This window comes from Barbus barbus (genome assembly GCF_936440315.1).
Source record: "Barbus barbus genome assembly, chromosome: 31".
Taxonomy (NCBI): Eukaryota; Metazoa; Chordata; class Actinopteri; order Cypriniformes; family Cyprinidae; genus Barbus; species Barbus barbus.
Window position 1 is genome coordinate 18,924,838 of NC_136759.1, and position 69,896 is coordinate 18,994,733.

The window sequence follows — 69,896 nt, forward strand, 5'->3', positions numbered from 1 at the left end:
TGTGGACTTTTGCTCCAACTTGCCTCAACACACCCGCATGGAAGCTTGTAGTAGCTTGTAGCAAAGGCAGCAGGCGATTCCGTTTCTGAACCGTCCCGACTGAATTGTTAGTGCACATTTTTAAACTATCCAGCCCCTGCACCGTGAACCAGCTGGCTGTTCTCTGGACGCTGTGATCCTCTGAGTCTCCACCCCAAAGGTCAAGCCTGCAGGCAGGTGCCGTGGCTTAGTTGGTTAAAGTGCCTGTCTAGTAAACAGGAGATCCTGGGTTCAAATCCCAGCGGTGCCTGTGGCAATCCTAGTGTCCCTCAAGCACAGGGCTGTCCGAAGTTGATCCTGGAGGGTTGGTGTCCTGTGGAGTTTTGCTCCAACTTGCCTCAACACACCCGCATGGAAGCTTGTTGTACACCTGGTAAAAGCTTGATTAGCTGCTTCGGGTGTGTTTAATTAGGGGTGGAGCTAAAGTCTGCAGGACACCTGCCCTCCAGGACCGACTTTGGACAGCCCTGCTCAAGCGTGTTCTTTTTCTGAGATCGGACCGCAAACAGGGATAGCGAGGAGTGCAAAGGCAGCAGGCGATTCCGTATCTAAAGTTCAAGCTTGCAGGTTGGCGCCGTGGCTTAGTTGGTTAAAGCGCCTGTCTAGTAAACAGGAGATCCTGGGCTTGAATCCCAGCGGTGCCTTTGGTTGTCTGCTCGTGTGTCTTGCTGCTCGCGGCACTTGAGCTTCTGAAAACCACCCCTCAGCTGCTTTTGAAGGATATCACACCATGCAAACGCGCCACAGCAGGGAGGCACCGTGGCTTAGCTGGTCAAAGAGTCTGCCTTGTAAACAGGAAATGCTGGGTTCGAATCCCAGCAGTGCCTCTCTCCTGGTGGTTGCGCTCTGGTAGCTCGTCGTTGGACAGGAGACCCTCACAGTGCTGTTGCTGTTTTGAACCGGGCGTCAATTTCACAGAGGAAAAACCTTTTCAAGTTTCACTGGTGGGCTCTGTGGCACAATGGATAGCGCATTGGACTTCTAGACAGCCAGTTGAGGCCATTCAAAGGTTGTGGGTTCGAGTCCCCCCAGAGTCGTGACTTTTGGCATTCTGCTAAGCCCGCTTGGCCAACAAACAAAGAGGCTAGCTGGCCACTCCGACTCAGTTGTCAAAACAACTCTTTTAGGCTAGGCTGTGCAGTGCCTGGCCTTTGGCCTCGTCTCTGGATGCTTTGGTCCTCTGAGTCGCCCTCCCGGAGGACAAGCGCCTCTACTCCTGAAAAACGTTTTAATTCTGCGTCGCTCCATCACACTCTCGCTGGATCCTCTCCTCGGCTATCAAAGAGAGGGACGTCTGTACTTCCTCAACAGACAAGAAACAGCCATTTTTGGTTGTTAAAAAAGGTGCGCCCATTCAAAACAGTTGCGGTCGATCCTTCGCTGGCTGTGCTGATTTAAATCTAGCGGGTCTGTTGTGTCTCGTGCCGGAAGTTCAATGACACAGGTAGAGACGATTCTCTCCGGCCAATCAGTAATCAGCACCATCACCGATTTTGGTAACGATCCGGCTCGCTTGGAACCTCGGCCGAGGTGGTACTAAAAAAAGTTCAATGACACAGGTACCCAGTGGAAAACCCCCCAAAAGTGTGCCGTGCTGAACTGTACCGTGCCGTACTATGCAGTGGATAAGCGCCAAAAGAATGCTGGCTTCTGCAGGGTGCTGTGGCTTAGCTGGTCAAAGCGCCTGTCTTGTAAACAGGAGATCCTGGGTTCGAGTCCCAGCAGTGCCTCTTAACCGGTGGCTTGGCTCTGTGGGTTCTTTCTTGGACAAGAGTTCCTGGCAGTGCCTCTGCTTTTCGAACCGCATTCCAATTACGCAGAGACCCAAGGACGTTGACCTTCCTACCCACCGAGCACGCGACCACACGGCGATGGACTGGCACAAGCCCGGAATAAGTTTTTCCGTGGGGCTCTGTGGCGCAATGGATAGCGCATTGGACTTCTAGACTGCTGGATGAGGCCATTCAAAGGTTGTGGGTTCGAGTCCCACCAGAGTCGTGGCTTTTGGCTTTTTGTTGAACCTTATATTGCACAGTGTTGCCCTCAGGCAACAGAAATTTGTAAACAATCTCTTAAGCGGTTCAGCCTGTGGACCGTTGGCATCACCGCTGGATGTTTTGATCCACTGAGTCGCCCTACCGGAGGTGTAGCGTGCTGGTTGGCGCCGTGGCTTAGTTGGTTAAAGCGCCTGTCTCGTAAACAGGAGATCCTGGGTTCAAATCCCAGCGGTGCCTTTGGCAATTCTAGTGTCCCTGTCCAAAGTCGGTCCTGGAGGGCCGGTGTCCTGTGGACTTCTGCTCCAACTTGCCTCAACACACCCGCATGGAAGCTTGTAGTAGCTTGTAGCAAAGGCAGCAGGCGATTCCGTTTCTGAACCGTCCCGACTGAATTGTTAGTGCACATTTTTAAACTATCCAGCCCCTGCACCGTGAACCAGCTGGCTGTTCTCTGGACGCTGTGATCCTCTGAGTCTCCACCCCAAAGGTCAAGCCTGCAGGCAGGTGCCGTGGCTTAGTTGGTTAAAGTGCCTGTCTAGTAAACAGGAGATCCTGGGTTCAAATCCCAGCGGTGCCTGTGGCAATCCTAGTGTCCCTCAAGCACAGGGCTGTCCGAAGTTGATCCTGGAGGGCTGGTGTCCTGTGGAGTTTTGCTCCAACTTGCCTCAACACACCCGCATGGAAGCTTGTTGTACACCTGGTAAAAGCTTGATTAGCTGCTTCGGGTGTGTTTAATTAGGGGTGGAGCTAAAGTCTGCAGGACACCTGCCCTCCAGGACCGACTTTGGACAGCCCTGCTCAAGCGTGTTCTTTTTCTGAGATCGGACCGCAAACAGGGATAGCGAGGAGTGCAAAGGCAGCAGGCGATTCCGTATCTAAAGTTCAAGCTTGCAGGTTGGCGCCGTGGCTTAGTTGGTTAAAGTGCCTGTCTAGTAAACAGGAGATCCTGGGCTCGAATCCCAGCGGTGCCTTTGGTTGTCTGCTCGTGTGTCTTGCTGCTCGCGGCACTTGAGCTTCTGAAAACCACCCCTCAGCTGCTTTTGAAGGATATCACACCATGCAAACGCGCCACAGCAGGGAGGCACCGTGGCTTAGCTGGTCAAAGAGTCTGCCTTGTAAACAGGAAATGCTGGGTTCGAATCCCAGCAGTGCCTCTCCCCTGGTGGTTGCGCTCTGGTTGCTCGTCGTTGGACAGCAGACCCTGACAGTGCTGTTGCTGTTTTGAACCGGGCGTCAATTTCACAGAGGAAAAACCTTTTCAAGTTTCACTGGTGGGCTCTGTGGCACAATGGATAGCGCATTGGACTTCTAGACAGCCAGTTGAGGCCATTCAAAGGTTGTGGGTTCAAGTCCCCCCAGAGTCGTGACTTTTGGCATTCTGCTAAGCCCGCTTGGCCAACAAACAAAGAGGCTAGCTGGCCACTCCGACTCAGTTGTCAAAACAACTCTTTTAGGCTAGGCTGTGCAGTGCCTGGCCTTTGGCCTCGTCTCTGGATGCTTTGGTCCTCTGAGTCGCCCTCCCGGAGGACAAGCGCCTGTACTCCTGAAAAACGTTTTAATTCTGCGTCGCTCCATCACACTCTCGCTGGATCCTCTCCTCGGCTATCAAAGAGAGGGACGTCTGTACTTCCTCAACAGACAAGAAACAGCCATTTTTGGTTGTTAAAAAAGGTGCGCCCATTCAAAACAGTTGCGGTCGATCCTTCGCTGGCTGTGCTGATTTAAATCTAGCGGGTCTGTTGTGTCTCGTGCCGGAAGTTCAATGACACAGGTAGAGACGATTCTCTCCGGCCAATCAGTAATCAGCACCATCACCGATTTTGGTAACGATCCGGCTCGCTTGGAACCTCGGCCGAGGTGGTACTAAAAAAAGTACCAGGTACCAGGTACCAGGTACTGTACCCAGTGGAAAACCCCCCAAAAGTGTGCCGTGCTGAACTGTACCGTGCCGTACTATGCAGTGGATAAGCGCCAAAAGAATGCTGGCTTCTGCAGGGTGCTGTGGCTTAGCTGGTCAAAGCGCCTGTCTTGTAAACAGGAGATCCTGGGTTCGAGTCCCAGCAGTAACTCTTAACCGGTGGCTTGGCTCTGTGGGTTCTTTCTTGGACAAGAGTTCCTGGCAGTGCCTCTGCTTTTCGAACCGCATTCCAATTACGCAGAGACCCAAGGACGTTGACCTTCCTACCCACGAGCACGCGACCACACGGCGATGGACTGGCACAAGCCCGGAATAAGTTTTTCCGTGGGGCTCTGTGGCGCAATGGATAGCGCATTGGACTTCTAGACTGCTGGGTGAGGCCATTCAAAGGTTGTGGGTTCGAGTCCCACCAGAGTCGTGGCTTTTGGCTTTTTGTTGAACCTTATATTGCACAGTGTTGCCCTCAGGCAACAGAAATTTGTAAACAATCTCTTAAGCGGTTCAGCCTGTGGACCGTTGGCATCACCGCTGGATGTTTTGATCCACTGAGTCGCCCTACCGGAGGTGTAGCGTGCTGGTTGGCGCCGTGGCTTAGTTGGTTAAAGCGCCTGTCTCGTAAACAGGCGATCCTGGGTTCAAATCCCAGCGGTGCCTTTGGCAATTCTAGTGTCCCTGTCCAAAGTCGGTCCTGGAGGGCCGGTGTCCTGTGGACTTTTGCTCCAACTTGCCTCAACACACCCGCATGGAAGCTTGTAGTAGCTTGTAGCAAAGGCAGCAGGCGATTCCGTTTCTGAACCGTCCCGACTGAATTGTTAGTGCACATTTTTAAACTATCCAGCCCCTGCACCGTGAACCAGCTGGCTGTTCTCTGGACGCTGTGATCCTCTGAGTCTCCACCCCAAAGGTCAAGCCTGCAGGCAGGTGCCGTGGCTTAGTTGGTTAAAGTGCCTGTCTAGTAAACAGGAGATCCTGCGTTCAAATCCCAGCGGTGCCTGTGGCAATCCTAGTGTCCCTCAAGCACAGGGCTGTCCGAAGTTGATCCTGGAGGGCTGGTGTCCTGTGGAGTTTTGCTCCAACTTGCCTCAACACACCCGCATGGAAGCTTGTTGTACACCTGGTAAAAGCTTGATTAGCTGCTTCGGGTGTGTTTAATTAGGGGTGGAGCTAAAGTCTGCAGTACACCTGCCCTCCAGGACCGACTTTGGACAGCCCTGCTCAAGCGTGTTCTTTTTCTGAGATCGGACCGCAAACAGGTATAGCGAGGAGTGCAAAGGCAGCAGGCGATTCCGTATCTAAAGTTCAAGCTTGCAGGTTGGCGCTGTGGCGTAGTTGGTTAAAGCGCCTGTCTAGTAAACAGGAGATCCTGGGCTCGAATCCCAGCGGTGCCTTTGGTTGTCTGCTCGCGGCACTTGAGCTTCTGAAAACCACCCCTCAGCTGCTTTTGAAGGATATCACACCATGCAAACGCGCCACAGCAGGGAGGCACCGTGGCTTAGCTGGTCAAAGAGTCTGCCTTGTAAACAGGAAATGCTGGGTTCGAATCCCAGCAGTGCCTCTCTCCTGGTGGTTGCGCTCTGGTAGCTCGTCGTTGGACAGGAGACCCTGACAGTGCTGTTGCTGTTTTGAACCGGGCGTCAATTTCACAGAGGAAAAACCTTTTAAAGTTTCACTGGTGGGCTCTGTGGCGCAATGGATAGCGCATTGGAGTTCTAGACAGCCAGTTGAGGCCATTCAAAGGTTGTGGGTTCGAGTCCCCCCAGAGTCGTAACTTTTGGCATTCTGCTAAGCCCGCTTGGCCAACAAACAAAGAGGCTAGCTGGCCACTCCGACTCAGTTGTCAAAACAACTCTTTTAGGCTAGGCTGTGCAGTGCCTGGCCTTTGGCCTCGTCTCTGGATGCTTTGGTCCTCTGAGTCGCCCTCCCGGAGGACAAGCGCCTGTACTCCTGAAAAACGTTTTAATTCTGCGTCGCTCCATCACACTCTCGCTGGATCCTCTCCTCGGCTATCAAAGAGAGGGACGTCTGTACTTCCTCAACAGACAAGAAACAGCCATTTTTGGTTGTTCAAAAAGGTGCGCCCATTCAAAACAGTTGCGGTCGATCCTTCGCTGGCTGTGCTGATTTAAATCTAGCGGGTCTGTTGTGTCTCGTGCCGGAAGTTCAATGACACTGGTAGAGACGATTCTCTCCGGCCAATCAGTAATCAGCACCATCACCGATTTTGGTAACGGTCCGGCTCGCTTGGAACCTCGGCCGAGGTGGTACTAAAAAAAGTACCAGGTACCAGGTACTGTACCCAGTGGAAAACCCCCCAAAAGTGTGCCGTGCTGAACTGTACCGTGCCGTACTATGCAGTGGATAAGCGCCAAAAGAATGCTGGCTTCTGCAGGGTGCTGTGGCTTAGCTGGTCAAAGCGCCTGTCTTGTAAACAGGAGATCCTGGGTTCGAGTCCCAGCAGTGCCTCTTAACCGGTGGCTTTGCTCTGTGGGTTCTTTCTTGGACAAGAGTTCCTGGCAGTGCCTCTGCTTTTCGAACCGCATTCCAATTACGCAGAGACCCAAGGACGTTGACCTTCCTACCCACCGAGCACGCGACCACACGGCGATGGACTGGCACAAGCCCGGAATTAGTTTTTCCTTGGGGCTCTGTGGCGCAATGGATAGCGCATTGGACTTCTAGACTGCTGGGTGAGGCCATTCAAAGGTTGTGGGTTCGAGTCCCACCAGAGTCGTGGCTTTTGGCTTTTTGTTGAACCTTATATTGCACAGTGTTGCCCTCAGGCAACAGAAATTTGTAAACAATCTCTTAAGCGGTTCAGCCTGTGGACCGTTGGCATCACCGCTGGATGTTTTGATCCACTGAATCGCGCTACCGGAGGTGTAGCGTGCTGGTTGGCGCCGTGGCTTAGTTGGTTAAAGCGCCTGTCTCGTAAACAGGAGATCCTGGGTTCAAATCCCAGCGGTGCCTTTGGCAATTCTAGTGTCCCTGTCCAAAGTCGGTCCTGGAGGGCCGGTGTCCTGTGGACTTTTGCTCCAACTTGCCTCAACACACCCGCATGGAAGCTTGTTGTACACCTGGTAAAAGCTTGATTAGCTGCTTCGGGTGTGTTTAATTAGGGGTGGAGCTAAAGTCTGCAGGACACCTGCCCTCCAGGACCGACTTTGGACAGCCCTGCAAAGGCAGCAGGCGATTCCGTTTCTGAACCGTCCCGACTGAATTGTTAGTGCACATTTTTAAACTATCCAGCCCCTGGACCGTGAACCAGCTGGCTGTTCTCTGGACGCTGTGATCCTCTGAGTCTCCACCCCAAAGGTCAAGCCTGCAGGCAGGTGCCGTGGCTTAGTTGGTTAAAGTGCCTGTCTAGTAAACAGGAGATCCTGGGTTCAAATCCCAGCGGTGCCTGTGGCAATCCTAGTGTCCCTCAAGCACAGGGCTGTCCGAAGTTGATCCTGGAGGGCTGGTGTCCTGTGGAGTTTTGCTCCAACTTGCCTCAACACACCCGCATGGAAGCTTGTTGTACACCTGGTAAAAGCTTGATTAGCTGCTTCGGGTGTGTTTAATTAGGGGTGGAGCTAAAGTCTGCAGGACACCTGCCCTCCAGGACCGACTATGGACAGCCCTGCTCAAGCGTGTTCTTTTTCTGAGATCGGACCGCAAACAGGGATAGCGAGGAGTGCAAAGGCAGCAGGCGATTCCGTATCTAAAGTTCAAGCTTGCAGGTTGGCGCCGTGGCTTAGTTGGTTAAAGCGCCTGTCTAGTAAACAGGAGATCCTGGGCTCGAATCCCAGCGGTGCCTTTGGTTGTCTGCTCGTGTGTCTTGCTGCTCGCGGCACTTGAGCTTCTGAAAACCACCCCTCAGCTGCTTTTGAAGGATATCACACCATGCAAACGCGCCACAGCAGGGAGGCACCGTGGCTTAGCTGGTCAAAGAGTCTGCCTTGTAAACAGGAAATGCTGGGTTCGAATCCCAGCAGTGCCTCTCTCCTGGTGGTTGCGCTCTGGTAGCTCATCGTTGGACAGGAGACCCTGACAGTGCTGTTGCTGTTTTGAACCGGGCGTCAATTGCACAGAGGAAAAACCTTTTAAAGTTTCACTGGTGGGCTCTGTGGCGCAATGGATAGCGCATTGGACTTCTAGACAGCCAGTTGAGGCCATTCAAAGGTTGTGGGTTCGAGTCCCCCCAGAGTCGTGACTTTTGGCATTCTGCTAAGCCCGCTTGGCCAACAAACAAAGAGGCTAGCTGGCCACTCCGACTCAGTTGTCAAAACAACTCTTTTAGGCTAGGCTGTGCAGTGCCTGGCCTTTGGCCTCGTCTCTGGATGCTTTGGTCCTCTGAGTCGCCCTCCCGGAGGACAAGCGCCTCTACTCCTGAAAAACGTTTTAATTCCGCGTCGCTCCATCACACTCTCGCTGGATCCTCTCCTCGGCTATCAAAGAGAGGGACGTCTGTACTTCCTCAACAGACAAGAAGCAGCCATTTTTGGTTGTTAAAAAAGGTGCGCCCATTCAAAACAGTTGCGGTCGATCCTTCGCTGGCTGTGCTGATTTAAATCTAGCGGGTCTGTTGTGTCTCGTGCCGGAAGTTCAATGACACAGGTAGAGACGATTCTCTCCGGCCAATCAGTGATCAGCAGAGTTTACACGTCACGTTTTGGTAACGGTCCGGCTCGCTTGGAACCTCGGCCGAGGTGGTACTAAAAAAAGTACCAGGTACCAGGTACTGTACCCAGTGGAAAACCCCCCAAAAGTGTGCCGTGCTGAACTATACCGTGCCGTACTATGCAGTGGATAAGCGCCAAAAGAATGCTGGCTTCTGCAGGGTGCTGTGGCTTAGCTGGTCAAAGCGCCTGTCTTGTAAACAGGAGATCCTGGGTTCGAGTCCCAGCAGTGCCTCTTAACCGGTGGCTTTGCTCTGTGGGTTCTTTCTTGGACAAGAGTTCCTGGCAGTGCCTCTGCTTTTCGAACCGCATTCCAATTACGCAGAGACCCAAGGACGTTGACCTTCCTACCCACCGAGCACGCGACCACACGGCGATGGACTGGCACAAGCCCGGAATTAGTTTTTCCTTGGGGCTCTGTGGCGCAATGGATAGCGCATTGGACTTCTAGACTGCTGGGTGAGGCCATTCAAAGGTTGTGGGTTCGAGTCCCACCAGAGTCGTGGCTTTTGGCTTTTTGTTGAACCTTATATTGCACAGTGTTGCCCTCAGGCAACAGAAATTTGTAAACAATCTCTTAAGCGGTTCAGCCTGTGGACCGTTGGCATCACCGCTGGATGTTTTGATCCACTGAATCGCCCTACCGGAGGTGTAGCGTGCTGGTTGGCGCCGTGGCTTAGTTGGTTAAAGCGCCTGTCTCGTAAACAGGAGATCCTGGGTTCAAATCCCAGCGGTGCCTTTGGCAATTCTAGTGTCCCTGTCCAAAGTCGGTCCTGGAGGGCCGGTGTCCTGTGGACTTTTGCTCCAACTTGCCTCAACACACCCGCATGGAAGCTTGTTGTACACCTGGTAAAAGCTTGATTAGCTGCTTCGGGTGTGTTTAATTAGGGGTGGAGCTAAAGTCTGCAGGACACCTGCCCTCCAGGACCGACTTTGGACAGCCCTGCAAAGGCAGCAGGCGATTCCGTTTCTGAACCGTCCCGACTGAATTGTTAGTGCACATTTTTAAACTATCCAGCCCCTGCACCGTGAACCAGCTGGCTGTTCTCTGGACGCTGTGATCCTCTGAGTCTCCACCCCAAAGGTCAAGCCTGCAGGCAGGTGCCGTGGCTTAGTTGGTTAAAGTGCCTGTCTAGTAAACAGGAGATCCTGCGTTCAAATCCCAGCGGTGCCTGTGGCAATCCTAGTGTCCCTCAAGCACAGGGCTGTCCGAAGTTGATCCTGGAGGGCTGGTGTCCTGTGGAGTTTTGCTCCAACTTGCCTCAACACACCCGCATGGAAGCTTGTTGTACACCTGGTAAAAGCTTGATTAGCTGCTTCGGGTGTGTTTAATTAGGGGTGGAGCTAAAGTCTGCAGTACACCTGCCCTCCAGGACCGACTTTGGACAGCCCTGCTCAAGCGTGTTCTTTTTCTGAGATCGGACCGCAAACAGGTATAGCGAGGAGTGCAAAGGCAGCAGGCGATTCCGTATCTAAAGTTCAAGCTTGCAGGTTGGCGCTGTGGCGTAGTTGGTTAAAGCGCCTGTCTAGTAAACAGGAGATCCTGGGCTCGAATCCCAGCGGTGCCTTTGGTTGTCTGCTCGCGGCACTTGAGCTTCTGAAAACCACCCCTCAGCTGCTTTTGAAGGATATCACACCATGCAAACGCGCCACAGCAGGGAGGCACCGTGGCTTAGCTGGTCAAAGAGTCTGCCTTGTAAACAGGAAATGCTGGGTTCGAATCCCAGCAGTGCCTCTCTCCTGGTGGTTGCGCTCTGGTAGCTCGTCGTTGGACAGGAGACCCTGACAGTGCTGTTGCTGTTTTGAACCGGGCGTCAATTGCACAGAGGAAAAACCTTTTAAAGTTTCACTGGTGGGCTCTGTGGCGCAATGGATAGCGCATTGGACTTCTAGACAGCCAGTTGAGGCCATTCAAAGGTTGTGGGTTCGAGTCCCCCCAGAGTCGTGACTTTTGGCATTCTGCTAAGCCCGCTTGGCCAACAAACAAAGAGGCTAGCTGGCCACTCCGACTCAGTTGTCAAAACAACTCTTTTAGGCTAGGCTGTGCAGTGCCTGGCCTTTGGCCTCGTCTCTGGATGCTTTGGTCCTCTGAGTCGCCCTCCCGGAGGACAAGCGCCTCTACTCCTGAAAAACGTTTTAATTCCGCGTCGCTCCATCACACTCTCGCTGGATCTTCTCCTCGGCTATCAAAGAGAGGGACGTCTGTACTTCCTCAACAGACAAGAAGCAGCCATTTTTGGTTGTTAAAAAAGGTGCGCCCATTCAAAACAGTTGCGGTCGATCCTTCGCTGGCTGTGCTGATTTAAATCTAGCGGGTCTGTTGTGTCTCGTGCCGGAAGTTCAATGACACAGGTAGAGACGATTCTCTCCGGCCAATCAGTGATCAGCAGAGTTTACACGTCACGTTTTGGTAACGGTCCGGCTCGCTTGGAACCTCGGCCGAGGTGGTACTAAAAAAAGTACCAGGTACCAGGTACTGTACCCAGTGGAAAACTCCCCAAAAGTGTGCCGTGCTGAACTGTACCGTGCCGTACTATGCAGTGGATAAGCGCCAAAAGAATGCTGGCTTCTGCAGGGTGCTGTGGCTTAGCTGGTCAAAGCGCCTGTCTTGTAAACAGGAGATCCTGGGTTCGAGTCCCAGCAGTGCCTCTTAACCGGTGGCTTTGCTCTGTGGGTTCTTTCTTGGACAAGAGTTCCTGGCAGTGCCTCTGCTTTTCGAACCGCATTCCAATTACGCAGAGACCCAAGGACGTTGACCTTCCTACCCACCGAGCACGCGACCACACGGCGATGGACTGGCACAAGCCCGGAATTAGTTTTTCCTTGGGGCTCTGTGGCGCAATGGATAGCGCATTGGACTTCTAGACTGCTGGGTGAGGCCATTCAAAGGTTGTGGGTTCGAGTCCCACCAGAGTCGTGGCTTTTGGCTTTTTGTTGAACCTTATATTGCACAGTGTTGCCCTCAGGCAACAGAAATTTGTAAACAATCTCTTAAGCGGTTCAGCCTGTGGACCGTTGGCATCACCGCTGGATGTTTTGATCCACTGAATCGCCCTACCGGAGGTGTAGCGTGCTGGTTGGCGCCGTGGCTTAGTTGGTTAAAGCGCCTGTCTCGTAAACAGGAGATCCTGGGTTCAAATCCCAGCGGTGCCTTTGGCAATTCTAGTGTCCCTGTCCAAAGTCGGTCCTGGAGGGCCGGTGTCCTGTGGACTTTTGCTCCAACTTGCCTCAACACACCCGCATGGAAGCTTGTTGTACACCTGGTAAAAGCTTGATTAGCTGCTTCGGGTGTGTTTAATTAGGGGTGGAGCTAAAGTCTGCAGGACACCTGCCCTCCAGGACCGACTTTGGACAGCCCTGCAAAGGCAGCAGGCGATTCCGTTTCTGAACCGTCCCGACTGAATTGTTAGTGCACATTTTTAAACTATCCAGCCCCTGGACCGTGAACCAGCTGGCTGTTCTCTGGACGCTGTGATCCTCTGAGTCTCCACCCCAAAGGTCAAGCCTGCAGGCAGGTGCCGTGGCTTAGTTGGTTAAAGTGCCTGTCTAGTAAACAGGAGATCCTGGGTTCAAATCCCAGCGGTGCCTGTGGCAATCCTAGTGTCCCCTCAAGCACAGGGCTGTCCGAAGTTGATCCTGGAGGGCTGGTGTCCTGTGGAGTTTTGCTCCAACTTGCCTCAACACACCCGCATGGAAGCTTGTTGTACACCTGGTAAAAGCTTGATTAGCTGCTTCGGGTGTGTTTAATTAGGGGTGGAGCTAAAGTCTGCAGGACACCTGCCCTCCAGGACCGACTATGGACAGCCCTGCTCAAGCGTGTTCTTTTTCTGAGATCGGACCGCAAACAGGGATAGCGAGGAGTGCAAAGGCAGCAGGCGATTCCGTATCTAAAGTTCAAGCTTGCAGGTTGGCGCCGTGGCTTAGTTGGTTAAAGCGCCTGTCTAGTAAACAGGAGATCCTGGGCTCGAATCCCAGCGGTGCCTTTGGTTGTCTGCTCGTGTGTCTTGCTGCTCGCGGCACTTGAGCTTCTGAAAACCAACCCTCAGCTGCTTTTGAAGGATATCACACCATGCAAACGCGCCACAGCAGGGAGGCACCGTGGCTTAGCTGCTCAAAGAGTCTGCCTCGTAAACAGGAAATGCTGGGTTCGAATCCCAGCAGTGCCTCTCTCCTGGTGGTTGCGCTCTGGTAGCTCGTCGTTGGACAGGAGACCCTGACAGTGCTGTTGCTGTTTTGAACCGGGCGTCAATTGCACAGAGGAAAAACCTTTTAAAGTTTCACTGGTGGGCTCTGTGGCGCAATGGATAGCGCATTGGACTTCTAGACAGCCAGTTGAGGCCATTCAAAGGTTGTGGGTTCGAGTCCCCCCAGAGTCGTGACTTTTGGCATTCTGCTAAGCCCGCTTGGCCAACAAACAAAGAGGCTAGCTGGCCACTCCGACTCAGTTGTCAAAACAACTCTTTTAGGCTAGGCTGTGCAGTGCCTGGCCTTTGGCCTCGTCTCTGGATGCTTTGGTCCTCTGAGTCGCCCTCCCGGAGGACAAGCGCCTCTACTCCTGAAAAACGTTTTAATTCCGCGTCGCTCCATCACACTCTCGCTGGATCCTCTCCTCGGCTATCAAAGAGAGGGACGTCTGTACTTCCTCAACAGACAAGAAGCAGCCATTTTTGGTTGTTAAAAAAGGTGCGCCCATTCAAAACAGTTGCGGTCGATCCTTCGCTGGCTGTGCTGATTTAAATCTAGCGGGTCTGTTGTGTCTCGTGCCGGAAGTTCAATGACACAGGTAGAGACGATTCTCTCCGGCCAATCAGTGATCAGCAGAGTTTACACGTCACGTTTTGGTAACGGTCCGGCTCGCTTGGAACCTCGGCCGAGGTGGTACTAAAAAAAGTACCAGGTACCAGGTACTGTACCCAGTGGAAAACTCCCCAAAAGTGTGCCGTGCTGAACTGTACCGTGCCGTACTATGCAGTGGATAAGCGCCAAAAGAATGCTGGCTTCTGCAGGGTGCTGTGGCTTAGCTGGTCAAAGCGCCTGCCTTGTAAACAGGAGATCCTGGGTTCGAGTCCCAGCAGTGCCTCTTAACCGGTGGCTTTGCTCTGTGGGTTCTTTCTTGGACAAGAGTTCCTGGCAGTGCCTCTGCTTTTCGAACCGCATTCCAATTACGCAGAGACCCAAGGACGTTGACCTTCCTACCCACCGAGCACGCGACCACACGGCGATGGACTGGCACAAGCCCGGAATTAGTTTTTCCTTGGGGCTCTGTGGCGCAATGGATAGCGCATTGGACTTCTAGACTGCTGGGTGAGGCCATTCAAAGGTTGTGGGTTCGAGTCCCACCAGAGTCGTGGCTTTTGGCTTTTTGTTGAACCTTATATTGCACAGTGTTGCCCTCAGGCAACAGAAATTTGTAAACAATCTCTTAAGCGGTTCAGCCTGTGGACCGTTGGCATCACCGCTGGATGTTTTGATCCACTGAATCGCCCTACCGGAGGTGTAGCGTGCTGGTTGGCGCCGTGGCTTAGTTGGTTAAAGCGCCTGTCTCGTAAACAGGAGATCCTGGGTTCAAATCCCAGCGGTGCCTTTGGCAATTCTAGTGTCCCTGTCCAAAGTCGGTCCTGGAGGGCCGGTGTCCTGTGGACTTTTGCTCCAACTTGCCTCAACACACCCGCATGGAAGCTTGTTGTACACCTGGTAAAAGCTTGATTAGCTGCTTCGGGTGTGTTTAATTAGGGGTGGAGCTAAAGTCTGCAGGACACCTGCCCTCCAGGACCGACTTTGGACAGCCCTGCAAAGGCAGCAGGCGATTCCGTTTCTGAACCGTCCCGACTGAATTGTTAGTGCACATTTTTAAACTATCCAGCCCCTGGACCGTGAACCAGCTGGCTGTTCTCTGGACGCTGTGATCCTCTGAGTCTCCACCCCAAAGGTCAAGCCTGCAGGCAGGTGCCGTGGCTTAGTTGGTTAAAGTGCCTGTCTAGTAAACAGGAGATCCTGGGTTCAAATCCCAGCGGTGCCTGTGGCAATCCTAGTGTCCCCTCAAGCACAGGGCTGTCCGAAGTTGATCCTGGAGGGCTGGTGTCCTGTGGAGTTTTGCTCCAACTTGCCTCAACACACCCGCATGGAAGCTTGTTGTACACCTGGTAAAAGCTTGATTAGCTGCTTCGGGTGTGTTTAATTAGGGGTGGAGCTAAAGTCTGCAGGACACCTGCCCTCCAGGACCGACTATGGACAGCCCTGCTCAAGCGTGTTCTTTTTCTGAGATCGGACCGCAAACAGGGATAGCGAGGAGTGCAAAGGCAGCAGGCGATTCCGTATCTAAAGTTCAAGCTTGCAGGTTGGCGCCGTGGCTTAGTTGGTTAAAGCGCCTGTCTAGTAAACAGGAGATCCTGGGCTCGAATCCCAGCGGTGCCTTTGGTTGTCTGCTCGTGTGTCTTGCTGCTCGCGGCACTTGAGCTTCTGAAAACCAACCCTCAGCTGCTTTTGAAGGATATCACACCATGCAAACGCGCCACAGCAGGGAGGCACCGTGGCTTAGCTGCTCAAAGAGTCTGCCTTGTAAACAGGAAATGCTGGGTTCGAATCCCAGCAGTGCCTCTCTCCTGGTGGTTGCGCTCTGGTAGCTCGTCGTTGGACAGGAGACCCTGACAGTGCTGTTGCTGTTTTGAACCGGGCGTCAATTGCACAGAGGAAAAACCTTTTAAAGTTTCACTGGTGGGCTCTGTGGCGCAATGGATAGCGCATTGGACTTCTAGACAGCCAGTTGAGGCCATTCAAAGGTTGTGGGTTCGAGTCCCCCCAGAGTCGTGACTTTTGGCATTCTGCTAAGCCCGCTTGGCCAACAAACAAAGAGGCTAGCTGGCCACTCCGACTCAGTTGTCAAAACAACTCTTTTAGGCTAGGCTGTGCAGTGCCTGGCCTTTGGCCTCGTCTCTGGATGCTTTGGTCCTCTGAGTCGCCCTCCCGGAGGACAAGCGCCTCTACTCCTGAAAAACGTTTTAATTCCGCGTCGCTCCATCACACTCTCGCTGGATCCTCTCCTCGGCTATCAAAGAGAGGGACGTCTGTACTTCCTCAACAGACAAGAAGCAGCCATTTTTGGTTGTTAAAAAAGGTGCGCCCATTCAAAACAGTTGCGGTCGATCCTTCGCTGGCTGTGCTGATTTAAATCTAGCGGGTCTGTTGTGTCTCGTGCCGGAAGTTCAATGACACAGGTAGAGACGATTCTCTCCGGCCAATCAGTGATCAGCAGAGTTTACACGTCACGTTTTGGTAACGGTCCGGCTCGCTTGGAACCTCGGCCGAGGTGGTACTAAAAAAAGTACCAGGTACCAGGTACTGTACCCAGTGGAAAACCCCCCAAAAGTGTGCCGTGCTGAACTGTACCGTGCCGTACTATGCAGTGGATAAGCGCCAAAAGAATGCTGGCTTCTGCAGGGTGCTGTGGCTTAGCTGGTCAAAGCGCCTGTCTTGTAAACAGGAGATCCTGGGTTCGAGTCCCAGCAGTGCCTCTTAACCGGTGGCTTTGCTCTGTGGGTTCTTTCTTGGACAAGAGTTCCTGGCAGTGCCTCTGCTTTTCGAACCGCATTCCAATTACGCAGAGACCCAAGGACGTTGACCTTCCTACCCACCGAGCACGCGACCACACGGCGATGGACTGGCACAAGCCCGGAATTAGTTTTTCCTTGGGGCTCTGTGGCGCAATGGATAGCGCATTGGACTTCTAGACTGCTGGGTGAGGCCATTCAAAGGTTGTGGGTTCGAGTCCCACCAGAGTCGTGGCTTTTGGCTTTTTGTTGAACCTTATATTGCACAGTGTTGCCCTCAGGCAACAGAAATTTGTAAACAATCTCTTAAGCGGTTCAGCCTGTGGACCGTTGGCATCACCGCTGGATGTTTTGATCCACTGAATCGCCCTACCGGAGGTGTAGCGTGCTGGTTGGCGCCGTGGCTTAGTTGGTTAAAGCGCCTGTCTCGTAAACAGGAGATCCTGGGTTCAAATCCCAGCGGTGCCTTTGGCAATTCTAGTGTCCCTGTCCAAAGTCGGTCCTGGAGGGCCGGTGTCCTGTGGACTTTTGCTCCAACTTGCCTCAACACACCCGCATGGAAGCTTGTTGTACACCTGGTAAAAGCTTGATTAGCTGCTTCGGGTGTGTTTAATTAGGGGTGGAGCTAAAGTCTGCAGGACACCTGCCCTCCAGGACCGACTTTGGACAGCCCTGCAAAGGCAGCAGGCGATTCCGTTTCTGAACCGTCCCGACTGAATTGTTAGTGCACATTTTTAAACTATCCAGCCCCTGGACCGTGAACCAGCTGGCTGTTCTCTGGACGCTGTGATCCTCTGAGTCTCCACCCCAAAGGTCAAGCCTGCAGGCAGGTGCCGTGGCTTAGTTGGTTAAAGTGCCTGTCTAGTAAACAGGAGATCCTGGGTTCAAATCCCAGCGGTGCCTGTGGCAATCCTAGTGTCCCCTCAAGCACAGGGCTGTCCGAAGTTGATCCTGGAGGGCTGGTTTCCTGTGGAGTTTTGCTCCAACTTGCCTCAACACACCCGCATGGAAGCTTGTTGTACACCTGGTAAAAGCTTGATTAGCTGCTTCGGGTGTGTTTAATTAGGGGTGGAGCTAAAGTCTGCAGGACACCTGCCCTCCAGGACCGACTATGGACAGCCCTGCTCAAGCGTGTTCTTTTTCTGAGATCGGACCGCAAACAGGGATAGCGAGGAGTGCAAAGGCAGCAGGCGATTCCGTATCTAAAGTTCAAGCTTGCAGGTTGGCGCCGTGGCTTAGTTGGTTAAAGCGCCTGTCTAGTAAACAGGAGATCCTGGGCTCGAATCCCAGCGGTGCCTTTGGTTGTCTGCTCGTGTGTCTTGCTGCTCGCGGCACTTGAGCTTCTGAAAACCAACCCTCAGCTGCTTTTGAAGGATATCACACCATGCAAACGCCCCACAGCAGGGAGGCACCGTGGCTTAGCTGGTCAAAGAGTCTGCCTTGTAAACAGGAAATGCTGGGTTCGAATCCCAGCAGTGCCTCTCTCCTGGTGGTTGCGCTCTGGTAGCTCGTCGTTGGACAGGAGACCCTGACAGTGCTGTTGCTGTTTTGAACCGGGCGTCAATTGCACAGAGGAAAAACCTTTTAAAGTTTCACTGGTGGGCTCTGTGGCGCAATGGATAGCGCATTGGACTTCTAGACAGCCAGTTGAGGCCATTCAAAGGTTGTGGGTTCGAGTCCCCCCAGAGTCGTGGCTTTTGGCATTCTGCTAAGCCCGCTTGGCCAACAAACAAAGAGGCTAGCTGGCCACTCCGACTCAGTTGTCAAAACAACTCTTTTAGGCTAGGCTGTGCAGTGCCTGGCCTTTGGCCTCGTCTCTGGATGCTTTGGTCCTCTGAGTCGCCCTCAGGACAAGCGCCTCTACTCCTGAAAAACGTTTTAATTCCGCGTCGCTCCATCACACTCTCGCTGGATCCTCTCCTCGGCTATCAAAGAGAGGGACGTCTGTACTTCCTCAACAGACAAGAAGCAGCCATTTTTGGTTGTTAAAAAAGGTGCGCCCATTCAAAACAGTTGCGGTCGATCCTTCGCTGGCTGTGCTGATTTAAATCTAGCGGGTCTGTTGTGTCTCGTGCCGGAAGTTCAATGACACAGGTAGAGACGATTCTCTCCGGCCAATCAGTGATCAGCAGAGTTTACACGTCACGTTTTGGTAACGGTCCGGCTCGCTTGGAACCTCGGCCGAGGTGGTACTAAAAAAAGTACCAGGTACCAGGTACTGTACCCAGTGGAAAACCCCCCAAAAGTGTGCCGTGCTGAACTGTACCGTGCCGTACTATGCAGTGGATAAGCGCCAAAAGAATGCTGGCTTCTGCAGGGTGCTGTGGCTTAGCTGGTCAAAGCGCCTGTCTTGTAAACAGGAGATCCTGGGTTCGAGTCCCAGCAGTGCCTCTTAACCGGTGGCTTTGCTCTGTGGGTTCTTTCTTGGACAAGAGTTCCTGGCAGTACCTCTGCTTTTCGAACCGCATTCCAATTACGCAGAGACCCAAGGACGTTGACCTTCCTACCCACCGAGCACGCGACCACACGGCGATGGACTGGCACAAGCCCGGAATAAGTTTTTCCTTGGGGCTCTGTGGCGCAATGGATAGCGCATTGGACTTCTAGACTGCTGGGTGAGGCCATTCAAAGGTTGTGGGTTCAAGTCCCACCAGAGTCGTGGCTTTTGGCTTTTTGTTGAACCTTATATTGCACAGTGTTGCCCTCAGGCAACAGAAATTTGTAAACAATCTCTTAAGCGGTTCAGCCTGTGGACCGTTGGCATCACCGCTGGATGTTTTGATCCACTGAATCGCCCTACCGGAGGTGTAGCGTGCTGGTTGGCGCCGTGGCTTAGTTGGTTAAAGCGCCTGTCTCGTAAACAGGAGATCCTGGGTTCAAATCCCAGCGGTGCCTTTGGCAATTCTAGTGTCCCTGTCCAAAGTCGGTCCTGGAGGGCCGGTGTCCTGTGGACTTTTGCTCCAACTTGCCTCAACACACCCGCATGGAAGCTTGTTGTACACCTGGTAAAAGCTTGATTAGCTGCTTCGGGTGTGTTTAATTAGGGGTGGAGCTAAAGTCTGCAGGACACCTGCCCTCCAGGACCGACTTTGGACAGCCCTGCAAAGGCAGCAGGCGATTCCGTTTCTGAACCGTCCCGACTGAATTGTTAGTGCACATTTTTAAACTATCCAGCCCCTGGACCGTGAACCAGCTGGCTGTTCTCTGGACGCTGTGATCCTCTGAGTCTCCACCCCAAAGGTCAAGCCTGCAGGCAGGTGCCGCGGCTTAGTTGGTTAAAGTGCCTGTCTAGTAAACAGGAGATCCTGGGTTCAAATCCCAGCGGTGCCTGTGGCAATCCTAGTGTCCCTCAAGCACAGGGCTGTCCGAAGTTGATCCTGGAGGGCTGGTGTCCTGTGGAGTTTTGCTCCAACTTGCCTCAACACACCCGCATGGAAGCTTGTTGTACACCTGGTAAAAGCTTGATTAGCTGCTTCGGGTGTGTTTAATTAGGGGTGGAGCTAAAGTCTGCAGGACACCTGCCCTCCAGGACCGACTATGGACAGCCCTGCTCAAGCGTGATCTTTTTCTGAGATCGGACCGCAAACAGGGATAGCGAGGAGTGCAAAGGCAGCAGGCGATTCCGTATCTAAAGTTCAAGCTTGCAGGTTGGCGCCGTGGCTTAGTTGGTTAAAGCGCCTGTCTAGTAAACAGGAGATCCTGGGCTCGAATCCCAGCGGTGCCTTTGGTTGTCTGCTCGTGTGTCTTGCTGCTCGCGGCACTTGAGCTTCTGAAAACCAACCCTCAGCTGCTTTTGAAGGATATCACACCATGCAAACGCGCCACAGCAGGGAGGCACCGTGGCTTAGCTGGTCAAAGAGTCTGCCTTGTAAACAGGAAATGCTGGGTTCGAATCCCAGCAGTGCCTCTCTCCTGGTGGTTGCGCTCTGGTAGCTCGTCGTTGGACAGGAGACCCTGACAGTGCTGTTGCTGTTTTGAACCGGGCGTCAATTGCACAGAGGAAAAACCTTTTAAAGTTTCACTGGTGGGCTCTGTGGCGCAATGGATAGCGCATTGGACTTCTAGACAGCCAGTTGAGGCCATTCAAAGGTTGTGGGTTCGAGTCCCCCCAGAGTCGTGACTTTTGGCATTCTGCTAAGCCCGCTTGGCCAACAAACAAAGAGGCTAGCTGGCCACTCCGACTCAGTTGTCAAAACAACTCTTTTAGGCTAGGCTGTGCAGTGCCTGGCCTTTGGCCTCGTCTCTGGATGCTTTGGTCCTCTGAGTCGCCCTCCCGGAGGACAAGCGCCTCTACTCCTGAAAAACGTTTTAATTCCGCGTCGCTCCATCACACTCTCGCTGGATCCTCTCCTCGGCTATCAAAGAGAGGGACGTCTGTACTTCCTCAACAGACAAGAAGCAGCCATTTTTGGTTGTTAAAAAAGGTGCGCCCATTCAAAACAGTTGCGGTCGATCCTTCGCTGGCTGTGCTGATTTAAATCTAGCGGGTCTGTTGTGTCTCGTGCCGGAAGTTCAATGACACAGGTAGAGACGATTCTCTCCGGCCAATCAGTGATCAGCAGAGTTTACACGTCACGTTTTGGTAACGGTCCGGCTCGCTTGGAACCTCGGCCGAGGTGGTACTAAAAAAAGTACCAGGTACCAGGTACTGTACCCAGTGGAAAACCCCCCAAAAGTGTGCCGTGCTGAACTGTACCGTGCCGTACTATGCAGTGGATAAGCGCCAAAAGAATGCTGGCTTCTGCAGGGTGCTGTGGCTTAGCTGGTCAAAGCGCCTGTCTTGTAAACAGGAGATCCTGGGTTCGAGTCCCAGCAGTGCCTCTTAACCGGTGGCTTTGCTCTGTGGGTTCTTTCTTGGACAAGAGTTCCTGGCAGTGCCTCTGCTTTTCGAACCGCATTCCAATTACGCAGAGACCCAAGGACGTTGACCTTCCTACCCACCGAGCACGCGACCACACGGCGATGGACTGGCACAAGCCCGGAATTAGTTTTTCCTTGGGGCTCTGTGGCGCAATGGATAGCGCATTGGACTTCTAGACTGCTGGGTGAGGCCATTCAAAGGTTGTGGGTTCGAGTCCCACCAGAGTCGTGGCTTTTGGCTTTTTGTTGAACCTTATATTGCACAGTGTTGCCCTCAGGCAACAGAAATTTGTAAACAATCTCTTAAGCGGTTCAGCCTGTGGACCGTTGGCATCACCGCTGGATGTTTTGATCCACTGAATCGCCCTACCGGAGGTGTAGCGTGCTGGTTGGCGCCGTGGCTTAGTTGGTTAAAGCGCCTGTCTCGTAAACAGGAGATCCTGGGTTCAAATCCCAGCGGTGCCTTTGGCAATTCTAGTGTCCCTGTCCAAAGTCGGTCCTGGAGGGCCGGTGTCCTGTGGACTTTTGCTCCAACTTGCCTCAACACACCCGCATGGAAGCTTGTTGTACACCTGGTAAAAGCTTGATTAGCTGCTTCGGGTGTGTTTAATTAGGGGTGGAGCTAAAGTCTGCAGGACACCTGCCCTCCAGGACCGACTTTGGACAGCCCTGCAAAGGCAGCAGGCGATTCCGTTTCTGAACCGTCCCGACTGAATTGTTAGTGCACATTTTTAAACTATCCAGCCCCTGGACCGTGAACCAGCTGGCTGTTCTCTGGACGCTGTGATCCTCTGAGTCTCCACCCCAAAGGTCAAGCCTGCAGGCAGGTGCCGTGGCTTAGTTGGTTAAAGTGCCTGTCTAGTAAACAGGAGATCCTGGGTTCAAATCCCAGCGGTGCCTGTGGCAATCCTAGTGTCCCCTCAAGCACAGGGCTGTCCGAAGTTGATCCTGGAGGGCTGGTTTCCTGTGGAGTTTTGCTCCAACTTGCCTCAACACACCCGCATGGAAGCTTGTTGTACACCTGGTAAAAGCTTGATTAGCTGCTTCGGGTGTGTTTAATTAGGGGTGGAGCTAAAGTCTGCAGGACACCTGCCCTCCAGGACCGACTATGGACAGCCCTGCTCAAGCGTGTTCTTTTTCTGAGATCGGACCGCAAACAGGGATAGCGAGGAGTGCAAAGGCAGCAGGCGATTCCGTATCTAAAGTTCAAGCTTGCAGGTTGGCGCCGTGGCTTAGTTGGTTAAAGTGCCTGTCTAGTAAACAGGAGATCCTGGGCTCGAATCCCAGCGGTGCCTTTGGTTGTCTGCTCGTGTGTCTTGCTGCTCGCGGCACTTGAGCTTCTGAAAACCAACCCTCAGCTGCTTTTGAAGGATATCACACCATGCAAACGCCCCACAGCAGGGAGGCACCGTGGCTTAGCTGGTCAAAGAGTCTGCCTTGTAAACAGGAAATGCTGGGTTCGAATCCCAGCAGTGCCTCTCTCCTGGTGGTTGCGCTCTGGTAGCTCGTCGTTGGACAGGAGACCCTGACAGTGCTGTTGCTGTTTTGAACCGGGCGTCAATTGCACAGAGGAAAAACCTTTTAAAGTTTCACTGGTGGGCTCTGTGGCGCAATGGATAGCGCATTGGACTTCTAGACAGCCAGTTGAGGCCATTCAAAGGTTGTGGGTTCGAGTCCCCCCAGAGTCGTGACTTTTGGCATTCTGCTAAGCCCGCTTGGCCAACAAACAAAGAGGCTAGCTGGCCACTCCGACTCAGTTGTCAAAACAACTCTTTTAGGCTAGGCTGTGCAGTGCCTGGCCTTTGGCCTCGTCTCTGGATGCTTTGGTCCTCTGAGTCGCCCTCAGGACAAGCGCCTCTACTCCTGAAAAACGTTTTAATTCCGCGTCGCTCCATCACACTCTCGCTGGATCCTCTCCTCGGCTATCAAAGAGAGGGACGTCTGTACTTCCTCAACAGACAAGAAGCAGCCATTTTTGGTTGTTAAAAAAGGTGCGCCCATTCAAAACAGTTGCGGTCGATCCTTCGCTGGCTGTGCTGATTTAAATCTAGCGGGTCTGTTGTGTCTCGTGCCGGAAGTTCAATGACACAGGTAGAGACGATTCTCTCCGGCCAATCAGTGATCAGCAGAGTTTACACGTCACGTTTTGGTAACGGTCCGGCTCGCTTGGAACCTCGGCCGAGGTGGTACTAAAAAAAGTACCAGGTACCAGGTACTGTACCCAGTGGAAAACCCCCCAAAAGTGTGCCGTGCTGAACTGTACCGTGCCGTACTATGCAGTGGATAAGCGCCAAAAGAATGCTGGCTTCTGCAGGGTGCTGTGGCTTAGCTGGTCAAAGCGCCTGTCTTGTAAACAGGAGATCCTGGGTTCGAGTCCCAGCAGTGCCTCTTAACCGGTGGCTTTGCTCTGTGGGTTCTTTCTTGGACAAGAGTTCCTGGCAGTACCTCTGCTTTTCGAACCGCATTCCAATTACGCAGAGACCCAAGGACGTTGACCTTCCTACCCACCGAGCACGCGACCACACGGCGATGGACTGGCACAAGCCCGGAATAAGTTTTTCCTTGGGGCTCTGTGGCGCAATGGATAGCGCATTGGACTTCTAGACTGCTGGGTGAGGCCATTCAAAGGTTGTGGGTTCAAGTCCCACCAGAGTCGTGGCTTTTGGCTTTTTGTTGAACCTTATATTGCACAGTGTTGCCCTCAGGCAACAGAAATTTGTAAACAATCTCTTAAGCGGTTCAGCCTGTGGACCGTTGGCATCACCGCTGGATGTTTTGATCCACTGAATCGCCCTACCGGAGGTGTAGCGTGCTGGTTGGCGCCGTGGCTTAGTTGGTTAAAGCGCCTGTCTCGTAAACAGGAGATCCTGGGTTCAAATCCCAGCGGTGCCTTTGGCAATTCTAGTGTCCCTGTCCAAAGTCGGTCCTGGAGGGCCGGTGTCCTGTGGACTTTTGCTCCAACTTGCCTCAACACACCCGCATGGAAGCTTGTTGTACACCTGGTAAAAGCTTGATTAGCTGCTTCGGGTGTGTTTAATTAGGGGTGGAGCTAAAGTCTGCAGGACACCTGCCCTCCAGGACCGACTTTGGACAGCCCTGCAAAGGCAGCAGGCGATTCCGTTTCTGAACCGTCCCGACTGAATTGTTAGTGCACATTTTTAAACTATCCAGCCCCTGGACCGTGAACCAGCTGGCTGTTCTCTGGACGCTGTGATCCTCTGAGTCTCCACCCCAAAGGTCAAGCCTGCAGGCAGGTGCCGCGGCTTAGTTGGTTAAAGTGCCTGTCTAGTAAACAGGAGATCCTGGGTTCAAATCCCAGCGGTGCCTGTGGCAATCCTAGTGTCCCTCAAGCACAGGGCTGTCCGAAGTTGATCCTGGAGGGCTGGTGTCCTGTGGAGTTTTGCTCCAACTTGCCTCAACACACCCGCATGGAAGCTTGTTGTACACCTGGTAAAAGCTTGATTAGCTGCTTCGGGTGTGTTTAATTAGGGGTGGAGCTAAAGTCTGCAGGACACCTGCCCTCCAGGACCGACTATGGACAGCCCTGCTCAAGCGTGTTCTTTTTCTGAGATCGGACCGCAAACAGGGATAGCGAGGAGTGCAAAGGCAGCAGGCGATTCCGTATCTAAAGTTCAAGCTTGCAGGTTGGCGCCGTGGCTTAGTTGGTTAAAGCGCCTGTCTAGTAAACAGGAGATCCTGGGCTCGAATCCCAGCGGTGCCTTTGGTTGTCTGCTCGTGTGTCTTGCTGCTCGCGGCACTTGAGCTTCTGAAAACCAACCCTCAGCTGCTTTTGAAGGATATCACACCATGCAAACGCGCCACAGCAGGGAGGCACCGTGGCTTAGCTGGTCAAAGAGTCTGCCTTGTAAACAGGAAATGCTGGGTTCGAATCCCAGCAGTGCCTCTCTCCTGGTGGTTGCGCTCTGGTAGCTCGTCGTTGGACAGGAGACCCTGACAGTGCTGTTGCTGTTTTGAACCGGGCGTCAATTACACAGAGGAAAAACCTTTTAAAGTTTCACTGGTGGGCTCTGTGGCGCAATGGATAGCGCATTGGACTTCTAGACAGCCAGTTGAGGCCATTCAAAGGTTGTGGGTTCGAGTCCCCCCAGAGTCGTGACTTTTGGCATTCTGCTAAGCCCGCTTGGCCAACAAACAAAGAGGCTAGCTGGCCACTCCGACTCAGTTGTCAAAACAACTCTTTTAGGCTAGGCTGTGCAGTGCCTGGCCTTTGGCCTCGTCTCTGGATGCTTTGGTCCTCTGAGTCGCCCTCCCGGAGGACAAGCGCCTCTACTCCTGAAAAACGTTTTAATTCCGCGTCGCTCCATCACACTCTCGCTGGATCCTCTCCTCGGCTATCAAAGAGAGGGACGTCTGTACTTCCTCAACAGACAAGAAGCAGCCATTTTTGGTTGTTAAAAAAGGTGCGCCCATTCAAAACAGTTGCGGTCGATCCTTCGCTGGCTGTGCTGATTTAAATCTAGCGGGTCTGTTGTGTCTCGTGCCGGAAGTTCAATGACACAGGTAGAGACGATTCTCTCCGGCCAATCAGTGATCAGCAGAGTTTACACGTCACGTTTTGGTAACGGTCCGGCTCGCTTGGAACCTCGGCCGAGGTGGTACTAAAAAAAGTACCAGGTACCAGGTACTGTACCCAGTGGAAAACCCCCCAAAAGTGTGCCGTGCTGAACTGTACCGTGCCGTACTATGCAGTGGATAAGCGCCAAAAGAATGCTGGCTTCTGCAGGGTGCTGTGGCTTAGCTGGTCAAAGCGCCTGTCTTGTAAACAGGAGATCCTGGGTTCGAGTCCCAGCAGTGCCTCTTAACCGGTGGCTTTGCTCTGTGGGTTCTTTCTTGGACAAGAGTTCCTGGCAGTACCTCTGCTTTTCGAACCGCATTCCAATTACGCAGAGACCCAAGGACGTTGACCTTCCTACCCACCGAGCACGCGACCACACGGCGATGGACTGGCACAAGCCCGGAATAAGTTTTTCCTTGGGGCTCTGTGGCGCAATGGATAGCGCATTGGACTTCTAGACTGCTGGGTGAGGCCATTCAAAGGTTGTGGGTTCAAGTCCCACCAGAGTCGTGGCTTTTGGCTTTTTGTTGAACCTTATATTGCACAGTGTTGCCCTCAGGCAACAGAAATTTGTAAACAATCTCTTAAGCGGTTCAGCCTGTGGACCGTTGGCATCACCGCTGGATGTTTTGATCCACTGAATCGCCCTACCGGAGGTGTAGCGTGCTGGTTGGCGCCGTGGCTTAGTTGGTTAAAGCGCCTGTCTCGTAAACAGGAGATCCTGGGTTCAAATCCCAGCGGTGCCTTTGGCAATTCTAGTGTCCCTGTCCAAAGTCGGTCCTGGAGGGCCGGTGTCCTGTGGACTTTTGCTCCAACTTGCCTCAACACACCCGCATGGAAGCTTGTTGTACACCTGGTAAAAGCTTGATTAGCTGCTTCGGGTGTGTTTAATTAGGGGTGGAGCTAAAGTCTGCAGGACACCTGCCCTCCAGGACCGACTTTGGACAGCCCTGCAAAGGCAGCAGGCGATTCCGTTTCTGAACCGTCCCAACTGAATTGTTAGTGCACATTTTTAAACTATCCAGCCCCTGGACCGTGAACCAGCTGGCTGTTCTCTGGACGCTGTGATCCTCTGAGTCTCCACCCCAAAGGTCAAGCCTGCAGGCAGGTGCCGCGGCTTAGTTGGTTAAAGTGCCTGTCTAGTAAACAGGAGATCCTGGGTTCAAATCCCAGCGGTGCCTGTGGCAATCCTAGTGTCCCTCAAGCACAGGGCTGTCCGAAGTTGATCCTGGAGGGCTGGTGTCCTGTGGAGTTTTGCTCCAACTTGCCTCAACACACCCGCATGGAAGCTTGTTGTACACCTGGTAAAAGCTTGATTAGCTGCTTCGGGTGTGTTTAATTAGGGGTGGAGCTAAAGTCTGCAGGACACCTGCCCTCCAGGACCGACTATGGACAGCCCTGCTCAAGCGTGTTCTTTTTCTGAGATCGGACCGCAAACAGGGATAGCGAGGAGTGCAAAGGCAGCAGGCGATTCCGTATCTAAAGTTCAAGCTTGCAGGTTGGCGCCGTGGCTTAGTTGGTTAAAGCGCCTGTCTAGTAAACAGGAGATCCTGGGCTCGAATCCCAGCGGTGCCTTTGGTTGTCTGCTCGTGTGTCTTGCTGCTCGCGGCACTTGAGCTTCTGAAAACCAACCCTCAGCTGCTTTTGAAGGATATCACACCATGCAAACGCGCCACAGCAGGGAGGCACCGTGGCTTAGCTGGTCAAAGAGTCTGCCTTGTAAACAGGAAATGCTGGGTTCGAATCCCAGCAGTGCCTCTCTCCTGGTGGTTGCGCTCTGGTAGCTCGTCGTTGGACAGGAGACCCTGACAGTGCTGTTGCTGTTTTGAACCGGGCGTCAATTACACAGAGGAAAAACCTTTTAAAGTTTCACTGGTGGGCTCTGTGGCGCAATGGATAGCGCATTGGACTTCTAGACAGCCAGTTGAGGCCATTCAAAGGTTGTGGGTTCGAGTCCCCCCAGAGTCGTGACTTTTGGCATTCTGCTAAGCCCGCTTGGCCAACAAACAAAGAGGCTAGCTGGCCACTCCGACTCAGTTGTCAAAACAACTCTTTTAGGCTAGGCTGTGCAGTGCCTGGCCTTTGGCCTCGTCTCTGGATGCTTTGGTCCTCTGAGTCGCCCTCCCGGAGGACAAGCGCCTCTACTCCTGAAAAACGTTTTAATTCCGCGTCGCTCCATCACACTCTCGCTGGATCCTCTCCTCGGCTATCAAAGAGAGGGACGTCTGTACTTCCTCAACAGACAAGAAGCAGCCATTTTTGGTTGTTAAAAAAGGTGCGCCCATTCAAAACAGTTGCGGTCGATCCTTCGCTGGCTGTGCTGATTTAAATCTAGCGGGTCTGTTGTGTCTCGTGCCGGAAGTTCAATGACACAGGTAGAGACGATTCTCTCCGGCCAATCAGTGATCAGCAGAGTTTACACGTCACGTTTTGGTAACGGTCCGGCTCGCTTGGAACCTCGGCCGAGGTGGTACTAAAAAAAGTACCAGGTACCAGGTACTGTACCCAGTGGAAAACCCCCCAAAAGTGTGCCGTGCTGAACTGTACCGTGCCGTACTATGCAGTGGATAAGCGCCAAAAGAATGCTGGCTTCTGCAGGGTGCTGTGGCTTAGCTGGTCAAAGCGCCTGTCTTGTAAACAGGAGATCCTGGGTTCGAGTCCCAGCAGTGCCTCTTAACCGGTGGCTTTGCTCTGTGGGTTCTTTCTTGGACAAGAGTTCCTGGCAGTGCCTCTGCTTTTCGAACCGCATTCCAATTACGCAGAGACCCAAGGACGTTGACCTTCCTACCCACCGAGCACGCGACCACACGGCGATGGACTGGCACAAGCCCGGAATTAGTTTTTCCTTGGGGCTCTGTGGCGCAATGGATAGCGCATTGGACTTCTAGACTGCTGGGTGAGGCCATTCAAAGGTTGTGGGTTCGAGTCCCACCAGAGTCGTGGCTTTTGGCTTTTTGTTGAACCTTATATTGCACAGTGTTGCCCTCAGGCAACAGAAATTTGTAAACAATCTCTTAAGCGGTTCAGCCTGTGGACCGTTGGCATCACCGCTGGATGTTTTGATCCACTGAATCGCCCTACCGGAGGTGTAGCGTGCTGGTTGGCGCCGTGGCTTAGTTGGTTAAAGCGCCTGTCTCGTAAACAGGAGATCCTGGGTTCAAATCCCAGCGGTGCCTTTGGCAATTCTAGTGTCCCTGTCCAAAGTCGGTCCTGGAGGGCCGGTGTCCTGTGGACTTTTGCTCCAACTTGCCTCAACACACCCGCATGGAAGCTTGTTGTACACCTGGTAAAAGCTTGATTAGCTGCTTCGGGTGTGTTTAATTAGGGGTGGAGCTAAAGTCTGCAGGACACCTGCCCTCCAGGACCGACTTTGGACAGCCCTGCAAAGGCAGCAGGCGATTCCGTTTCTGAACCGTCCCGACTGAATTGTTAGTGCACATTTTTAAACTATCCAGCCCCTGGACCGTGAACCAGCTGGCTGTTCTCTGGACGCTGTGATCCTCTGAGTCTCCACCCCAAAGGTCAAGCCTGCAGGCAGGTGCCGTGGCTTAGTTGGTTAAAGTGCCTGTCTAGTAAACAGGAGATCCTGGGTTCAAATCCCAGCGGTGCCTGTGGCAATCCTAGTGTCCCTCAAGCACAGGGCTGTCCGAAGTTGATCCTGGAGGGCTGGTGTCCTGTGGAGTTTTGCTCCAACTTGCCTCAACACACCCGCATGGAAGCTTGTTGTACACCTGGTAAAAGCTTGATTAGCTGCTTCGGGTGTGTTTAATTAGGGGTGGAGCTAAAGTCTGCAGGACACCTGCCCTCCAGGACCGACTATGGACAGCCCTGCTCAAGCGTGTTCTTTTTCTGAGATCGGACCGCAAACAGGGATAGCGAGGAGTGCAAAGGCAGCAGGCGATTCCGTATCTAAAGTTCAAGCTTGCAGGTTGGCGCCGTGGCTTAGTTGGTTAAAGCGCCTGTCTAGTAAACAGGAGATCCTGGGCTCGAATCCCAGCGGTGCCTTTGGTTGTCTGCTCATGTGTCTTGCTGCTCGCGGCACTTGAGCTTCTGAAAACCACCCCTCAGCTGCTTTTGAAGGATATCACACCATGCAAACGCGCCACAGCAGGGAGGCACCGTGGCTTAGCTGGTCAAAGAGTCTGCCTTGTAAACAGGAAATGCTGGGTTCGAATCCCAGCAGTGCCTCTCTCCTGGTGGTTGCGCTCTGGTAGCTCGTCGTTGGACAGGAGACCCTGACAGTGCTGTTGCTGTTTTGAACCGGGCGTCAATTGCACAGAGGAAAAACCTTTTAAAGTTTCACTGGTGGGCTCTGTGGTGCAATGGATAGCGCATTGGACTTCTAGACAGCCAGTTGAGGCCATTCAAAGGTTGTGGGTTCGAGTCCCCCCAGAGTCGTGACTTTTGGCATTCTGCTAAGCCCGCTTGGCCAACAAACAAAGAGGCTAGCTGGCCACTCCGACTCAGTTGTCAAAACAACTCTTTTAGGCTAGGCTGTGCAGTGCCTGGCCTTTGGCCTCGTCTCTGGATGCTTTGGTCCTCTGAGTCGCCCTCCCGGAGGACAAGCGCCTCTACTCCTGAAAAACGTTTTAATTCCGCGTCGCTCCATCACACTCTCGCTGGATCCTCTCCTCGGCTATCAAAGAGAGGGACGTCTGTACTTCCTCAACAGACAAGAAGCAGCCATTTTTGGTTGTTAAAAAAGGTGCGCCCATTCAAAACAGTTGCGGTCGATCCTTCGCTGGCTGTGCTGATTTAAATCTAGCGGGTCTGTTGTGTCTCGTGCCGGAAGTTCAATGACACAGGTAGAGACGATTCTCTCCGGCCAATCAGTGATCAGCAGAGTTTACACGTCACGTTTTGGTAACGGTCCGGCTCGCTTGGAACCTCGGCCGAGGTGGTACTAAAAAAAGTACCAGGTACCAGGTACTGTACCCAGTGGAAAACTCCCCAAAAGTGTGCCGTGCTGAACTGTACCGTGCCGTACTATGCAGTGGATAAGCGCCAAAAGAATGCTGGCTTCTGCAGGGTGCTGTGGCTTAGCTGGTCAAAGCGCCTGTCTTGTAAACAGGAGATCCTGGGTTCGAGTCCCAGCAGTGCCTCTTAACCGGTGGCTTTGCTCTGTGGGTTCTTTCTTGGACAAGAGTTCCTGGCAGTGCCTCTGCTTTTCGAACCGCATTCCAATTACGCAGAGACCCAAGGACGTTGACCTTCCTACCCACCGAGCACGCGACCACACGGCGATGGACTGGCACAAGCCCGGAATTAGTTTTTCCTTGGGGCTCTGTGGCGCAATGGATAGCGCATTGGACTTCTAGACTGCTGGGTGAGGCCATTCAAAGGTTGTGGGTTCGAGTCCCACCAGAGTCGTGGCTTTTGGCTTTTTGTTGAACCTTATATTGCACAGTGTTGCCCTCAGGCAACAGAAATTTGTAAACAATCTCTTAAGCGGTTCAGCCTGTGGACCGTTGGCATCACCGCTGGATGTTTTGATCCACTGAATCGCCCTACCGGAGGTGTAGCGTGCTGGTTGGCGCCGTGGCTTAGTTGGTTAAAGCGCCTGTCTCGTAAACAGGAGATCCTGGGTTCAAATCCCAGCGGTGCCTTTGGCAATTCTAGTGTCCCTGTCCAAAGTCGGTCCTGGAGGGCCGGTGTCCTGTGGACTTTTGCTCCAACTTGCCTCAACACACCCGCATGGAAGCTTGTTGTACACCTGGTAAAAGCTTGATTAGCTGCTTCGGGTGTGTTTAATTAGGGGTGGAGCTAAAGTCTGCAGGACACCTGCCCTCCAGGACCGACTTTGGACAGCCCTGCAAAGGCAGCAGGCGATTCCGTTTCTGAACCGTCCCGACTGAATTGTTAGTGCACATTTTTAAACTATCCAGCCCCTGGACCGTGAACCAGCTGGCTGTTCTCTGGACGCTGTGATCCTCTGAGTCTCCACCCCAAAGGTCAAGCCTGCAGGCAGGTGCCGTGGCTTAGTTGGTTAAAGTGCCTGTCTAGTAAACAGGAGATCCTGGGTTCAAATCCCAGCGGTGCCTGTGGCAATCCTAGTGTCCCTCAAGCACAGGGCTGTCCGAAGTTGATCCTGGAGGGCTGGTGTCCTGTGGAGTTTTGCTCCAACTTGCCTCAACACACCCGCATGGAAGCTTGTTGTACACCTGGTAAAAGCTTGATTAGCTGCTTCGGGTGTGTTTAATTAGGGGTGGAGCTAAAGTCTGCAGGACACCTGCCCTCCAGGACCGACTTTGGACAGCCCTGCAAAGGCAGCAGGCGATTCCGTTTCTGAACCGTCCCGACTGAATTGTTAGTGCACATTTTTAAACTATCCAGCCCCTGGACCGTGAACCAGCTGGCTGTTCTCTGGACGCTGTGATCCTCTGAGTCTCCACCCCAAAGGTCAAGCCTGCAGGCAGGTGCCGTGGCTTAGTTGGTTAAAGTGCCTGTCTAGTAAACAGGAGATCCTGGGTTCAAATCCCAGCGGTGCCTGTGGCAATCCTAGTGTCCCTCAAGCACAGGGCTGTCCGAAGTTGATCCTGGAGGGCTGGTGTCCTGTGGAGTTTTGCTCCAACTTGCCTCAACACACCCGCATGGAAGCTTGTTGTACACCTGGTAAAAGCTTGATTAGCTGCTTCGGGTGTGTTTAATTAGGGGTGGAGCTAAAGTCTGCAGGACACCTGCCCTCCAGGACCGACTATGGACAGCCCTGCTCAAGCGTGTTCTTTTTCTGAGATCGGACCGCAAACAGGGATAGCGAGGAGTGCAAAGGCAGCAGGCGATTCCGTATCTAAAGTTCAAGCTTGCAGGTTGGCGCCGTGGCTTAGTTGGTTAAAGCGCCTGTCTAGTAAACAGGAGATCCTGGGCTCGAATCCCAGCGGTGCCTTTGGTTGTCTGCTCATGTGTCTTGCTGCTCGCGGCACTTGAGCTTCTGAAAACCACCCCTCAGCTGCTTTTGAAGGATATCACACCATGCAAACGCGCCACAGCAGGGAGGCACCGTGGCTTAGCTGGTCAAAGAGTCTGCCTTGTAAACAGGAAATGCTGGGTTCGAATCCCAGCAGTGCCTCTCTCCTGGTGGTTGCGCTCTGGTAGCTCGTCGTTGGACAGGAGACCCTGACAGTGCTGTTGCTGTTTTGAACCGGGCGTCAATTGCACAGAGGAAAAACCTTTTAAAGTTTCACTGGTGGGCTCTGTGGTGCAATGGATAGCGCATTGGACTTCTAGACAGCCAGTTGAGGCCATTCAAAGGTTGTGGGTTCGAGTCCCCCCAGAGTCGTGACTTTTGGCATTCTGCTAAGCCCGCTTGGCCAACAAACAAAGAGGCTAGCTGGCCACTCCGACTCAGTTGTCAAAACAACTCTTTTAGGCTAGGCTGTGCAGTGCCTGGCCTTTGGCCTCGTCTCTGGATGCTTTGGTCCTCTGAGTCGCCCTCCCGGAGGACAAGCGCCTCTACTCCTGAAAAACGTTTTAATTCCGCGTCGCTCCATCACACTCTCGCTGGATCCTCTCCTCGGCTATCAAAGAGAGGGACGTCTGTACTTCCTCAACAGACAAGAAGCAGCCATTTTTGGTTGTTAAAAAAGGTGCGCCCATTCAAAACAGTTGCGGTCGATCCTTCGCTGGCTGTGCTGATTTAAATCTAGCGGGTCTGTTGTGTCTCGTGCCGGAAGTTCAATGACACAGGTAGAGACGATTCTCTCCGGCCAATCAGTGATCAGCAGAGTTTACACGTCACGTTTTGGTAACGGTCCGGCTCGCTTGGAACCTCGGCCGAGGTGGTACTAAAAAAAGTACCAGGTACCAGGTACTGTACCCAGTGGAAAACTCCCCAAAAGTGTGCCGTGCTGAACTGTACCGTGCCGTACTATGCAGTGGATAAGCGCCAAAAGAATGCTGGCTTCTGCAGGGTGCTGTGGCTTAGCTGGTCAAAGCGCCTGTCTTGTAAACAGGAGATCCTGGGTTCGAGTCCCAGCAGTGCCTCTTAACCGGTGGCTTTGCTCTGTGGGTTCTTTCTTGGACAAGAGTTCCTGGCAGTGCCTCTGCTTTTCGAACCGCATTCCAATTACGCAGAGACCCAAGGACGTTGACCTTCCTACCCACCGAGCACGCGACCACACGGCGATGGACTGGCACAAGCCCGGAATTAGTTTTTCCTTGGGGCTCTGTGGCGCAATGGATAGCGCATTGGACTTCTAGACTGCTGGGTGAGGCCATTCAAAGGTTGTGGGTTCGAGTCCCACCAGAGTCGTGGCTTTTGGCTTTTTGTTGAACCTTATATTGCACAGTGTTGCCCTCAGGCAACAGAAATTTGTAAACAATCTCTTAAGCGGTTCAGCCTGTGGACCGTTGGCATCACCGCTGGATGTTTTGATCCACTGAATCGCCCTACCGGAGGTGTAGCGTGCTGGTTGGCGCCGTGGCTTAGTTGGTTAAAGCGCCTGTCTCGTAAACAGGAGATCCTGGGTTCAAATCCCAGCGGTGCCTTTGGCAATTCTAGTGTCCCTGTCCAAAGTCGGTCCTGGAGGGCCGGTGTCCTGTGGACTTTTGCTCCAACTTGCCTCAACACACCCGCATGGAAGCTTGTTGTACACCTGGTAAAAGCTTGATTAGCTGCTTCGGGTGTGTTTAATTAGGGGTGGAGCTAAAGTCTGCAGGACACCTGCCCTCCAGGACCGACTTTGGACAGCCCTGCAAAGGCAGCAGGCGATTCCGTTTCTGAACCGTCCCGACTGAATTGTTAGTGCACATTTTTAAACTATCCAGCCCCTGGACCGTGAACCAGCTGGCTGTTCTCTGGACGCTGTGATCCTCTGAGTCTCCACCCCAAAGGTCAAGCCTGCAGGCAGGTGCCGTGGCTTAGTTGGTTAAAGTGCCTGTCTAGTAAACAGGAGATCCTGGGTTCAAATCCCAGCGGTGCCTGTGGCAATCCTAGTGTCCCCTCAAGCACAGGGCTGTCCGAAGTTGATCCTGGAGGGCTGGTGTCCTGTGGAGTTTTGCTCCAACTTGCCTCAACACACCCGCATGGAAGCTTGTTGTACACCTGGTAAAAGCTTGATTAGCTGCTTCGGGTGTGTTTAATTAGGGGTGGAGCTAAAGTCTGCAGGACACCTGCCCTCCAGGACCGACTATGGACAGCCCTGCTCAAGCGTGTTCTTTTTCTGAGATCGGACCGCAAACAGGGATAGCGAGGAGTGCAAAGGCAGCAGGCGATTCCGTATCTAAAGTTCAAGCTTGCAGGTTGGCGCCGTGGCTTAGTTGGTTAAAGCGCCTGTCTAGTAAACAGGAGATCCTGGGCTCGAATCCCAGCGGTGCCTTTGGTTGTCTGCTCGTGTGTCTTGCTGCTCGCGGCACTTGAGCTTCTGAAAACCAACCCTCAGCTGCTTTTGAAGGATATCACACCATGCAAACGCGCCACAGCAGGGAGGCACCGTGGCTTAGCTGGTCAAAGAGTCTGCCTTGTAAACAGGAAATGCTGGGTTCGAATCCCAGCAGTGCCTCTCTCCTGGTGGTTGCGCTCTGGTAGCTCGTCGTTGGACAGGAGACCCTGACAGTGCTGTTGCTGTTTTGAACCGGGCGTCAATTGCACAGAGGAAAAACCTTTTAAAGTTTCACTGGTGGGCTCTGTGGCGCAATGGATAGCGCATTGGACTTCTAGACAGCCAGTTGAGGCCATTCAAAGGTTGTGGGTTCGAGTCCCCCCAGAGTCGTGACTTTTGGCATTCTGCTAAGCCCGCTTGGCCAACAAACAAAGAGGCTAGCTGGCCACTCCGACTCAGTTGTCAAAACAACTCTTTTAGGCTAGGCTGTGCAGTGCCTGGCCTTTGGCCTCGTCTCTGGATGCTTTGGTCCTCTGAGTCGCCCTCCCGGAGGACAAGCGCCTCTACTCCTGAAAAACGTTTTAATTCCGCGTCGCTCCATCACACTCTCGCTGGATCCTCTCCTCGGCTATCAAAGAGAGGGACGTCTGTACTTCCTCAACAGACAAGAAGCAGCCATTTTTGGTTGTTAAAAAAGGTGCGCCCATTCAAAACAGTTGCGGTCGATCCTTCGCTGGCTGTGCTGATTTAAATCTAGCGGGTCTGTTGTGTCTCGTGCCGGAAGTTCAATGACACAGGTAGAGACGATTCTCTCCGGCCAATCAGTGATCAGCAGAGTTTACACGTCACGTTTTGGTAACGGTCCGGCTCGCTTGGAACCTCGGCCGAGGTGGTACTAAAAAAAGTACCAGGTACCAGGTACTGTACCCAGTGGAAAACCCCCCAAAAGTGTGCCGTGCTGAACTGTACCGTGCCGTACTATGCAGTGGATAAGCGCCAAAAGAATGCTGGCTTCTGCAGGGTGCTGTGGCTTAGCTGGTCAAAGCGCCTGTCTTGTAAACAGGAGATCCTGGGTTCGAGTCCCAGCAGTGCCTCTTAACCGGTGGCTTTGCTCTGTGGGTTCTTTCTTGGCCAAGAGTTCCTGGCAGTGCCTCTGCTTTTCGAACCGCATTCCAATTACGCAGAGACCCAAGGACGTTGACCTTCCTACCCACCGAGCACGCGACCACACGGCGATGGACTGGCACAAGCCCGGAATAAGTTTTTCCTTGGGGCTCTGTGGCGCAATGGATAGCGCATTGGACTTCTAGACTGCTGGGTGAGGCCATTCAAAGGTTGTGGGTTCGAGTCCCACCAGAGTCGTGGCTTTTGGCTTTTTGTTGAACCTTATATTGCACAGTGTTGCCCTCAGGCAACAGAAATTTGTAAACAATCTCTTAAGCGGTTCAGCCTGTGGACCGTTGGCATCACCGCTGGATGTTTTGATCCACTGAATCGCCCTACCGGAGGTGTAGCGTGCTGGTTGGCGCCATGGCTTAGTTGGTTAAAGCGCCTGTCTCGTAAACAGGAGATCCTGGGTTCAAATCCCAGCGGTGCCTTTGGCAATTCTAGTGTCCCTGTCCAAAGTCGGTCCTGGAGGGCCGGTGTCCTGTGGACTTTTGCTCCAACTTGCCTCAACACACCCGCATGGAAGCTTGTTGTACACCTGGTAAAAGCTTGATTAGCTGCTTCGGGTGTGTTTAATTAGGGGTGGAGCTAAAGTCTGCAGGACACCTGCCCTCCAGGACCGACTTTGGACAGCCCTGCAAAGGCAGCAGGCGATTCCGTTTCTGAACCGTCCCGACTGAATTGTTAGTGCACATTTTTAAACTATCCAGCCCCTGGACCGTGAACCAGCTGGCTGTTCTCTGGACGCTGTGATCCTCTGAGTCTCCACCCCAAAGGTCAAGCCTGCAGGTAGGTGCCGCGGCTTAGTTGGTTAAAGTGCCTGTCTAGTAAACAGGAGATCCTGGGTTCAAATCCCAGCGGTGCCTGTGGCAATCCTAGTGTCCCTCAAGCACAGGGCTGTCCGAAGTTGATCCTGGAGGGCTGGTGTCCTGTGGAGTTTTGCTCCAACTTGCCTCAACACACCCGCATGGAAGCTTGTTGTACACCTGGTAAAAGCTTGATTAGCTGCTTCGGGTGTGTTTAATTAGGGGTGGAGCTAAAGTCTGCAGGACACCTGCCCTCCAGGACCGACTATGGACAGCCCTGCTCAAGCGTGTTCTTTTTCTGAGATCGGACCGCAAACAGGGATAGCGAGGAGTGCAAAGGCAGCAGGCGATTCCGTATCTAAAGTTCAAGCTTGCAGGTTGGCGCCGTGGCTTAGTTGGTTAAAGCGCCTGTCTAGTAAACAGGAGATCCTGGGCTCGAATCCCAGCGGTGCCTTTGGTTGTCTGCTCGTGTGTCTTGCTGCTCGCGGCACTTGAGCTTCTGAAAACCAACCCTCAGCTGCTTTTGAAGGATATCACACCATGCAAACGCGCCACAGCAGGGAGGCACCGTGGCTTAGCTGGTCAAAGAGTCTGCCTTGTAAACAGGAAATGCTGGGTTCGAATCCCAGCAGTGCCTCTCTCCTGGTGGTTGCGCTCTGGTAGCTCGTCGTTGGACAGGAGACCCTGACAGTGCTGTTGCTGTTTTGAACCGGGCGTCAATTGCACAGGGGAAAAACCTTTTAAAGTTTCACTGGTGGGCTCTGTGGCGCAATGGATAGCGCATTGGACTTCTAGACAGCCAGTTGAGGCCATTCAAAGGTTGTGGGTTCGAGTCCCCCCAGAGTCGTGACTTTTGGCATTCTGCTAAGCCCGCTTGGCCAACAAACAAAGAGGCTAGCTGGCCACTCCGACTCAGTTGTCAAAACAACTCTTTTAGGCTAGGCTGTGCAGTGCCTGGCCTTTGGCCTCGTCTCTGGATGCTTTGGTCCTCTGAGTCGCCCTCCCGGAGGACAAGCGCCTCTACTCCTGAAAAACGTTTTAATTCCGCGTCGCTCCATCACACTCTCGCTGGATCCTCTCCTCGGCTATCAAAGAGAGGGACGTCTGTACTTCCTCAACAGACAAGAAGCAGCCATTTTTGGTTGTTAAAAAAGGTGCGCCCATTCAAAACAGTTGCGGTCGATCCTTCGCTGGCTGTGCTGATTTAAATCTAGCGGGTCTGTTGTGTCTCGTGCCGGAAGTTCAATGACACAGGTAGAGACGATTCTCTCCGGCCAATCAGTGATCAGCAGAGTTTACACGTCACGTTTTGGTAACGGTCCGGCTCGCTTGGAACCTCGGCCGAGGTGGTACTAAAAAAAGTACCAGGTACCAGGTACTGTACCCAGTGGAAAACCCCCCAAAAGTGTGCCGTGCTGAACTGTACCGTGCCGTACTATGCAGTGGATAAGCGCCAAAAGAATGCTGGCTTCTGCAGGGTGCTGTGGCTTAGCTGGTCAAAGCGCCTGTCTTGTAAACAGGAGATCCTGGGTTCGAGTCCCAGCAGTGCCTCTTAACCGGTGGCTTTGCTCTGTGGGTTCTTTCTTGGACAAGAGTTCCTGGCAGTGCCTCTGCTTTTCGAACCGCATTCCAATTACGCAGAGACCCAAGGACGTTGACCTTCCTACCCACCGAGCACGCGACCACACGGCGATGGACTGGCACAAGCCCGGAATAAGTTTTTCCTTGGGGCTCTGTGGCGCAATGGATAGCGCATTGGACTTCTAGACTGCTGGGTGAGGCCATTCAAAGGTTGTGGGTTCGAGTCCCACCAGAGTCGTGGCTTTTGGCTTTTTGTTGAACCTTATATTGCACAGTGTTGCCCTCAGGCAACAGAAATTTGTAAACAATCTCTTAAGCGGTTCAGCCTGTGGACCGTTGGCATCACCGCTGGATGTTTTGATCCACTGAATCGCCCTACCGGAGGTGTAGCGTGCTGGTTGGCGCCGTGGCTTAGTTGGTTAAAGCGCCTGTCTCGTAAACAGGAGATCCTGGGTTCAAATCCCAGCGGTGCCTTTGGCAATTCTAGTGTCCCTGTCCAAAGTCGGTCCTGGAGGGCCGGTGTCCTGTGGACTTTTGCTCCAACTTGCCTCAACACACCCGCATGGAAGCTTGTTGTACACCTGGTAAAAGCTTGATTAGCTGCTTCGGGTGTGTTTAATTAGGGGTGGAGCTAAAGTCTGCAGGACACCTGCCCTCCAGGACCGACTTTGGACAGCCCTGCAAAGGCAGCAGGCGATTCCGTTTCTGAACCGTCCCGACTGAATTGTTAGTGCACATTTTTAAACTATCCAGCCCCTGGACCGTGAACCAGCTGGCTGTTCTCTGGACGCTGTGATCCTCTGAGTCTCCACCCCAAAGGTCAAGCCTGCAGGCAGGTGCCGTGGCTTAGTTGGTTAAAGTGCCTGTCTAGTAAACAGGAGATCCTGGGTTCAAATCCCAGCGGTGCCTGTGGCAATCCTAGTGTCCCTGTCCAAAGTCGGTCCTGGAGGGCCGGTGTCCTGTGGACTTTTGCTCCAACTTGCCTCAACACACCCGCATGGAAGCTTGTTGTACACCTGGTAAAAGCTTGATTAGCTGCTTCGGGTGTGTTTAATTAGGGGTGGAGCTAAAGTCTGCAGGACACCTGCCCTCCAGGACCGACTTTGGACAGCCCTGCAAAGGCAGAAGGCGATTCCGTTTCTGAACCGTCCCGACTGAATTGTTAGTGCACATTTTTAAACTATCCAGCCCCTGGACCGTGAACCAGCTGGCTGTTCTCTGGACGCTGTGATCCTCTGAGTCTCCACCCCAAAGGTCAAGCCTGCAGGCAGGTGCCGTGGCTTAGTTGGTTAAAGTGCCTGTCTAGTAAACAGGAGATCCTGGGTTCAAATCCCAGCGGTGCCTGTGGCAATCCTAGTGTCCCTCAAGCACAGGGCTGTCCGAAGTTGATCCTGGAGGGCTGGTGTCCTGTGGAGTTTTGCTCCAACTTGCCTCAACACACCCGCATGGAAGCTTGTTGTACACCTGGTAAAAGCTTGATTAGCTGCTTCGGGTGTGTTTAATTAGGGGTGGAGCTAAAGTCTGCAGGACACCTGCCCTCCAGGACCGACTTTGGACAGCCCTGCTCAAGCGTGTTCTTTTTCTGAGATCGGACCGCAAACAGGGATAGCGAGGAGTGCAAAGGCAGCAGGCGATTCCGTATCTAAAGTTCAAGCTTGCAGGTTGGCGCCGTGGCTTAGTTGTTTAAAGCGTCTGTCTAGTAAACAGGAGATCCTGGGCTCGAATCCCAGCGGTGCCTTTGGTTGTCTGCTCGTGTGTCTTGCTGCTCGCGGCACTTGAGCTTCTGAAAACCACCCCTCAGCTGCTTTTGAAGGATATCACACCATGCAAACGCGCCACAGCAGGGAGGCACCGTGGCTTAGCTGGTCAAAGAGTCTGCCTTGTAAACAGGAAATGCTGGGTTCGAATCCCAGCAGTGCCTCTCTCCTGGTGGTTGCGCTCTGGTAGCTCGTCGTTGGACAGGAGACCCTGACAGTGCTGTTGCTGTTTTGAACCGGGCGTCAATTGCACAGAGGAAAAACCTTTTAAAGTTTCACTGGTGGGCTCTGTGGCGCAATGGATAGCGCATTGGACTTCTAGACAGCCAGTTGAGGCCTTTCAAAGGTTGTGGGTTCGAGTCCCCCCAGAGTCGTGACTTTTGGCATTCTGCTAAGCCCGCTTGGCCAACAAACAAAGAGGCTAGCTGGCCACTCCGACTCAGTTGTCAAAACAACTCTTTTAGGCTAGGCTGTGCAGTGCCTGGCCTTTGGCCTCGTCTCTGGATGCTTTGGTCCTCTGAGTCGCCCTCCCGGAGGACAAGCGCCTCTACTCCTGAAAAACGTTTTAATTCCGCGTCCCTCCATCACACTCTCGCTGGATCCTCTCCTCGGCTATCAAAGAGAGGGACGTCTGTACTTCCTCAACAGACAAGAAGCAGCCATTTTTGGTTGTTAAAAAAGGTGCGCCCATTCAAAACAGTTGCGGTCGATCCTTCGCTGGCTGTGCTGATTTAAATCTAGCGGGTCTGTTGTGTCTCGTGCCGGAAGTTCAATGACACAGGTAGAGACGATTCTCTCCGGCCAATCAGTGATCAGCAGAGTTTACACGTCACGTTTTGGTAACGGTCCGGCTCGCTTGGAACCTCGGCCGAGGTGGTACTAAAAAAAGTACCAGGTACCAGGTACTGTACCCAGTGGAAAACCCCCCAAAAGTGTGCCGTGCTGAACTGTACCGTGCCGTACTATGCAGTGGATAAGCGCCAAAAGAATGCTGGCTTCTGCAGGGTGCTGTGGCTTAGCTGGTCAAAGCGCCTGTCTTGTAAACAGGAGATCCTGGGTTCGAGTCCCAGCAGTGCCTCTTAACCGGTGGCTTTGCTCTGTGGGTTCTTTCTTGGACAAGAATTGCTGGCAGTGCCTCTGCTTTTCGAACCGCATTCCAATTACGCAGCGACCCAAGGACGTTGACCTTCCTACCCACCGAGCACGCGACCACACGGCGATGGACTGGCACAAGCCCGGAATTAGTTTTTCCTTGGGGCTCTGTGGCGCAATGGATAGCGCATTGGACTTCTAGACTGCTGGGTGAGGCCATTCAAAGGTTGTGGGTTCGAGTCCCACCAGAGTCGTGGCTTTTGGCTTTTTGTTGAACCTTATATTGCACGGTGTTGCCCTCAGGCAACAGAAATTTGTAAACAATCTCTTAAGCGGTTCAGCCTGTGGACCGTTGGCATCACCGCTGGATGTTTTGATCCACTGAGTCGCCCTACCGGAGGTGTAGCGTGCTGGTTGGCGCCGTGGCTTAGTTGGTTAAAGCGCCTGTCTCGTAAACAGGAGATCCTGGGTTCAAATCCCAGCGGTGCCTTTGGCAATTCTAGTGTCCCTGTCCAAAGTTGGTCCTGGAGGGCCGGTGTCCTGTGGACTTTTGCTCCAACTTGCCTCAACACACCCGCATGGAAGCTTGCTGTACACCTGGTAAAAGCTTGATTAGCTGCTTCGGGTGTGTTTAATTAGGGGTGGAGCTAAAGTCTGCAGGACACCTGCCCTCCAGGACCGACTTTGGACAGCCCTGCAAAGGCAGCAGGCGATTCCGTTTCTGAACCGTCCCGACTGAATTGTTAGTGCACATTTTTAAACTATCCAGCCCCTGGACCGTGAACCAGCTGGCTGTTCTCTGGACGCTGTGATCCTCTGAGTCTCCACCCCAAAGGTCAAGCCTGCAGGCAGGTGCCGTGGCTTAGTTGGTTAAAGTGCCTGTCTAGTAAACAGGAGATCCTGGGTTCAAATCCCAGCGGTGCCTGTGGCAATCCTAGTGTCCCTCAAGCACAGGGCTGTCCGAAGTTGATCCTGGAGGGCTGGTGTCCTGTGGAGTTTTGCTCCAACTTGCCTCAACACACCCGCATGGAAGCTTGTTGTACACCTGGTAAAAGCTTGATTAGCTGCTTCGGGTGTGTTTAATTAGGGGTGGAGCTAAAGTCTGCAGGACACCTGCCCTCCAGGACCGACTTTGGACAGCCCTGCTCAAGCGTGTTCTTTTTCTGAGATCGGACCGCAAACAGGGATAGCGAGGAGTGCAAAGGCAGCAGGCGATTCCGTATCTAAAGTTCAAGCTTGCAGGTTGGCGCCGTGGCTTAGTTGGTTAAAGCGCCTGTCTAGTAAACAGGAGATCCTGGGCTCGAATCCCAGCGGTGCCTTTGGTTGTCTGCTCGTGTGTCTTGCTGCTCGCGGCACTTGAGCTTCTGAAAACCACCCCTCAGCTGCTTTTGAAGGATATCACACCATGCAAACGCGCCACAGCAGGGAGGCACCGTGGCTTAGCTGGTCAAAGAGTCTGCCTTGTAAACAGGAAATGCTGGGTTCGAATCCCAGCAGTACCTCTCTCCTGGTGGTTGCGCTCTGGTAGCTCGTCGTTGGACAGGAGACCCTGACAGTGCTGTTGCTGTTTTGAACCGGGCGTCAATTGCACAGAGGAAAAACCTTTTAAAGTTTCACTGGTGGGCTCTGTGGCGCAATGGATAGCGCATTGGACTTCTAGACAGCCAGTTGAGGCCATTCAAAGGTTGTGGGTTCGAGTCCCCCCAGAGTCGTGACTTCTGGCATTCTGCTAAGCCCGCTTGGCCAACAAACAAAGAGGCTAGCTGGCCACTCCGACTCAGTTGTCAAAACAACTCTTTTAGGCTAGGCTGTGCAGTGCCTGGCCTTTGGCCTCGTCTCTGGATGCTTTGGTCCTCTGAGTCGCCCTCCCGGAGGACAAGCGCCTCTACTCCTGAAAAACGTTTTAATTCCGCGTCGCTCCATCACACTCTCGCTGGATCCTCTCCTCGGCTATCAAAGAGAGGGACGTCTGTACTTCCTCAACAGACAAGAAGCAGCCATTTTTGGTTGTTAAAAAAGGTGCGCCCATTCAAAACAGTTGCGGTCGATCCTTCGCTGGCTGTGCTGATTTAAATCTAGCGGGTCTGTTGTGTCTCGTGCCGGAAGTTCAATGACACAGGTAGAGACGATTCTCTCCGGCCAATCAGTGATCAGCAGAGTTTACACGTCACGTTTTGGTAACGGTCCGGCTCGCTTGGAACCTCGGCCGAGGTGGTACTAAAAAAAGTACCAGGTACCAGGTACTGTACCCAGTGGAAAACCCCCCAAAAGTGTGCCGTGCTGAACTGTACCGTGCCGTACTATGCAGTGGATAAGCGCCAAAAGAACGCTGGCTTCTGCAGGGTGCTGTGGCTTAGCTGGTCAAAGCGCCTGTCTTGTAAACAGGAGATCCTGGGTTCGAGTCCCAGCAGTGCCTCTTAACCGGTGGGTTTGCTCTGTGGGTTCTTTCTTGGACAAGAGTTGCTGGCAGTGCCTCTGCTTTTCGAACCGCATTCCAATTACGCAGAGACCCAAGGACGTTGACCTTCCTACCCACCGAGCACGCGACCACACGGCGATGGAGAGGCACAAGCCCGGAATTAGTTTTTCCTTGGGGCTCTGTGGCGCAATGGATAGCGCATTGGACTTCTAGACTGCTGGGTGAGGCCATTCAAAGGTTGTGGGTTCGAGTCCCACCAGAGTCGTGGCTTTTGGCTTTTTGTTGAACCTTATATTGCACAGTGTTGCCCTCAGGCAACAGAAATTTGTAAACAATCTCTTAAGCGGTTCAGCCTGTGGACCGTTGGCATCACCGCTGGATGTTTTGATCCACTGAGTCGCCCTACCGGAGGTGTAGAGTGCTGGTTGGCGCCGTGGCTTAGTTGGTTAAAGCGCCTGTCTCGTAAACAGGAGATCCTGGGTTCAAATCCCAGCGGTGCCTTTGGCAATTCTAGTGTCCCTGTCCAAAGTCGGTCCTGGAGGGCCGGTGTCCTGTGGACTTTTGCTCCAACTTGCCTCAACACACCCGCATGGAAGCTTGTTGTACACCTGGTAAAAGCTTGATTAGCTGCTTCGGGTGTGTTTAATTAGGGGTGGAGCTAAAGTCTGCAGGACACCTGCCCTCCAGGACCGACTTTGGACAGCCCTGCAAAGGCAGCAGGCGATTCCGTTTCTGAACCGTCCCGACTAAATTGTTAGTGCACATTTTTAAACTATCCAGCCCCTGGACCGTGAACCAGCTGGCTGTTCTCTGGACGCTGTGATCCTCTGAGTCTCCACCCCAAAGGTCAAGCCTGCAGGCAGGTGCCGTGGCTTAGTTGGTTAAAGTGCCTGTCTAGTAAACAGGAGATCCTGGGTTCAAATCCCAGCGGTGCCTGTGGCAATCCTAGTGTCCCTCAAGCACAGGGCTGTCCGAAGTTGATCCTGGAGGGCTGGTGTCCTGTGGAGTTTTGCTCCAACTTGCCTCAACACACCCGCATGGAAGCTTGTTGTACACCTGGTAAAAGCTTGATTAGCTGCTTCGGGTGTGTTTAATTAGGGGTGGAGCTAAAGTCTGCAGGACACCTGCCCTCCAGGACCGACTTTGGACAGCCCTGCTCAAGCGTGTTCTTTTTCTGAGATCGGACCGCAAACAGGGATAGCGAGGAGTGCAAAGGCAGCAGGCGATTCCGTATCTAAAGTTCAAGCTTGCAGGTTGGCGCCGTGGCTTAGTTGGTTAAAGCGCCTGTCTAGTAAACAGGAGATCCTGGGCTCGAATCCCAGCGGTGCCTTTGGTTGTCTGCTCGTGTGTCTTGCTGCTCGCGGCACTTGAGCTTCTGAAAACCACCCCTCAGCTGCTTTTGAAGGATATCACACCATGCAAACGCGCCACAGCAGGGAGGCACCGTGGCTTAGCTGGTCAAAGAGTCTGCCTTGTAAACAGGAAATGCTGGGTTCGAATCCCAGCAGTGCCTCTCTCCTGGTGGTTGCGCTCTGGTAGCTCGTCGTTGGACAGGAGACCCTGACAGTGCTGTTGCTGTTTTGAACCGGGCGTCAATTTCACAGAGGAAAAACCTTTTAAAGTTTTACTGGTGGGCTCTGTGGCGCAATGGATAGCGCATTGGACTTCTAGACAGCCAGTTGAGGCCATTCAAAGGTTGTGGGTTCGAGTCCCCCCAGAGTCGTGACTTTTGGCATTCTGCTAAGCCAGCTTGGCCAACAAACAAAGAGGCTAGCTGGCCACTCCGACTCAGTTGTCAAAACAACTCTTTTAGGCTAGGCTGTGCAGTGCCTGGCCTTTGGCCTCGTCTCTGGATGCTTTGGTCCTCTGAGTCGCCCTCCCGGAGGACAAGCGCCTCTACTCCTGAAAAACGTTTTAATTCCGCGTCGCTCCATCACACTCTCGCTGGATCCTCTCCTCGGCTATCAAAGAGAGGGACGTCTGTACTTCCTCAACAGACAAGAAACAGCCATTTTTGGTTGTTAAAAAGGTGCGCCCATTCAAAACAGTTGCGGTCGATCCTTCGCTGGCTGTGCTGATTTAAATCTAGCGGGTCTGTTGTGTCTCGTGCCGGAAGTTCAATGACACAGGTAGAGACGATTCTCTCCGGCCAATCAGTAATCAGCACCGTCACCGATTTTGGTAACGGTCCGGCTCGCTTGGAACCTCGGCCGAGTTGGTACTAAAAAAAAGTACCAGGTACCAGGTACTGTACCCAGTGGAAAACCCCCCAAAAGTGTGCCGTGCTGAACTGTACCGTGCCGTACTATGCAGTGGATAAGCGCCAAAAGAATGCTGGCTTCTGCAGGGTGCTGTGGCTTAGCTGGTCAAAGCGCCTGTCTTGTAAACAGGAGATCCTGGGTTCGAGTCCCAGCAGTGCCTCTTAACCGGTGGCTTGGCTCTGTGGGTTCTTTCTTGGACAAGAGTTCCTGGCAGTGCCTCTGCTTTTCGAACCGCATTCCAATTACGCAGAGACCCAAGGACGTTGACCTTCCTACCCACCGAGCACGCGACCACACGGCGATGGACTGGCACAAGCCCGGAATAAGTTTTTCCGTGGGGCTCTGTGGTGCAATGGATAGCGCATTGGACTTCTAGACTGCTGGGTGAGGCCATTCAAAGGTTGTGGGTTCGAGTCCCACCAGAGTCGTGGCTTTTGGCTTTTTGTTGAACCTTATATTGCACAGTGTTGCCCTCAGGCAACAGAAATTTGTAAACAATCACTTAAGCGGTTCAGCCTGTGGACCGTTGGCATCACCGCTGGATGTTTTGATCCACTGAGTCGCCCTACCGGAGGTGTAGCGTGCTGGTTGGCGCCGTGGCTTAGTTGGTTAAAGCGCCTGTTTCGTAAACAGGAGATCCTGGGTTCAAATCCCAGCGGCGCCTTTGGCAATTCTAGTGTCCCTGTCCAAAGTCGGACCTGTGTCCTGTGGACTTCTGCTCCAACTTGCCTCAACACACCCGCATGGAAGCTTGTAGTAGCTTGTAGCAAAGGCAGCAGGCGATTCCGTTTCTGAACCGTCCCGACTGAATTGTTAGTGCACATTTTTAAACTATCCAGCCCCTGCACCGTGAACCAGCTGGCTGTTCTCTGGACGCTGTGATCCTCTGAGTCTCCACCCCAAAGGTCAAGCCTGCAGGCAGGTGCCGTGGCTTAGTTGGTTAAAGTGCCTGTCTAGTAAACAGGAGATCCTGGGTTCAAATCCCAGCGGTGCCTGTGGCATTCCTAGTGTCCCTCAAGCACAGGGCTGTCCGAAGTTGATCCTGGAGGGCTGGTGTCCTGTGGAGTTTTGCTCCAACTTGCCTCAACACACCCGCATGGAAGCTTGTTGTACACCTGGTAAAAGCTTGATTAGCTGCTTCGGGTGTGTTTAATTAGGGGTGGAGCTAAAGTCTGCAGGACACCTGCCCTCCAGGACCGACTTTGGACAGCCCTGCTCAAGCGTGTTCTTTTTCTGAGATCGGACCGCAAACATGGATAGCGAGGAGTGCAAAGGCAGCAGGCGATTCCGTATCTAAAGTTCAAGCTTGCAGGTTGGCGCCGTGGCTTAGTTGGTTAAAGCGCCTGTCTAGTAAACAGGAGATCCTGGGCTCGAATCCCAGCGGTGCCTTTGGTTGTCTGCTCGTGTATCACACCATGCAAACGCGCCACAGCAGGGAGGCACCGTGGCTTAGCTGGTCAAAGAGTCTGCCTTGTAAACAGGAAATGCTGGGTTCGAATCCCAGCAGTTCCTCTCTCCTGGTGGTTGCGCTCTGGTAGCTCGTCGTTGGACAGGAGACCCTGACAGAGCTGTTGCTGTTTTGAACCGGGCGTCAATTTCACAGAGGAAAAACCTTTTAAAGTTTCACTGGTGGGCTCTGTGGCGCAATGGATAGCGCATTGGACTTCTAGACAGCCAGTTGAGGCCATTCAAAGGTTGTGGGTTCGAGTCCCCCCAGAGTCGTGACTTTTGGCATTCTGCTTAGCCCGCTGGGCCAACAAACAAAGAGGCTAGCTGGCCACTCCGACTCAGTTGTCAAAACAACTCTTTTAGGCTAGGCTGTGCAGTGCCTGGCCTTTGGCCTCGTCTCTGGATGCTTTGGTCCTCTGAGTCGCCCTCCCGGAGGACAAGCGCCTGTACTCCTGAAAAACGTTTTAATTCTGCGTCGCTCCATCACACTCTCGCTGGATCCTCTCCTCGGCTATCAAAGAGAGGGACGTCTGTACTTCCTCAACAGACAAGAAACAGCCATTTTTGGTTGTTAAAAAAGGTGCCTCCCATTCAAAACAGTTGCGGTCGATCCTTCGCTGGCTGTGCTGATTTAAATCTAGCGGGTCTGTTGTGTCTCGTGCCGGAAGTTCAATGACACAGGTAGAGACGATTCTCTCCGGCCAATCAGTAATCAGCACCATCACCGATTTTGGTAACGGTCCGGCTCGCTTGGAACCTCGGCCGAGGTGGTACTAAAAAAAGTACCAGGTACCAGGTACTGTACCCAGTGGAAAACCCCCCAAAAGTGTGCCGTGCTGAACTGTACCGTGCCGTACTATGCAGTGGATAAGCGCCAAAAGAATGCTGGCTTCTGCAGGGTGCTGTGGCTTAGCTGGTCAAAGCGCCTGTCTTGTAAACAGGAGATCCTGGGTTTGAGTCCCAGCAGTACCTCTTAACCGGTGGCTTGGCTCTGTGGGTTCTTTCTTGGACAAGAGTTCCTGGCAGTGCCTCTGCTTTTCGAACCGCATTCCAATTACGCAGAGACCCAAGGACGTTGACCTTCCTACCCACCGAGCACGCGACCACACGGCGATGGACTGGCACAAGCCCGGAATAAGTTTTTCCGTGGGGCTCTGTGGCGCAATGGATAGCGCATTGGACTTCTAGACTGCTGGGTGAGGCCATTCAAAGTTTGTGGGTTCGAGTCCCACCAGAGTCGTGGCTTTTGGCTTTTTGTTGAACCTTATATTGCACAGTGTTGCCCTCAGGCAACAGAAATTTGTAAACAATCTCTTAAGCGGTTCAGCCTGTGGACCGTTGGCATCACCGCTGGATGTTTTGATCCACTGAGTCGCCCTACCGGAGGTGTAGCGTGCTGGTTGGCGCCGTGGCTTAGTTGGTTAAAGCGCCTGTCTCGTAAACAGGAGATCCTGGGTTCAAATCCCAGCGGTGCCTTTGGCAGTTCTAGTGTCCCTGTCCAAAGTCGGTCCTGGAGGGCCGGTGTCCTGTGGACTTCTGCTCCAACTTGCCTCAACACACCCGCATGGAAGCTTGTAGCAAAGGCAGCAGGCGATTCCGTTTCTGAACCGTCCCGACTGAATTGTTAGTGCACATTTTTAAACTATCCAGCCCCTGCACCGTGAACCAGCTGGCTGTTCTCTGGACGCTGTGATCCTCTGAGTCTCCACCCCAAAGGTCAAGCCTGCAGGCAGGTGCCGTGGCTTAGTTGGTTAAAGTGCCTGTCTAGTAAACAGGAGATCCTGGGTTCAAATCCCAGCGGTGCCTGTGGCAATCCTAGTGTCCCTCAAGCACAGGGCTGTCCGAAGTTGATCCTGGAGGGCTGGTGTCCTGTGGAGTTTTGCTCCAACTTGCCTCAACACACCCGCATGGAAGCTTGTTGTACACCTGGTAAAAGCTTGATTAGCTGCTTCGGGTGTGTTTAATTAGGGGTGGAGCTAAAGTCTGCAGGACACCTGCCCTCCAGGACCGACTTTGGACAGCCCTGCTCAAGCGTGTTCTTTTTCTGAGATCGGACCGCAAACAGGGATAGCGAGGAGTGCAAAGGCAGCAGGCGATTCCGTATCTAAAGTTCAAGCTTGCAGGTTGGCGCCGTGGCTTAGTTGGTTAAAGCGCCTGTCTAGTAAACAGGAGATCCTGGGCTCGAATCCCAGCGGTGCCTTTGGTTGTCTGCTCGTGTGTCTTGCTGCTCGCGGCACTTGAGCTTCTGAAAACCACCCCTCAGCTGCTTTTGAAGGATATCACACCATGCAAACGCGCCACAGCAGGGAGGCACCGTGGCTTAGCTGGTCAAAGAGTCTGCCTTGTAAACAGGAAATGCTGGGTTCGAATCCCAGCAGTGCCTCTCCCCTGGTGGTTACGCTCTGGTTGCTCGTCGTTGGACAGCAGACCCTGACAGTGCTGTTGCTGTTTTGAACCGGGCGTCAATTTCACAGAGGAAAAACCTTTTCAAGTTTCACTGGTGGGCTCTGTGGCACAATGGATAGCGCATTGGACTTCTAGACAGCCAGTTGAGGCCATTCAAAGGTTGTGGGTTCGAGTCCCCCCAGAGTCGTGACTTTTGGCATTCTGCTAAGCCCGCTTGGCCAACAAACAAAGAGGCTAGCTGGCCACTCCGACTCAGTTGTCAAAACAACTCTTTTAGGCTAGGCTGTGCAGTGCCTGGCCTTTGGCCTCGTCTCTGGATGCTTTGGTCCTCTGAGTCGCCCTCCCGGAGGACAAGCGCCTGTACTCCTGAAAAACGTTTTAATTCTGCGTCGCTCCATCACACTCTCGCTGGATCCTCTCCTCGGCTATCAAAGAGAGGGACGTCTGTACTTCCTCAACAGACAAGAAACAGCCATTTTTGGTTGTTAAAAAAGGTGCGCCCATTCAAAACAGTTGCGGTCGATCCTTCGCTGGCTGTGCTGATTTAAATCTAGCGGGTCTGTTGTGTCTCGTGCCGGAAGTTCAATGACACAGGTAGAGACGATTCTCTCCGGCCAATCAGTAATCAGCACCATCACCGATTTTGGTAACGATCCGGCTCGCTTGGAACCTCGGCCGAGGTGGTACTAAAAAAAGTACCAGGTACCAGGTACCAGGTACTGTACCCAGTGGAAAACCCCCCAAAAGTGTGCCGTGCTGAACTGTACCGTGCCGTACTATGCAGTGGATAAGCGCCAAAAGAATGCTGGCTTCTGCAGGGTGCTGTGGCTTAGCTGGTCAAAGCGCCTGTCTTGTAAACAGGAGATCCTGGGTTCGAGTCCCAGCAGTACCTCTTAACCGGTGGCTTGGCTCTGTGGGTTCTTTCTTGGACAAGAGTTCCTGGCAGTGCCTCTGCTTTTCGAACCGCATTCCAATTACGCAGAGACCCAAGGACGTTGACCTTCTTACCCACCGAGCACGCGACCACACGGCGATGGACTGGCACAAGCCCGGAATAAGTTTTTCCGTGGGGCTCTGTGGCGCAATGGATAGCGCATTGGACTTCTAGACTGCTGGGTGAGGCCATTCAAAGGTTGTGGGTTCGAGTCCCACCAGAGTCGTGGCTTTTGGCTTTTTGTTGAACCTTATATTGCACAGTGTTGCCCTCAGGCAACAGAAATTTGTAAACAATCTCTTAAGCGGTTCAGCCTGTGGACCGTTGGCATCACCGCTGGATGTTTTGATCCACTGAGTCGCCCTACCGGAGGTGTAGCGTGCTGGTTGGCGCCGTGGCTTAGTTGGTTAAACCGCCTGTCTCGTAAACAGGAGATCCTGGGTTCAAATCCCAGCGGTGCCTTTGGCAATTCTAGTGTCCCTGTCCAAAGTCGGTCCTGGAGGGCCGGTGTCCTGTGGACTTTTGCTCCAACTTGCCTCAACACACCCGCATGGAAGCTTGTAGTAGCTTGTAGCAAAGGCAGCAGGCGATTCCGTTTCTGAACCGTCCCGACTGAATTGTTAGTGCACATTTTTAAACTATCCAGCCCCTGCACCGTGAACCAGCTGGCTGTTCTCTGGACGCTGTGATCCTCTGAGTCTCCACCCCAAAGGTCAAGCCTGCAGGCAGGTGCCGTGGCTTAGTTGGTTAAAGTGCCTGTCTAGTAAACAGGAGATCCTGGGTTCAAATCCCAGCGGTGCCTGTGGCAATCCTAGTGTCCCTCAAGCACAGGGCTGTCCGAAGTTGATCCTGGAGGGCTGGTGTCCTGTGGAGTTTTGCTCCAACTTGCCTCAACACACCCGCATGGAAGCTTGTTGTACACCTGGTAAAAGCTTGATTAGCTGCTTCGGGTGTGTTTAATTAGGGGTGGAGCTAAAGTCTGCAGGACACCTGCCCTCCAGGACCGACTTTGGACAGCCCTGCTCAAGCGTGTTCTTTTTCTGAGATCGGACCGCAAACAGGGATAGCGAGGAGTGCAAAGGCAGCAGGCGATTCCGTATCTAAAGTTCAAGCTTGCAGGTTGGCGCCGTGGCTTAGTTGGTTAAAGCGCCTGTCTAGTAAACAGGAGATCCTGGGCTCGAATCCCAGCGGTGCCTTTGGTTGTCTGCTCGTGTGTCTTGCTGCTCGCGGCACTTGAGCTTCTGAAAACCACCCCTCAGCTGCTTTTGAAGGATATCACACCATGCAAACGCGCCACAGCAGGGAGGCACCGTGGCTTAGCTGGTCAAAGAGTCTGCCTTGTAAACAGGAAATGCTGGGTTCGAATCCCAGCAGTGCCTCTCCCCTGGTGGTTACGCTCTGGTTGCTCGTCGTTGGACAGCAGACCCTGACAGTGCTGTTGCTGTTTTGAACCGGGCGTCAATTTCACAGAGGAAAAACCTTTTCAAGTTTCACTGGTGGGCTCTGTGGCACAATGGATAGCGCATTGGACTTCTAGACAGCCAGTTGAGGCCATTCAAAGGTTGTGGGTTCGAGTCCCCCCAGAGTCGTGACTTTTGGCATTCTGCTAAGCCCGCTTGGCCAACAAACAAAGAGGCTAGCTGGCCACTCCGACTCAGTTGTCAAAACAACTCTTTTAGGCTAGGCTGTGCAGTGCCTGGCCTTTGGCCTCGTCTCTGGATGCTTTGGTCCTCTGAGTCGCCCTCCCGGAGGACAAGCGCCTGTACTCCTGAAAAACGTTTTAATTCTGCGTCGCTCCATCACACTCTCGCTGGATCCTCTCCTCGGCTATCAAAGAGAGGGACGTCTGTACTTCCTCAACAGACAAGAAACAGCCATTTTTGGTTGTTAAAAAAGGTGCGCCCATTCAAAACAGTTGCGGTCGATCCTTCGCTGGCTGTGCTGATTTAAATCTAGCGGGTCTGTTGTGTCTCGTGCCGGAAGTTCAATGACACAGGTAGAGACGATTCTCTCCGGCCAATCAGTAATCAGCACCATCACCGATTTTGGTAACGATCCGGCTCGCTTGGAACCTCGGCCGAGGTGGTACTAAAAAAAGTACCAGGTACCAGGTACCAGGTACTGTACCCAGTGGAAAACCCCCCAAAAGTGTGCCGTGCTGAACTGTACCGTGCCGTACTATGCAGTGGATAAGCGCCAAAAGAATGCTGGCTTCTGCAGGGTGCTGTGGCTTAGCTGGTCAAAGCGCCTGTCTTGTAAACAGGAGATCCTGGGTTCGAGTCCCAGCAGTACCTCTTAACCGGTGGCTTGGCTCTGTGGGTTCTTTCTTGGACAAGAGTTCCTGGCAGTGCCTCTGCTTTTCGAACCGCATTCCAATTACGCAGAGACCCAAGGACGTTGACCTTCCTACCCACCGAGCACGCGACCACACGGCGATGGACTGGCACAAGCCCGGAATAAGTTTTTCCGTGGGGCTCTGTGGCGCAATGGATAGCGCATTGGACTTCTAGACTGCTGGGTGAGGCCATTCAAAGGTTGTGGGTTCGAGTCCCACCAGAGTCGTGGCTTTTGGCTTTTTGTTGAACCTTATATTGCACAGTGTTGCCCTCAGGCAACAGAAATTTGTAAACAATCTCTTAAGCGGTTCAGCCTGTGGACCGTTGGCATCACCGCTGGATGTTTTGATCCACTGAGTCGCCCTACCGGAGGTGTAGCGTGCTGGTTGGCGCCGTGGCTTAGTTGGTTAAACCGCCTGTCTCGTCAACAGGAGATCCTGGGTTCAAATCCCAGCGGTGCCTTTGGCAATTCTAGTGTCCCTGTCCAAAGTCGGTCCTGGAGGGCCGGTGTCCTGTGGACTTTTGCTCCAACTTGCCTCAACACACCCGCATGGAAGCTTGTAGTAGCTTGTAGCAAAGGCAGCAGGCGATTCCGTTTCTGAACCGTCCCGACTGAATTGTTAGTGCACATTTTTAAACTATCCAGCCCCTGCACCGTGAACCAGCTGGCTGTTCTCTGGACGCTGTGATCCTCTGAGTCTCCACCCCAAAGGTCAAGCCTGCAGGCAGGTGCCGTGGCTTAGTTGGTTAAAGTGCCTGTCTAGTAAACAGGAGATCCTGGGTTCAAATCCCAGCGGTGCCTGTGGCAATCCTAGTGTCCCTCAAGCACAGGGCTGTCCGAAGTTGATCCTGGAGGGCTGGTGTCCTGTGGAGTTTTGCTCCAACTTGCCTCAACACACCCGCATGGAAGCTTGTTGTACACCTGGTAAAAGCTTGATTAGCTGCTTCGGGTGTGTTTAATTAGGGGTGGAGCTAAAGTCTGCAGGACACCTGCCCTCCAGGACCGACTTTGGACAGCCCTGCTCAAGCGTGTTCTTTTTCTGAGATCGGACCGCAAACAGGGATAGCGAGGAGTGCAAAGGCAGCAGGCGATTCCGTATCTAAAGTTCAAGCTTGCAGGTTGGCGCCGTGGCTTAGTTGGTTAAAGCGCCTGTCTAGTAAACAGGAGATCCTGGGCTTGAATCCCAGCGGTGCCTTTGGTTGTCTGCTCGTGTGTCTTGCTGCTCGCGGCACTTGAGCTTCTGAAAACCACCCCTCAGCTGCTTTTGAAGGATATCACACCATGCAAACGCGCCACAGCAGGGAGGCACCGTGGCTTAGCTGGTCAAAGAGTCTGCCTTGTAAACAGGAAATGCTGGGTTCGAATCCCAGCAGTTCCTCTCTCCTGGTGGTTGCGCTCTGGTAGCTCGTCGTTGGACAGGAGACCCTGACAGAGCTGTTGCTGTTTTGAACCGGGCGTCAATTTCACAGAGGAAAAACCTTTTAAAGTTTCACTGGTGGGCTCTGTGGCGCAATGGATAGCGCATTGGACTTCTAGACAGCCAGTTGAGGCCATTCAAAGGTTGTGGGTTCGAGTCCCCCCAGAGTCGTGACTTTTGGCATTCTGCTAAGCCCGCTGGGCCAACAAACAAAGAGGCTAGCTGGCCACTCCGACTCAGTTGTCAAAACAACTCTTTTAGGCTAGGCTGTGCAGTGCCTGGCCTTTGGCCTCGTCTCTGGATGCTTTGGTCCTCTGAGTCGCCCTCCCGGAGGACAAGCGCCTGTACTCCTGAAAAACGTTTTAATTCTGCGTCGCTCCATCACACTCTCGCTGGATCCTCTCCTCGGCTATCAAAGAGAGGGACGTCTGTACTTCCTCAACAGACAAGAAACAGCCATTTTTGGTTGTTAAAAAAGGTGCGCCCATTCAAAACAGTTGCGGTCGATCCTTCGCTGGCTGTGCTGATTTAAATCTAGCGGGTCTGTTGTGTCTCGTGCCGGAAGTTCAATGACACAGGTAGAGACGATTCTCTCCGGCCAATCAGTAATCAGCACCATCACCGATTTTGGTAACGGTCCGGCTCGCTTGGAACCTCGGCCGAGGTGGTACTAAAAAAAGTACCAGGTACCAGGTACTGTACCCAGTGGAAAACCCCCCAAAAGTGTGCCGTGCTGAACTGTACCGTGCCGTACTATGCAGTGGATAAGCGCCAAAAGAATGCTGGCTTCTGCAGGGTGCTGTGGCTTAGCTGGTCAAAGCGCCTGTCTTGTAAACAGGAGATCCTGGGTTCGAGTCCCAGCAGTACCTCTTAACCGGTGGCTTGGCTCTGTGGGTTCTTTCTTGGACAAGAGTTCCTGGCAGTGCCTCTGCTTTTCGAACCGCATTCCAATTACGCAGAGACCCAAGGACGTTGACCTTCCTACCCACCGAGCACGCGACCACACGGCGATGGACTGGCACAAGCCCGGAATAAGTTTTTCCGTGGGGCTCTGTGGCGCAATGGATAGCGCATTGGACTTCTAGACTGCTGGGTGAGGCCATTCAAAGGTTGTGGGTTCGAGTCCCACCAGAGTCGTGGCTTTTGGCTTTTTGTTGAACCTTATATTGCACAGTGTTGCCCTCAGGCAACAGAAATTTGTAAACAATCTCTTAAGCGGTTCAGCCTGTGGACCGTTGGCATCACCGCTGGATGTTTTGATCCACTGAGTCGCCCTACCGGAGGTGTAGCGTGCTGGTTGGCGCCGTGGCTTAGTTGGTTAAAGCGCCTGTCTCGTAAACAGGAGATCCTGGGTTCAAATCCCAGCGGTGCCTTTGGCAATTCTAGTGTCCCTGTCCAAAGTCGGTCCTGGAGGGCCGGTGTCCTGTGGACTTTTGCTCCAACTTGCCTCAACACACCCGCATGGAAGCTTGTAGTAGCTTGTAGCAAAGGCAGCAGGCGATTCCGTTTCTGAACCGTCCCGACTGAATTGTTAGTGCACATTTTTAAACTATCCAGCCCCTGCACCGTGAACCAGCTGGCTGTTCTCTGGACGCTGTGATCCTCTGAGTCTCCACCCCAAAGGTCAAGCCTGCAGGCAGGTGCCGTGGCTTAGTTGGTTAAAGTGCCTGTCTAGTAAACAGGAGATCCTGGGTTCAAATCCCAGCGGTGCCTGTGGCAATCCTAGTGTCCCTCAAGCACAGGGCTGTCCGAAGTTGATCCTGGAGGGCTGGTGTCCTGTGGAGTTTTGCTCCAACTTGCCTCAACACACCCGCATGGAAGCTTGTTGTACACCTGGTAAAAGCTTGATTAGCTGCTTCGGGTGTGTTTAATTAGGGGTGGAGCTAAAGTCTGTAGGACACCTGCCCTCCAGGAAAGACTTTGGACAGCCCTGCTCAAGCGTGTTCTTTTTCTGAGATCGGACCGCAAACAGGGATAGCGAGGAGTGCAAAGGCAGCAGGCGATTCCGTATCTAAAGTTCAAGCTTGCAGGTTGGCGCCGTGGCTTAGTTGGTTAAAGCGCCTGTCTAGTAAACAGGAGATCCTGGGCTCGAATCCCAGCGGTGCCTTTGGTTGTCTGCTCGTGTGTCTTGCTGCTCGCGGCACTTGAGCTTCTGAAAACCACCCTCAGCTGCTTTTGAAGGATATCACACCATGCAAACGCGCCACAGCAGGGAGGCACCGTGGCTTAGCTGGTCAAAGAGTCTGCCTTGTAAACAGGAAATGCTGGGTTCGAATCCCAGCAGTGCCTCTCCCCTGGTGGTTGCGCTCTGGTTGCTCGTCGTTGGACAGCAGACCCTGACAGTGCTGTTGCTGTTTTGAACCGGGCGTCAATTTCACAGAGGAAAAACCTTTTCAAGTTTCACTGGTGGGCTCTGTGGCGCAATGGATAGCGCATTGGACTTCTAGACAGCCAGTTGAGGCCATTCAAAGGTTGTGGGTTCGAGTCCCCCCAGAGTCGTGACTTTTGGCATTCTGCTAAGCCCGCTTGGCCAACAAACAAAGAGGCTAGCTGGCCACTCCGACTCAGTTGTCAAAACAACTCTTTTAGGCTAGGCTGTGCAGTGCCTGGCCTTTGGCCTCGTCTCTGGATGCTTTGGTCCTCTGAGTCGCCCTCCCGGAGGACAAGCGCCTGTACTCCTGAAAAACGTTTTAATTCTGCGTCGCTCCATCACACTCTCGCTGGATCCTCTCCTCGGCTATCAAAGAGAGGGACGTCTGTACTTCCTCAACAGACAAGAAACAGCCATTTTTGGTTGTTAAAAAAGGTGCGCCCATTCAAAACAGTTGCGGTCGATCCTTCGCTGGCTGTGCTGATTTAAATCTAGCGGGTCTGTTGTGTCTCGTGCCGGAAGTTCAATGACACAGGTAGAGACGATTCTCTCCGGCCAATCAGTAATCAGCACCATCACCGATTTTGGTAACGGTCCGGCTCGCTTGGAACCTCGGCCGAGGTGGTACTAAAAAAAGTACCAGGTACCAGGTACTGTACCCAGTGGAAAACCCCCCAAAAGTGTGCCGTGCTGAACTGTACCGTGCCGTACTATGCAGTGGATAAGCGCCAAAAGAATGCTGGCTTCTGCAGGGTGCTGTGGCTTAGCTGGTCAAAGCGCCTGTCTTGTAAACAGGAGATCCTGGGTTCGAGTCCCAGCAGTGCCTCTTAACCGGTGGCTTGGCTCTGTGGGTTCTTTCTTGGACAAGAGTTCCTGGCAGTGCCTCTGCTTTTCGAACCGCATTCCAATTACGCAGAGACCCAAGGACGTTGACCTTCCTACCCACCGAGCACGCGACCACACGGCGATGGACTGGCACAAGCCCGGAATAAGTTTTTCCGTGGGGCTCTGTGGCGCAATGGATAGCGCATTGGACTTCTAGACTGCTGGGTGAGGCCATTCAAAGGTTGTGGGTTCGAGTCCCACCAGAGTCTTGGCTTTTGGCTTTTTGTTGAACCTTATATTGCACAGTGTTGCCCTCAGGCAACAGAAATTTGTAAACAATCTCTTAAGCGGTTCAGCCTGTGGACCGTTGGCATCACCGCTGGATGTTTTGATCCACTGAGTCGCCCTTCCGGAGGTGTAGCGTGCTGGTTGGCGCCGTGGCTTAGTTGGTTAAAGCGCCTGTCTCGTAAACAGGAGATCCTGGGTTCAAATCCCAGCGGTGCCTTTGGCAATTCTAGTGTCCCTGTCCAAAGTCGGTCCTGGAGGGCCGGTGTCCTGTGGACTTTTGCTCCAACTTGCCTCAACACACCCGCATGGAAGCTTGTAGTAGCTTGTAGCAAAGGCAGCAGGCGATTCCGTTTCTGAACCGTCCCGACTGAATTGTTAGTGCACATTTTTAAACTATCCAGCCCCTGCACCGTGAACCAGCTGGCTGTTCTCTGGACGCTGTGATCCTCTGAGTCTCCACCCCAAAGGTCAAGCCTGCAGGCAGGTGCCGTGGCTTAGTTGGTTAAAGTGCCTGTCTAGTAAACAGGAGATCCTGGGTTCAAATCCCAGCGGTGCCTGTGGCAATCCTAGTGTCCCTCAAGCACAGGGCTGTCCGAAGTTGATCCTGGAGGGCTGGTGTCCTGTGGAGTTTTGCTCCAACTTGCCTCAACACACCCGCATGGAAGCTTGTTGTACACCTGGTAAAAGCTTGATTAGCTGCTTCGGGTGTGTTTAATTAGGGGTGGAGCTAAAGTCTGTAGGACACCTGCCCTCCAGGAAAGACTTTGGACAGCCCTGCTCAAGCGTGTTCTTTTTCTGAGATCGGACCGCAAACAGGGATAGCGAGGAGTGCAAAGGCAGCAGGCGATTCCGTATCTAAAGTTCAAGCTTGCAGGTTGGCGCCGTGGCTTAGTTGGTTAAAGCGCCTGTCTAGTAAACAGGAGATCCTGGGCTCGAATCCCAGCGGTGCCTTTGGTTGTCTGCTCGTGTGTCTTGCTGCTCGCGGCACTTGAGCTTCTGAAAACCACCCTCAGCTGCTTTTGAAGGATATCACACCATGCAAACGCGCCACAGCAGGGAGGCACCGTGGCTTAGCTGGTCAAAGAGTCTGCCTTGTAAACAGGAAATGCTGGGTTCGAATCCCAGCAGTGCCTCTCCCCTGGTGGTTGCGCTCTGGTTGCTCGTCGTTGGACAGGAGACCCTCACAGTGCTGTTGCTGTTTTGAACCGGGCGTCAATTTCACAGAGGAAAAACCTTTTCAAGTTTCACTGGTGGGCTCTGTGGCGCAATGGATAGCGCATTGGACTTCTAGACAGCCAGTTGAGGCCATTCAAAGGTTGTGGGTTCGAGTCCCCCCAGAGTCGTGACTTTTGGCATTCTGCTAAGCCCGCTTGGCCAACAAACAAAGAGGCTAGCTGGCCACTCCGACTCAGTTGTCAAAACAACTCTTTTAGGCTAGGCTGTGCAGTGCCTGGCCTTTGGCCTCGTCTCTGGATGCTTTGGTCCTCTGAGTCGCCCTCCCGGAGGACAAGCGCCTGTACTCCTGAAAAACGTTTTAATTCTGCGTCGCTCCATCACACTCTCGCTGGATCCTCTCCTCGGCTATCAAAGAGAGGGACGTCTGTACTTCCTCAACAGACAAGAAACAGCCATTTTTGGTTGTTAAAAAAGGTGCGCCCATTCAAAACAGTTGCGGTCGATCCTTCGCTGGCTGTGCTGATTTAAATCTAGCGGGTCTGTTGTGTCTCGTGCCGGAAGTTCAATGACACAGGTAGAGACGATTCTCTCCGGCCAATCAGTAATCAGCACCATCACCGATTTTGGTAACGGTCCGGCTCGCTTGGAACCTCGGCCGAGGTGGTACTAAAAAAAGTACCAGGTACCAGGTACTGTACCCAGTGGAAAACCCCCCAAAAGTGTGCCGTGCTGAACTGTACCGTGCCGTACTATGCAGTGGATAAGCGCCAAAAGAATGCTGGCTTCTGCAGGGTGCTGTGGCTTAGCTGGTCAAAGCGCCTGTCTTGTAAACAGGAGATCCTGGGTTCGAGTCCCAGCAGTGCCTCTTAACCGGTGGCTTGGCTCTGTGGGTTCTTTCTTGGACAAGAGTTCCTGGCAGTGCCTCTGCTTTTCGAACCGCATTCCAATTACGCAGAGACCCAAGGACGTTGACCTTCCTACCCACCGAGCACGCGACCACACGGCGATGGACTGGCACAAGCCCGGAATAAGTTTTTCCGTGGGGCTCTGTGGCGCAATGGATAGCGCATTGGACTTCTAGACTGCTGGGTGAGGCCATTCAAAGGTTGTGGGTTCGAGTCCCACCAGAGTCTTGGCTTTTGGCTTTTTGTTGAACCTTATATTGCACAGTGTTGCCCTCAGGCAACAGAAATTTGTAAACAATCTCTTAAGCGGTTCAGCCTGTGGACCGTTGGCATCACCGCTGGATGTTTTGATCCACTGAGTCGCCCTTCCGGAGGTGTAGCGTGCTGGTTGGCGCCGTGGCTTAGTTGGTTAAAGCGCCTGTCTCGTAAACAGGAGATCCTGGGTTCAAATCCCAGCGGTGCCTTTGGCAATTCTAGTGTCCCTGTCCAAAGTCGGTCCTGGAGGGCCGGTGTCCTGTGGACTTTTGCTCCAACTTGCCTCAACACACCCGCATGGAAGCTTGTAGTAGCTTGTAGCAAAGGCAGCAGGCGATTCCGTTTCTGAACCGTCCCGACTGAATTGTTAGTGCACATTTTTAAACTATCCAGCCCCTGCACCGTGAACCAGCTGGCTGTTCTCTGGACGCTGTGATCCTCTGAGTCTCCACCCCAAAGGTCAAGCCTGCAGGCAGGTGCCGTGGCTTAGTTGGTTAAAGTGCCTGTCTAGTAAACAGGAGATCCTGGGTTCAAATCCCAGCGGTGCCTGTGGCAATCCTAGTGTCCCTCAAGCACAGGGCTGTCCGAAGTTGATCCTGGAGGGCTGGTGTCCTGTGGAGTTTTGCTCCAACTTGCCTCAACACACCCGCATGGAAGCTTGTTGTACACCTGGTAAAAGCTTGATTAGCTGCTTCGGGTGTGTTTAATTAGGGGTGGAGCTAAAGTCTGTAGGACACCTGCCCTCCAGGAAAGACTTTGGACAGCCCTGCTCAAGCGTGTTCTTTTTCTGAGATCGGACCGCAAACAGGGATAGCGAGGAGTGCAAAGGCAGCAGGCGATTCCGTATCTAAAGTTCAAGCTTGCAGGTTGGCGCCGTGGCTTAGTTGGTTAAAGCGCCTGTCTAGTAAACAGGAGATCCTGGGCTCGAATCCCAGCGGTGCCTTTGGTTGTCTGCTCGTGTGTCTTGCTGCTCGCGGCACTTGAGCTTCTGAAAACCACCCTCAGCTGCTTTTGAAGGATATCACACCATGCAAACGCGCCACAGCAGGGAGGCACCGTGGCTTAGCTGGTCAAAGAGTCTGCCTTGTAAACAGGAAATGCTGGGTTCGAATCCCAGCAGTGCCTCTCCCCTGGTGGTTGCGCTCTGGTTGCTCGTCGTTGGACAGGAGACCCTCACAGTGCTGTTGCTGTTTTGAACCGGGCGTCAATTTCACAGAGGAAAAACCTTTTCAAGTTTCACTGGTGGGCTCTGTGGCGCAATGGATAGCGCATTGGACTTCTAGACAGCCAGTTGAGGCCATTCAAAGGTTGTGGGTTCGAGTCCCCCCAGAGTCGTGACTTTTGGCATTCTGCTAAGCCCGCTTGGCCAACAAACAAAGAGGCTAGCTGGCCACTCCGACTCAGTTGTCAAAACAACTCTTTTAGGCTAGGCTGTGCAGTGCCTGGCCTTTGGCCTCGTCTCTGGATGCTTTGGTCCTCTGAGTCGCCCTCCCGGAGGACAAGCGCCTGTACTCCTGAAAAACGTTTTAATTCTGCGTCGCTCCATCACACTCTCGCTGGATCCTCTCCTCGGCTATCAAAGAGAGGGACGTCTGTACTTCCTCAACAGACAAGAAACAGCCATTTTTGGTTGTTAAAAAAGGTGCGCCCATTCAAAACAGTTGCGGTCGATCCTTCGCTGGCTGTGCTGATTTAAATCTAGCGGGTCTGTTGTGTCTCGTGCCGGAAGTTCAATGACACAGGTAGAGACGATTCTCTCCGGCCAATCAGTAATCAGCACCATCACCGATTTTGGTAACGATCCGGCTCGCTTGGAACCTCGGCCGAGGTGGTACTAAAAAAAGTTCAATGACACAGGTACCCAGTGGAAAACCCCCCAAAAGTGTGCCGTGCTGAACTGTACCGTGCCGTACTATGCAGTGGATAAGCGCCAAAAGAATGCTGGCTTCTGCAGGGTGCTGTGGCTTAGCTGGTCAAAGCGCCTGCCTTGTAAACAGGAGATCCTGGGTTCGAGTCCCAGCAGTGCCTCTTAACCGGTGGCTTGGCTCTGTGGGTTCTTTCTTGGACAAGAGTTCCTGGCAGTGCCTCTGCTTTTCGAACCGCATTCCAATTACGCAGAGACCCAAGGACGTTGACCTTCCTACCCACCGAGCACGCGAGCACGCGACCACACGGCGATGGACTGGCACAAGCCCGGAATAAGTTTTTCCGTGGGGCTCTGTGGCGCAATGGATAGCGCATTGGACTTCTAGACTGCTGGGTGAGGCCATTCAAAGGTTGTGGGTTCGAGTCCCACCAGAGTCGTGGCTTTTGGCTTTTTGTTGAACCTTATATTGCACAGTGTTGCCCTCAGGCAACAGAAATTTGTAAACAATCTCTTAAGCGGTTCAGCCTGTGGACCGTTGGCATCACCGCTGGATGTTTTGATCCACTGAGTCGCCCTACCGGAGGTGTAGCGTGCTGGTTGGCGCCGTGGCTTAGTTGGTTAAAGCGCCTGTCTCGTAAACAGGAGATCCTGGGTTCAAATCCCAGCGGTGCCTTTGGCAATTCTAGTGTCCCTGTCCAAAGTCGGTCCTGGAGGGCCGGTGTCCTGTGGACTTCTGCTCCAACTTGCCTCAACACACCCGCATGGAAGCTTGTAGCAAAGGCAGCAGGCGATTCCGTTTCTGAACCGTCCCGACTGAATTGTTAGTGCACATTTTTAAACTATCCAGCCCCTGCACCGTGAACCAGCTGGCTGTTCTCTGGACGCTGTGATCCTCTGAGTCTCCACCCCAAAGGTCAAGCCTGCAGGCAGGTGCCGTGGCTTAGTTGGTTAAAGTGCCTGTCTAGTAAACAGGAGATCCTGGGTTCAAATCCCAGCGGTGCCTGTGGCAATCCTAGTGTCCCTCAAGCACAGGGCTGTCCGAAGTTGATCCTGGAGGGCTGGTGTCCTGTGGAGTTTTGCTCCAACTTGCCTCAACACACCCGCATGGAAGCTTGTTGTACACCTGGTAAAAGCTTGATTAGCTGCTTCGGGTGTGTTTAATTAGGGGTGGAGCTAAAGTCTGCAGGACACCTGCCCTCCAGGACCGACTTTGGACAGCCCTGCTCAAGCGTGTTCTTTTTCTGAGATCGGACCGCAAACAGGGATAGCGAGGAGTGCAAAGGCAGCAGGCGATTCCGTATCTAAAGTTCAAGCTTGCAGGTTGGCGCCGTGGCTTAGTTGGTTAAAGCGCCTGTCTAGTAAACAGGAGATCCTGGGCTCGAATCCCAGCGGTGCCTTTGGTTGTCTGCTCGTGTGTCTTGCTGCTCGCGGCACTTGAGCTTCTGAAAACCACCCCTCAGCTGCTTTTGAAGGATATCACACCATGCAAACGCGCCACAGCAGGGAGGCACCGTGGCTTAGCTGGTCAAAGAGTCTGCCTTGTAAACAGGAAATGCTGGGTTTGAATCCCAGCAGTGCCTCTCCCCTGGTGGTTGCGCTCTGGTTGCTCGTCGTTGGACAGCAGACCCTGACAGTGCTGTTGCTGTTTTGAACCGGGCGTCAATTTCACAGAGGAAAAACCTTTTCAAGTTTCACTGGTGGGCTCTGTGGCACAATGGATAGCGCATTGGACTTCTAGACAGCCAGTTGAGGCCATTCAAAGGTTGGGGGTTCAAGTCCCCCCAGAGTCGTGACTTTTGGCATTCTGCTAAGCCCGCTTGGCCAACAAACAAAGAGGCTAGCTGGCCACTCCGACTCAGTTGTCAAAACAACTCTTTTAGGCTAGGCTGTGCAGTGCCTGGCCTTTGGCCTCGTCTCTGGATGCTTTGGTCCTCTGAGTCGCCCTCCCGGAGGACAAGCGCCTGTACTCCTGAAAAACGTTTTAATTCTGCGTCGCTCCATCACACTCTCGCTGGATCCTCTCCTCGGCTATCAAAGAGAGGGACGTCTGTACTTCCTCAACAGACAAGAAACAGCCATTTTTGGTTGTTAAAAAAGGTGCGCCCATTCAAAACAGTTGCGGTCGATCCTTCGCTGGCTGTGCTGATTTAAATCTAGCGGGTCTGTTGTGTCTCGTGCCGGAAGTTCAATGACACAGGTAGAGACGATTCTCTCCGGCCAATCAGTAATCAGCACCATCACCGATTTTGGTAACGATCCGGCTCGCTTGGAACCTCGGCCGAGGTGGTACTAAAAAAAGTACCAGGTACCAGGTACCAGGTACTGTACCCAGTGGAAAACCCCCCAAAAGTGTGCCGTGCTGAACTGTACCGTGCCGTACTATGCAGTGGATAAGCGCCAAAAGAATGCTGGCTTCTGCAGGGTGCTGTGGCTTAGCTGGTCAAAGCGCCTGTCTTGTAAACAGGAGATCCTGGGTTCGAGTCCCAGCAGTAACTCTTAACCGGTGGCTTGGCTCTGTGGGTTCTTTCTTGGACAAGAGTTCCTGGCAGTGCCTCTGCTTTTCGAACCGCATTCCAATTACGCAGTGACCCAAGGACGTTGACCTTCCTACCCACGAGCACGCGACCACACGGCGATGAACTGGCACAAGCCCGGAATAAGTTTTTCCGTGGGGCTCTGTGGCGCAATGGATAGCGCATTGGACTTCTAGACTGCTGGGTGAGGCCATTCAAAGGTTGTGGGTTCGAGTCCCACCAGAGTCGTGGCTTTTGGCTTTTTGTTGAACCTTATATTGCACAGTGTTGCCCTCAGGCAACAGAAATTTGTAAACAATCTCTTAAGCGGTTCAGCCTGTGGACCGTTGGCATCACCGCTGGATGTTTTGATCCACTGAGTCGCCCTACCGGAGGTGTAGCGTGCTGGTTGGCGCCGTGGCTTAGTTGGTTAAAGCGCCTGTCTCGTAAACAGGCGATCCTGGGTTCAAATCCCAGCGGTGCCTTTGGCAATTCTAGTGTCCCTGTCCAAAGTCGGTCCTGGAGGGCCGGTGTCCTGTGGACTTTTGCTCCAACTTGCCTCAACACACCCGCATGGAAGCTTGTAGTAGCTTGTAGCAAAGGCAGCAGGCGATTCCGTTTCTGAACCGTCCCGACTGAATTGTTAGTGCACATTTTTAAACTATCCAGCCCCTGCACCGTGAACCAGCTGGCTGTTCTCTGGACGCTGTGATCCTCTGAGTCTCCACCCCAAAGGTCAAGCCTGCAGGCAGGTGCCGTGGCTTAGTTGGTTAAAGTGCCTGTCTAGTAAACAGGAGATCCTGCGTTCAAATCCCAGCCTGTGGCAATCCTAGTGTCCCTCAAGCACAGGGCTGTCCGAAGTTGATCCTGGAGGGCTGGTGTCCTGTGGAGTTTTGCTCCAACTTGCCTCAACACACCCGCATGGAAGCTTGTTGTACACCTGGTAAAAGCTTGATTAGCTGCTTCGGGTGTGTTTAATTAGGGGTGGAGCTAAAGTCTGCAGTACACCTGCCCTCCAGGACCGACTTTGGACAGCCCTGCTCAAGCGTGTTCTTTTTCTGAGATCGGACCGCAAACAGGTATAGCGAGGAGTGCAAAGGCAGCAGGCGATTCCGTATCTAAAGTTCAAGCTTGCAGGTTGGCGCTGTGGCGTAGTTGGTTAAAGCGCCTGTCTAGTAAACAGGAGATCCTGGGCTCGAATCCCAGCGGTGCCTTTGGTTGTCTGCTCGCGGCACTTGAGCTTCTGAAAACCACCCCTCAGCTGCTTTTGAAGGATATCACACCCTGCAAACGCGCCACAGCAGGGAGGCACCGTGGCTTAGCTGGTCAAAGAGTCTGCCTTGTAAACAGGAAATGCTGGGTTCGAATCCCAGCAGTGCCTCTCTCCTGGTGGTTGCGCTCTGGTAGCTCGTCGTTGGACAGGAGACCCTGACAGTGCTGTTGCTGTTTTGAACCGGGCGTCAATTTCACAGAGGAAAAACCTTTTAAAGTTTCACTGGTGGGCTCTGTGGCGCAATGGATAGCGCATTGGACTTCTAGACAGCCAGTTGAGGCCATTCAAAGGTTGTGGGTTCGAGTCCCCCCAGAGTCGTAACTTTTGGCATTCTGCTAAGCCCGCTTGGCCAACAAACAAAGAGGCTAGCTGGCCACTCCGACTCAGTTGTCAAAACAACTCTTTTAGGCTAGGCTGTGCAGTGCCTGGCCTTTGGCCTCGTCTCTGGATGCTTTGGTCCTCTGAGTCGCCCTCCCGGAGGACAAGCGCCTGTACTCCTGAAAAACGTTTTAATTCTGCGTCGCTCCATCACACTCTCGCTGGATCCTCTCCTCGGCTATCAAAGAGAGGGACGTCTGTACTTCCTCAACAGACAAGAAACAGCCATTTTTGGTTGTTCAAAAAGGTGCGCCCATTCAAAACAGTTGCGGTCGATCCTTCGCTGGCTGTGCTGATTTAAATCTAGCGGGTCTGTTGTGTCTCGTGCCGGAAGTTCAATGACACTGGTAGAGACGATTCTCTCCGGCCAATCAGTAATCAGCACCATCACCGATTTTGGTAACGGTCCGGCTCGCTTGGAACCTCGGCCGAGGTGGTACTAAAAAAAGTACCAGGTACCAGGTACTGTACCCAGTGGAAAACCCCCCAAAAGTGTGCCGTGCTGAACTGTACCGTGCCGTACTATGCAGTGGATAAGCGCCAAAAGAATGCTGGCTTCTGCAGGGTGCTGTGGCTTAGCTGGTCAAAGCGCCTGTCTTGTAAACAGGAGATCCTGGGTTCGAGTCCCAGCAGTGCCTCTTAACCGGTGGCTTTGCTCTGTGGGTTCTTTCTTGGACAAGAGTTCCTGGCAGTGCCTCTGCTTTTCGAACCGCATTCCAATTACGCAGAGACCCAAGGACGTTGACCTTCCTACCCACCGAGCACGCGACCACACGGCGATGGACTGGCACAAGCCCGGAATTAGTTTTTCCTTGGGGCTCTGTGGCGCAATGGATAGCGCATTGGACTTCTAGACTGCTGGGTGAGGCCATTCAAAGGTTGTGGGTTCGAGTCCCACCAGAGTCGTGGCTTTTGGCTTTTTGTTGAACCTTATATTGCACAGTGTTGCCCTCAGGCAACAGAAATTTGTAAACAATCTCTTAAGCGGTTCAGCCTGTGGACCGTTGGCATCACCGCTGGATGTTTTGATCCACTGAATCGCGCTACCGGAGGTGTAGCGTGCTGGTTGGCGCCGTGGCTTAGTTGGTTAAAGCGCCTGTCTCGTAAACAGGAGATCCTGGGTTCAAATCCCAGCGGTGCCTTTGGCAATTCTAGTGTCCCTGTCCAAAGTCGGTCCTGGAGGGCCGGTGTCCTGTGGACTTTTGCTCCAACTTGCCTCAACACACCCGCATGGAAGCTTGTTGTACACCTGGTAAAAGCTTGATTAGCTGCTTCGGGTGTGTTTAATTAGGGGTGGAGCTAAAGTCTGCAGGACACCTGCCCTCCAGGACCGACTTTGGACAGCCCTGCAAAGGCAGCAGGCGATTCCGTTTCTGAACCGTCCCGACTGAATTGTTAGTGCACATTTTTAAACTATCCAGCCCCTGGACCGTGAACCAGCTGGCTGTTCTCTGGACGCTGTGATCCTCTGAGTCTCCACCCCAAAGGTCAAGCCTGCAGGCAGGTGCCGTGGCTTAGTTGGTTAAAGTGCCTGTCTAGTAAACAGGAGATCCTGGGTTCAAATCCCAGCGGTGCCTGTGGCAATCCTAGTGTCCCTCAAGCACAGGGCTGTCCGAAGTTGATCCTGGAGGGCTGGTGTCCTGTGGTGTTTTGCTCCAACTTGCCTCAACACACCCGCATGGAAGCTTGTTGTACACCTGGTAAAAGCTTGATTAGCTGCTTCGGGTGTGTTTAATTAGGGGTGGAGCTAAAGTCTGCAGGACACCTGCCCTCCAGGACCGACTTTGGACAGCCCTGCAAAGGCAGCAGGCGATTCCGTTTCTGAACCGTCCCGACTGAATTGTTAGTGCACATTTTTAAACTATCCAGCCCCTGGACCGTGAACCAGCTGGCTGTTCTCTGGACGCTGTGATCCTCTGAGTCTCCACCCCAAAGGTCAAGCCTGCAGGCAGGTGCCGTGGCTTAGTTGGTTAAAGTGCCTGTCTAGTTAACAGGAGATCCTGGGTTCAAATCCCAGCGGTGCCTGTGGCAATCCTAGTGTCCCTCAAGCACAGGGCTGTCCGAAGTTGATCCTGGAGGGCTGGTGTCCTGTGGAGTTTTGCTCCAACTTGCCTCAACACACCCGCATGGAAGCTTGTTGTACACCTGGTAAAAGCTTGATTAGCTGCTTCGGGTGTGTTTAATTAGGGGTGGAGCTAAAGTCTGCAGGACACCTGCCCTCCAGGACCGACTATGGACAGCCCTGCTCAAGCGTGTTCTTTTTCTGAGATCGGACCGCAAACAGGGATAGCGAGGAGTGCAAAGGCAGCAGGCGATTCCGTATCTAAAGTTCAAGCTTGCAGGTTGGCGCCGTGGCTTAGTTGGTTAAAGCGCCTGTCTAGTAAACAGGAGATCCTGGGCTCGAATCCCAGCGGTGCCTTTGGTTGTCTGCTCGTGTGTCTTGCTGCTCGCGGCACTTGAGCTTCTGAAAACCACCCCTCAGCTGCTTTTGAAGGATATCACACCATGCAAACGCGCCACAGCAGGGAGGCACCGTGGCTTAGCTGGTCAAAGAGTCTGCCTTGTAAACAAGAAATGCTGGGTTCGAATCCCAGCAGTGCCTCTCTCCTGGTGGTTGCGCTCTGGTAGCTCGTCGTTGGACAGGAGACCCTGACAGTGCTGTTGCTGTTTTGAACCGGGCGTCAATTGCACAGAGGAAAAACCTTTTAAAGTTTCACTGGTGGGCTCTGTGGCGCAATGGATAGCGCATTGGACTTCTAGACAGCCAGTTGAGGCCATTCAAAGGTTGTGGGTTCGAGTCCCCCCAGAGTCGTGACTTTTGGCATTCTGCTAAGCCCGCTTGGCCAACAAACAAAGAGGCTAGCTGGCCACTCCGACTCAGTTGTCAAAACAACTCTTTTAGGCTAGGCTGTGCAGTGCCTGGCCTTTGGCCTCGTCTCTGGATGCTTTGGTCCTCTGAGTCGCCCTCCCGGAGGACAAGCGCCTCTACTCCTGAAAAACGTTTTAATTCCGCGTCGCTCCATCACACTCTCGCTGGATCCTCTCCTCGGCTATCAAAGAGAGGGACGTCTGTACTTCCTCAACAGACAAGAAGCAGCCATTTTTGGTTGTTAAAAAAGGTGCGCCCATTCAAAACAGTTGCGGTCGATCCTTCGCTGGCTGTGCTGATTTAAATCTAGCGGGTCTGTTGTGTCTCGTGCCGGAAGTTCAATGACACAGGTAGAGACGATTCTCTCCGGCCAATCAGTGATCAGCAGAGTTTACACGTCACGTTTTGGTAACGGTCCGGCTCGCTTGGAACCTCGGCCGAGGTGGTACTAAAAAAAGTACCAGGTACCAGGTACTGTACCCAGTGGAAAACCCCCCAAAAGTGTGCCGTGCTGAACTATACCGTGCCGTACTATGCAGTGGATAAGCGCCAAAAGAATGCTGGCTTCTGCAGGGTGCTGTGGCTTAGCTGGTCAAAGCGCCTGTCTTGTAAACAGGAGATCCTGGGTTCGAGTCCCA